This window comes from Urtica dioica, chromosome 10, assembly GCF_054948205.1.
Source record: "Urtica dioica subsp. dioica isolate 48M chromosome 10, U.dioica_male_clone48M_v1_H2, whole genome shotgun sequence".
Taxonomy (NCBI): Eukaryota; Viridiplantae; Streptophyta; class Magnoliopsida; order Rosales; family Urticaceae; genus Urtica; species Urtica dioica.
Window position 1 is genome coordinate 3439069 of NC_142765.1, and position 70832 is coordinate 3509900.

Here is a 70832-nt window from a genome sequence, read left to right on the forward strand (position 1 = left end):
CATACTAACCATCAAATATCTGAATATGGTAAATTACATATGCTAACATGAGCCATGACCCTTCAAGAAAATAAAAATAGCCATTAAACAAGCATGTATAACATGTGTGTATATATACATACAAATTTCAAAAGAATAATAATATCATAACGTGTGTATGTATATATGTATCGATTCGTAGGTAGAGGTTCGAATGATTGTGACTGAGATCATTACTTGTTTGAAACAGGGGAATAATATTTGACAAATGATGTGCAACTCTTTCTATTAACTAGATTTCATTATGCCAATAAAAATTTTTGATGGTCGTCTGTATAATACTCTATTCCATAAATACGTTTGTCTATTCAATCCAGTTTTTTCCAAAGAGAAACATAGCCTATTATTATTATTACTATTATTATTATTATTCAATTCTGTCTATTTTTTGTTGTTGGCTGGGTTATGAGCCAGGGAATATTGTCGGTCTGCGTTTCTGTTTATCAGAGTGTTAGTAAGTGGACAAGAAAAGTAGACCTTTTCAGAAAGGATTACATATTCATTCCAGTAAATTACAGGTAAGACTGGTTTCAGTGTTGTATTGCCTGAATTTTTTTACTATGCGATTAACCGATGCAACATGGTTACAGTTTTCACTGGAGTTTGCTTGTCATTTGCCATCCCGATGAAGTGCCAAATTCAGTAGGTAAGAATAAATATTGATACACTGTTATCTTTTTTCTTGAATAATAGTTATCTCTCGGTCATTTTATGTTTCATTATCATAGATGAAGAATCTGAAAGTGTATCCAAGGTACCGTGCATATTGCACATGGATTCTATCCGAGGAAGTCACAAGGGCCTTAAGAATCTCATCCAGAGGTAGCTTTTGACATTTGCCTGATAACTAAGCTAAAGGATACTATGTTTTATATTTTTGCTTAAACTAACTATTTAGTTCTCAAGTAAGAAGCTGTTATTATAGCAGTAGATGCTAATTGTGACCAATTTTTCTCATTGTGTCTGTAATGTAGTTATCCAACCATCATTACTCACTGTTTATGAAGAAGACATTTCTTATTTACAGCAGGAGAATTTCTTTGGCTGTGGTGTATTCTTGCTCCATTATGTGGAGTGCTTTCTGGAAGAAGCCCCTTTTAACTTATGCCCCTTCAATGTCACAAAGTCATCCAATTTTGTAAGTTTTCATATATTCCAATTTACATTTTCATATATTTATTTATTTTTCAGTAGTTCCCCGGTTAGGATTTTAAGAGTGGGAATCAGTACCCTGCAGTACTTCTCTTTTAATCATACTTTGTAGAACGTTGTTTATAAACTTTTACCATTCACACTATAACTGAATAATATATAAAATTTTTTTTGGTTTTTACATTACTGCTTTTCAATTATAACATACTCTCTATGCGAATGACATTCGTAGAATAACTTACCAGTTCACGTATTTCCAGTTAAGCAGAAACTGGTTCCTGCCTAAGGAGGCTTCTCTCAAAAGACAAAAAATCAAGAAGTTAATATACAAGATCTTTGAATCGCTCTCGAAATATGCCAAAAGCTGATAACATTGATCGAGATCCTTCTACGTCACCCAGCGAGACATGTGATCAAGAAACTGAAGTAGTATTTCTTGAACGGATAAGCGGTCATGAAGTCAGAGAATCGTTGTCTGAGCCAAGAGGTGATTTGTGCTTTGGAAAATCGGGCTTGGTTTCATCGAATTTATCTGAACTAGGACCTTCTTCGAGCTCATATACTGGCGCGAATTACCAGCAATCACCGGCTCCTGGGCTCGCCACATTACAGTTCAAGGTAAATTTTTTGTATTTATATTTGACGGCAAAATACTTTTTGTTTTTTTGCATCGAGACTTTAATCAAGAACATTCTATTACTTTCTGGGTTATCTTCAAATATGATTATTGTTTTCAGTGAACTGGAGCCTCATTTATGGTATAAGCATCTACGCAGAACATTCTGTTCATGCTTACCATGACAAAGAGCTATATCTTCGTGCATTGCTCTTCAACATTGAGCACAGTAAATCAAAACTCAGTGAGCCTTTGAAAATGATTAGAAATTTACATTCCATTTACTATCTTTGCTTGCAAACAGGAAGTTGAAGACATCGATGAGAGAGTGCCTAAGACACCATTAGACGTCTATTATTCGTTTCTAGACTCGCCTTTACGCACAGAAGGGCAAGTTTCTGATTCTCTGTTAATTGTTGAAGATTCCGTTGAAGATCAAAGCACGGAGCAACACGAAGTCTCGGGCTATATCAGGAAACATGAGAAACAGCAACAAGAGATCAGGCAATTCGAAAAAGATAATGTTACTTGTGTTATGCAAGGAAAATGAAAGCAGCTAGCTGGAAACGTTTATGGGGCCGAAGGTTGATTGGCATAACTGGAAACGTTCATCTGCAAGGCTCAAGGCAGGCTCTTTTTACACTATTTTCTTTTGAATATAACATTGTGGCTGTTGTTTTTTGTTAATCTGCAAGGCAGAAGACACATAATTTTTTTCTACTGTTTACTTTTCAATATAAAATTGTGGCTGTTATTTTTGGTTTCACTACGTTTGCATTTTGAAATGATATGTTGCATTTTGAATTGTTATTGTGCATTTTGGATTGCTATTGTGAATTTGAATATTATAAATGATTTTTTTTTTTGGTGGTGTTATTTTTTTAATATTGACCAGGTATTAAATATATGATTATAATTATTTAAATTTCTCAAAAATAGTAAAATTAAAGCATCAATTTGAAGTCGTTTTCTAGAGGAATTGGAGTCGTTTTTTTTCGTTCTTTAGAGACATCTAAAAAACGTCTTCAAACACTTCTCCACGTCATCATCTACTGCTGACGTGGGCCAATTTGAAGTCGTTTTCTACGGGAATTGGAGTCGTTTTTTTTAGTTCTTTAGAGACATCTAAAAAACGTCTTCAAACACTTCTCCACGTCATCATCTATTGTTGACGTGGACCCATTTGAAGTCGTTTTCTAGAGGAATTAGAGTCATTTTTTTAAGTTCTTTAGAGACATCTAAAAAACGTCTTCAAAGACATATCCACGTCAGCATATTTCTGCCTACGTGGAAACTTTTTTAAGACGTTTTATTTAGATTTTAAGTCATTTTTATAGGGGAATTGAAGACGTTTTTTAAACGTCTTCAAATATATAGACTTTTTAAGTCACTCACTTAGAGGTCGTTTTCTGGTACGACTTTGAATGTTTTTTAAGTCACCATTTCGATGTCTTAAAATGTAATGTTTGTAGTAGTGATTGTTTGCATTTTCTTTTATCAATCTTTAAACTTGTAGAATTTCTTGTATTCATCAGCAACTTTTTATGGTTTAATTAAATTGAGTGATTATCAGTTTTCCATTTTTTTAAATTGCGATTAACATTTATATCCACATGAAAACCATATTATATGATTATCAAATCGTTAATATAACACATTCTTTTAGTAAATACATTATTGGTATAATCATTTTTGAGCATTTACACAGATTTACCGTTTGCATTTGGCTTTTATGTATATAACACATTGTTTTAGCAAATAACACATTGTTTCTGATTAGCAGCTTGTTAACATAACACCTTGTTTTAGTAAATACATGTAAAGACAAGGTAAGTATTTGTATTTTTGAGCATTTACACAGATTTACAGTTAGTATATGGGTTCAAGGTCAAATTTTGATGTGATTACTCGGCTTAAGTACATATTTTCAATTAATACTAAAGATGTTATGAAATATTTTACTGATATTAGTATTTCTTTGGATTTACAAGCAATCCAAAGGACAAAAAGAGTTTGTTCAGCAAATGTAGACTCCAAAATACATACCAAATAAGTCATATCTCGAAAGCCGAAAGTTCAACCAAAATGAAAGTTTGGTAATTATCTTAGTCTAGATATCGTCGATGTTGAGAGAATAACTAGGTTGGCTGCTAGGATTGTTTTCAACCTGTTTGGTCACTTTCTTCATGGTGACGTATGGTGTCTTTAGCATTGCCAGTATTTTTTATCACTCGTTTCGGTCTCTCGTTTATGGCAAGCTTGACCGGCACTGCCTCTCCGTTCTTTTTGAGACGTTTGCTGACTCTTGTTGCTTCTTTATCGGGTATAGAGCTTTGTCACCAATCTGGGGGACCTGTGTCGCAGTAATGATATCAACATTATCCAGCATATAACGTCAATCATCTTGTAATCTCTTCAATGAATCTTGTAATATTTTTAATAATTTTTATTTACAATACGTGCTAAGTACGTAAATGACAATTGTTTTAACGTATCGGGCTGTAATTTACAACTTTGTCAGACCCCAGCAACGGAGAGATGTCATGCTCTACAATGTGAATAAATGACCCAATTCGTAGCGTTTCAAAACATTATCAGATTTATAAACTATTTAAAACCACAAATTTAATAACTTTATTAACACTTATTTGCCTATATTACCGTGTTATGCTCTTCCACTTCTTGTGTAACGTTTTCAATTGGCTGTTTAGAAGATTGTCCTTGACCATCTGGATTGTCCTTTTTAGCCTTCATTTTCCTCATTTTCATCTGCAGAATGATATAACAACATATATGTAAATATAGTTGCCTTATTCAAAAATGAAACAAACATATTTTATTTACCGAACGTAAGTAAATTTGGCATACCGATTTTGTCAACGTCATCAATTGATATGACTTGATTGTATCATCCAGTTTTTCTTGTTCAACTTGTGCATCCTTAATTACAAATCGCATGTTTAGTTTAGAAAACTTATATATTTAGAAATTTTATATTTAACTTACGCTTAGTTTGTGCACGTCGGACGTCTTGTGGATTAGGGTCGACAAAGTCTCTAGTTGCGGCGTTGTGCTAGACAAAACTGTTGTTCTCCTCATTGGGTTGTCCATCAACCTGTTTCATTTTAGTTTGTAAATAAAAAGTATTCTAGTATGCATATGTTGTAAATATACGTAAATATTAAGTTTAACAATTTATACAATAACCATGTTATGACTCATTGGTGATCAGGCATTGGTAGGGGGGAGTTGTTCACGACAATATTTTCGTTATCCTTATCAGAGTCTACTTCAACCTGTTCAAGATTAAGTTGTTATTTTCGTATGTAAGTATATAAAATTTGTTTGAATAGAAGTTTTTTAGACTAACCAGGTTTGGTCTTGTGGTGAGTGGATATGCGAAATGTGAAAAGTTTTCTTTTTGGATAAACTTGTTCACGAGAGATAACAATGTGTTGTACTCTTCGTTGACATCATCTACCTCTTTTGCATTTTGTAAATCCTTCAATGAATGAAATCCAAGTCATCTGCGAGATTTTAGATCTCTTCGTACACGTCAGCCGGATAATCTCTAGCAGTATTAATTGTTGTTCATTTTTTTATTTCCCTTTATTGGTTGTTGGATTTCTTTCATCAGGAATTGGAGGATGTCGAAGTGTTGGTTTTCCATCTTCACGGGGTTTGATCCCCGATGTCAATTCTTCTTCGGTTGCTATTACCACTACTACAAAAAACAGCTTTTAGAAGCGACAAAAGTTGTTTCTAAAAGCCAAAAAGTCGCTTCTAAATGACATTTAGAAGTGACTATAGAATCGACCTCTTGTCGCTTCTAAAAGTCCGCTTCTAAATATTAGAAGCGACACTTTTAGAAGCGACATGTTGCCTCTAAATCCGTTTCTAAATGTACAATTTGGCGCCGAAAATGGCTCTCGCGAAATGGCGGGAAAGGTTTAGAAGCGACTTTAGAAATGGATTGTCGCTTCTAAAACATTCCTGCCGTATTTTCAGTTTTGAATACCACCTTGGAATTTTCGAATATGGCCACCTTTAGCTCATCATACGTATGGGTGCAATTGAATGCCCACTTCAACATTCGGTGAGCGTTGTGTTCTGTTTGATGTGTCGTGAAGCTTTGAGCTGCAAACTCAGGTATAACTTCAAATGCCCACGCAACTAAGGGTTATAGAAATCCTTCGATGTTGAACCCCTTTGTACTGACACAGCTAGTTTTAGATTTCTTTAGCGATGCGCAGAGTGCGTTTGTAGCTGACTTGTCCCCATGGATAAGAAGCAAATAGCAGTGGATCGGCAGCCATACAGAGGTGCTTCTCGTTGATTTTAACCTTGAGTTCCTTTTTTAATATCAGCTCTAGATGCACACATTCATCAATGCGATTCGATCTTTGTCACTTCCACCAAAGCTTCGTGACAACATTCCCAATAAATATATTGCATTTTGAGAACTTCCAACCATGCAATACTCATCCTTTAGTGGGTTGTCTGTACGTAGTTGGTCGTCAATTTCTGGTATCGGGCCGCATTTTAATCCTGAAAATTTAAGATTTACTTTTTTTTAGGATCATATGTAAAATTATGTAAATAATCTAAAGAGTTCATGTAATCGTAGATGCGGAATGCCGCTGGTTCTCCCCGAAATGCGTTGAGGCGCAGCCCCCCCCCCCCCCCCCCCCCCCCCCCCCCCCCAATATTGAACATGCCTCTGAATACGTTTGTGACAATACTAGGAGATGTATTAACTTCTTTGGGTAAGTTGTGCCCTGTAGGTATTGAAACTTCCCGAATGGACCGATTGTTGAACAATTCTTTTTGTGCTTCAGTTGTAAGGCCCCTCTTAAGCAAGAACATTACGTCAAATTGTGAATGCACAATGATCCATTGTTGAGTATCCCACTGGCTCTTTGGTATTATGAGCTCACCAAACTGCAATAACCACATACAGTTATATTCAAATATAGTAAATATTATTACAATTCGTCATAATTCGGTTTATTTTTACAATTACCTTCAGTGCAATTGCTGTAGATTGAGAACCTTTTCCAGTTTTTTCCTTTCGTGATCGAACCATTTTCGTGAAGGTAAGGTGGGTTCTTATGCTAGAAAAAATTGTATCAATTATTGTAAACACAATTTGAGTAAAAATGATTCAAGTAAATAACATATTGTCCATTTGTTACCTCTTTTTCTGTAGTTGGTGTTATTGTTAGAGCCTTATTTTTTACTGCAGCAGTCTCGGTTCTTGCCGTCGTGTATGAAACCTATTAACACAAACATTTATTTGTAAATATGTGTAAATAAAATCTGTAAAACAACTAAACAACATGAATTGAAATGTAAGCTCACATCAGTTTACACTTCCTAACTAGATTTACACAAAATCCATAAACAAAACAACAAAAATTGAAATCTAAGCTCACATCGGTTAACACTTTTCCTGACTACAAAAATTGAAATGTAACATCATGCAAAGGCAAACAACTCCGAAATATGTCATAAAAAATAGGCATAAAAACCCGAAATGGGTCATATATATTCTTAAAATTCTTTCCAAAACAAAATCATTTCCACATCTCAGAAATCATATCCTTAAAATTCTTTCCGAATCTCCGAAATCATATCAAACAGAGGCACATAACTCCTAAATGGGTCATTAAATATAGGCCAAAAAATCTTAGATGTGTCAAATAGCAGAGGAAAACATATTAACAAGTTCAAAATTGTTATCCTCGATCACGGACGCTTCAACTCTGAAGGAAAATCATGTATATGAGAAACAAAGTGGTAATTAGAGCTAGTGGCAATGAGATTTGATAAACTGAAAACACAAAGCGTTCTGATGTTAAGTTTGAATGAAAAATTCAAAATCCATCTACAAACAAAGCAAAACTTTGATATAGGTATAAGAAAACTCGAAAGCAATCAAAAGACAGTGTAAAACTTTGAAATCCCTGGAAAAAAAACTTCGAAAACGAATTAAAATAACCAAGAAAACTTCGAAGAGCACAACTAAATCTTCGAAATTATTTTCATATCCTCTAAGTTCTTTCCATAACAAAGAAAACCGTAAAATTAACCATTAAGAGATGTCACATGTCCGTGAAAAGCTCCGTGAAGTGCGACGATGGCCGATGGCGAAGTGGGACAAAGGCCATGCGTGCGTGAGGAAAAAAATGGAACGAGAATGCAATGGGAGATAAGCGTGCGTGAAGTGGGATTAAATGAGAGAAAGAAGGAAATAAAATTTAAGGATAATTTGGACAATTCAAGAGTTCAAAAACTTGATTTCTAAACAAAGTAACTTGATTTTCAAATGCACCCTATATTAATAGAATAAGATCTCCAAGTTTTTATTTAATTTAGTTCAGTGAAAATACATATATACGTGTCAAATGTTGAAACAATTAGAAAAATAATCAATTTAAACGTTTGCTATTGTTAAATAGCTAAGGTTTGGTAAAATATTAGGTAAATAGTCATAAATGATGACGTGGCTTAATATGGGAGTGACTATATACATAATATTTACATTCGTAAATATATAAAATTGACTATATACCTAATATTTACCAAACCTTTGCTATTTAGTAATTTTCAACGTTTAAGTTTACTATTTTGCTAAATTACTCTAGAAATAATCTAGCTAAATAGTCATCAAATTTGACCGAGTCAAACACTGTTAAAAGCCTATAAACGCCCGCGCAGACAAGTAAAGCAGTTGTTTTCAAACCCCGCCAACTAACGCATGTGTGTATGTAATGTATAATATATCACATTAAATTCCATTAATTCTATATTATATCACATATGTTCTTCCACTTATTCTATGCATTACATTTACATCAACTCTCTCGCCGAGTTGACATTTTTATTTGGAACGTCTGAGAATATTGGTCTACATATCCGATATTTGGGTCTCTCTCTCTCTCTACAAAATCTGAAGGAAAAAAAAAAAAGAGAAGACAGTTTATCTAATTCAATTGAGTTCTTATATGGTAAGCTGAAAGTTCATGTCAGGAATTTCAGGGTCAGCCTTTGTGCTGACGTGTCTGTTCGTTCTTGCTTCTTTGGCAAGAGCTCAGAATGGAACTCAACTCACTACTGATCCCGATGAAGGTTCTCAATCTATTTTATATTTATTTTCAAGGCTGTTTTTCTATTAAAGTTTTTTTTGGGGGGGTATATGTAAGATGTGATAACTGAGCTCAGATTTTGGAAATCGGAGGCTGATTAATTGAATTTTTAGGATTAAAGTTAGTTTTTGAATCATGCCTGTTGTGTCATATGTGACTTGGGAGTGAAATCAGTGAATTGATTTGCCGTTGTAGGTTTTAGTGAAAGGAAAGTGAAAAAATCCCCCCAAAAAAAAAAAATCCCAAGTCTTAAATTTTTGTTATGGGAAATGTTCCTAAAAGCGTAGTAGGACCAAACATGTTATGTAAAGAGCATTTAGGCCTAATTGAGAACGGATACAGAATCAAAAGAAAAATTATCATACGTATCCATGTATTTAAATTGAAGGGTAAAGATCATATGTATCCCTGCATTTTAATGAAATGTTGCGTTTATACCCTTAGAAATGTTCCTAAGTAGTATGACCTGAAGCTTAATAAGATAGCTTTGCTTGGCAATATGCATTTTGCTGGTGTCTCAGTTTTTCCCTTAATTATATATATATATATATATATATATATATATATATATAATAAAAATGGTTGCAGTGAGAGCTCTGAATGCAATATTTGGGCAGTGGAATATAAAGGCCAACACGGAACAATGGAACACGACCGGAGATCCGTGCAGCGGCGCCGCCATAGACAATACCACAGAATTCGACAATGACCGTTTCAACCCTTTCATCAAATGCGATTGCTCTTTCAGCAACAGATCTCTCTGCCACATCACTCAGCTGTAACCACTCACAACCACCGAACCAAAAAAAATATAGTGTCTTTAATTCGACATGTTTTTTTGGGTCATAACTGTAATGTCGTTATTGTAATCTGTCCCAGGAAAGTGTATGCAAAGGATGTTTCGGGTCCGATTCCAGACGAGATTTGGACTCTCACCTTCCTCATCAATCTGTACGCGGTTTTCTTTTACCATTTTTCCCACCTCTGTCTTTGACCAACTGAATGAATATTTTTTTACCTCTCCTTTTTGTTGCAGGGATTTGCGTCAGAATTTCTTGACCGGCTCTCTTTCTCCGTCCATTGGAAATCTCACTCAAATGCAATACATGTAAGAGCATTTACACACACTGACTGGGTTAATTACCTTTATGTAAAGACTGAAGATTAGAATTCGCTCTTTGTTTGACTTTGTATAGGAGCTTTGGTATAAACGCATTGTCCGGTGAAGTGCCGAAAGAACTCGGACTACTAACCAAGTTGTTAATTTTGTAAGTCACGGATCGAGCATTGTTTAATCGAATCTCAATTGCTCAGAATTCTTCTTTCATGACCCATAATCTGAACTTTGACCATATCTATCTCTCTATCTATGTATATATAGGTCCTTTTCGTCGAACAACTTTTCTGGTCCTCTGCCACCCGAGCTCGGGGAATTGTCGAAATTGCAACAGCTGTAAGTTCATCGAAACAATCTTTGTGATTGGTCCATCGATTAACATAACTTGAAAAACAAGAAATTTATATTTCATATGTTGGCAGTTACATCAACAGCGCTGGTGTTAGCGGAGAGATTCCTCCAACATTTGCCAATCTTCGAAACCTCGAGAGACTGTATATAAAAAAAAACCTTTTTTTGCAACAAATTGTGCATAATAAATTTATAGACTATAATTTACGAGATATTTCTTGGGTACTTTGTTGCAGATGGGCATCGGATAATCAATTCACAGGAAGCATACCAAGCTTTATAGGAAATTTGTCACACCTTACTACCTTGTAAGACAAGATTGATCATCGTTTCATTCTTTCTTTTTTTCTTTCTTTCTTTTGATTTAGTTGTTTGTTTTATTAATTTTATTTTCTTCTTTTCTTTTCATGTAGGAGGTTTCAAGGAAACTCTTTTGGAGGTCCAATACCACAAACCTTTTCGAATCTGACTTCTCTGGTTGAATTGTGAGTAGGCCGTGTTAAGCTTTGACTTTCTCTCTCTTATTTGCCTCCATATTCTGAAGGCTAACCAATATTGCTGTGTTTATATCTATAGGCGAATAAGTGACATATCTAATATGACTACTACTTCTCTGGACTTCATCACGAACATGAAATCCCTAACTATTTTGTAAGAAAATGATTATTTTCCCACCGTTTTTTTTAATGTAAATAAAACTTAACTCAGTGATGGAACTGCAGAGAGCTGAGGAACAACAATATGTCGGCTTCAATTCCATCAAACATCGGCGAGTTTCAATCTCTGGAACATCTGTAAGTTTTGGTACTTGCATTGTTATCTTTCATAAACATATTTTTCATCACAGTAATTGATATATATATATATATATATATATATATATATATTGTTGTCTTGTCAGGGATTTGAGCTTCAACAAATTACATGGGGAGATTCCCGACTCTCTTTTCAACTTGAGTTTACTCTCTTCTGTGTAATATATTAACGCTCTATCTATCATATAAAATACGTTTATACAACCATTAATGTATTGAAGCTCCTAATTAAATCAGGTTTCTTGGTAACAATAGCTTAAACGGCACGGTTCCTCAACGAAAGAGCTCGTCTCTTCGCACAATGTAAGTTAAGACATTTAACATCCTAATTTAGTAGTTGTAAATGTAAAAGACTAATAAATGAATCATGACGAATTATCTCTTGTGGTTTCAGAGATGTGTCATACAATAATCTAGTTGGAGATATTCCTTCCTGGGCCAACACCACCAATCTACAACTGTATGTCTAATTAAGCACTTCTTTTTTCATTTTTCAGTGTTCTGTAATATCCTCCTCGCGCATATAATATCTCTGAGCTTGGATTTATTCATGATTTTCTTACACATAAAATAACTACTTGAAATAGGTTTGTTTGTTTGTTTGTTTCTTTAATGCAGTAACTTGGTCAGCAACAATTTTACTTTAGGAAGTTCAGCGAATCAGTGAGTCTTTATATAGTTGTTTTTTTTTTGGAATTTCTTGATCCTCGTAAAACTCATCTTCATTTTGTCTTTCTGATTTCAGGGGAATTTTCTCAAGGCTGAAGTGCCTTCAAAAGAACTTCCCTTGCAATCGAGGCGCTCCCAAATGTAAGAACGCGAGACCATGACGCAATATTTGATAGATATGATAGAAGTTTTTACATGGGAACACTATGGGAAAAAAATCTGTAATTTTTTTACGCTTTTTGGCATAAATAGTGTATGAACTATGAGACACACGAGAACTCATATGCTTGGTTTGAAATTCAGATGCCAGGTTTGGAGTCAACTCGGGGGGTCCTCAAATCACGTCGTCCGAGAATATCGTGTACGAAGCGGATAATGAGGAGCTTGGTCCGGCTTCACATTCCGTTTTCAGCTCCGACAGATGGGGCGTCAGCAACGTAGGACTTTTCATCTCAAATTCAAATGTTACTTACAAGCATTTCACGTCGTCCCAATTTGCGAATTCCTTGGACCCCGAGCTGTTTCAGACGACAAGGGTCTCGGCTTCGTCGTTGAGATATTATGGTCTCGGCCTTGAGAACGGAAACTACACCGTGAATCTGCAGTTCGCCGAGATAGACATTGAAAGTGGTCGCACGTGGAAAAGTATCGGCCGACGAATATTTGATGTTTATCTCCAGGTATATAATCTTAATTTTGAAGTAATGTGTTGAGAACTTCACTCAATTTAAACTATTTTCTGATAAAGGGAAGACAAAGAAAGACAGTTTTGGTAAACATTGAGGTCTGATCTTTCCCCGGAAAGGGAATCTTTTATGATCACTGCGTGTGAGAACGAGATTCTACTGATTTCAATTCCGATGGACACAATCACACACACATAAATGCACAGCGATTTGTTAACGAGGTTCAGCCGAAGCCTAATCCCCGGGAACTCCTCAAGAAAAGGATGTCCGAGTTGCTAGTACTTCTTCTCTCTTCTTCCGAGTACTTTTGACTCAATTACAAAGAATGAACACAGACAATTGACACTTCACAACTAAGAACTAAGAACTGTTTCCCTGAGAAATCCCATCACAATATTATTTTCTCTCACTCTCAAAGTGTTTCCCCAATTTCTGTTTGTCATTCACTCTCAACCAAAGAAGCCTCTCTTATCTGACTGATCACCTTAACAACTATGGAGCTTTATAACATAGCTCACGGTTAAGTCGTAGGATTAAGACACGTCAGATAATTAAATACATGACTAAAGAAATAAGAAGAATTACTGACCGTTGAAGCTGATATTTCAACAATGTGCTTTTCTTCTACCGTAGTCAACCTGTTTATAATCATAGACTAATACAAATTTTGACTATTCTAATCCACCCGATAATTATCTACTTAAAATTTTCTATTTTTTAGATCCTAACATAAATGAATCCCACAGGGAAGACTTGTTTTGAAAGATTTCAACATTAAGAAAGAGGCCGGCGGTTCATCTTTCCGAGTTGTCTTGAGGCGATTTAATGGCGTGGTTGTTTCCGAGAACTACCTTGAAGTTCATCTTTTTTGGGCCGGAAAAGGAACTTGTTGTATACCGGCTCAAGGTACATATGGGCCTTCTATTTCGGCCTTTAGTGCAATGCCAGGTAAAAAGCTTACACAGATCATTTGTGAATTGTTCGGTTACAGCGTGACTGCTTTCTTTGTTCACCAATGAGGTTTCGATACAGAATTCAGCCCCACTGTGAGTAATAAGGCTCCGAGCACTGGGAGAAACAAGTCGGGCTTGATTGCTGGGATAGTCATTCTTGCCGTTTTTGTCTTGGCGGGTCTATTTGCGATTTTCATAATCGTCCGAAAAAGAAGGAAGGCTCAAATGTACTACGATGAAGGTGATAGTTTTCTTCATTGTTCAGCACTAGTAAGAAAGAAAAAAAATAGAATTCTCCTATACAGCATAAAGTTCAATGATTGTTGGTTGATGATTCGCAGAGTTCTTGGGAATGGATGTCAAACCATTCTCTTTCAGCTATCTTGAGCTAAGAGCGGCCACAAATGATTTTGATTCCGCTAATAAGTTGGGAGAGGGAGGGTTTGGACCTGTGTTCAAGGTTTGAGTTACTTATCTTCATCATACCTTGCAGGCTAAGCAACCATATTTCATTATCTTTGATATGTAAAGCTTCAACATATCCTTAAATAATTTCGAAAACTTATCTAATTTCAGGGAACTCTTGAAGATGGAAGAGTTATTGCAGTGAAGCAATTGTCTCTGGCTTCTCACCAAGGAAAGAGTCAGTTCGTGACTGAAATCGCTACGATCTCGGCCGTGCAACATCGTAACCTGGTGAAGCTTTACGGGTGTTGCCTTGACGGAGACAAACGACTTCTCGTTTACGAGTATCTTGAGAACAGCAGTCTCGATCAAGTACTATTTGGTACGAGAACAACTTCTCCACAAGAAAAAAAAAATAGTAAATCACTTGTCAAGCATATGCATGTATAGTGATATTATATAATTTGTTGTATCAGGGAAGCAAAAGTTGAGACTCGATTGGCCGACCCGTTTTGAGATTCTCTTAGGCATAGCGAAAGGTCTGAATTATCTCCACGAGGAGTCACGGTTGAGAATCATACACAGAGATGTCAAGTCCAGCAACATCCTTCTCGACTTGAACCTCGTCCCGAAGATATCAGATTTCGGTTTGGCCAAACTTTACGACGACAAAAAGACTCATATGAGCACTCGTGTAGCTGGAACAATGTACGATACTCGATTTGCCCCAGTATTCCTTTTCAAAGCATTGGCATTTGATTATAAACAATTCCCTTATCCATTGATATACTATAATTGCAGCGGATATCTTGCACCGGAATACGCGATGCGAGGCTATCTCACAGAGAAGACAGATATCTTCGCTTTTGGCGTTGTGGTTCTAGAGATCATCAGTGGCAGGCCAAATTCCGATTCGACTTTGGATGAAGAAAAAATATACCTTCTTGAATGGGTAAGAGAAATAGAGCAAGTTTTGGTGCAATTTAGAATTTCTAACGCCGGTTCTGAAGCTGCTTGATACCAAAGATTAATTACGCTACTCACAAGATCATAGTCATCAAAACTAATTAATAACATAAGAAGTAATATATAATCTCGTACGACGCGGTTAGGCTCTTTCAATTTATTAGAATCCTGTTTTCTTGGTTGCGGCTAGGCTTGGAATCTGCGCGAACAAGGTCGCGAGCTCGAAATCGTTGACTCGGAACTTTCCAAGTTCGACGAGGACGAAGTGAAAAGGATCATCGGAGTGGCTCTTCTTTGCACGCAGACGTCTCCTAACACGCGTCCCTCGATGTCGAGAGCTGTGGCGATGATCTCCGGCGATGCTGATGTCAGCACCGAGATTCCGAGGCCCGGTTACTTGACGGACTTGAATTACAGCGACACAACTATCTTCGTGACTGCCCTCGCCACCAATGGAACCGAGCCGAGCTTCTATGATTCGAGCATTGTGGCCGAGGCTCCAGGTGAGCCCGCTCAGCCATTTCTTCGGGACAGTATCACCAATGGAATGTGAGAATTATAATTTTTTTTTGTTTTGTTTTTGTTTGTTTACTTGTACAGTGCTTCACTCGTGAATGAAGGTATATAAAAAAATATAAATAAATAAAAAATTTGTACATTGCTCTTTTGGTTCCTGATTTATTGCATTATCGTTATGTTGTTGTATGATGATATGAGAATTTCTCTAAAGAGTTCATTTGTTTTTCTCATATAGAGTAATTATTTGAGTTATGAAAAGGGTAATTTGCTACCATATTATGGAGATTATTGTTAGTGACAAGTCTGTGATTCATTACTATGACGTAGCTTCATTCTACATTTCAATTTATTACTATTTTCTTCAATATTGATTGAAAGGAGGTGGGACCCACATGTGATGTTTATCAGTATGTTTTTATGATATGGCATTATGACTATAGTAAGCTTTGACTTTAAATTTACTCTCTCTATATATATGTATATTTTTTCCTTTTTAAATTCGTGAATCACCTATTATAGTCCATACGGTCTTTTGATGAGATGATGAAGTGGAATTTGAAAAGTCAAAGTCAATCACCTATTATTCCACTAGAAATATATTTTGAAGACGTGAAGCGTGTATATAACGCTAAAGAATTTATTAACAAACTGCTTATTAATTTAAGAGAATAACTGCTTATTATTATTTATTAACAAACTTTTTCGTCTGCGTGACTCTGTCAATGAAGAATGTGTCATGTGCATGTATTTAAAGATCTACATATATATAGATTGGAATTTATAGCCATTACCCATTTTAATTAATTGTTTGGCGACTGACTAAACCAGACGTTGTTCAAATTTCAAAATAGGGTGGTCAAACTCAATACATGTTTGACCTTGAAATTTCTTTCTGAATTATAAATACAATGCATGGACTCGATGATGAAATTTAAATGATACTTTGGTCTCTCCCCAAATATCTGAAGAAAAACAAAATTATATCGTTTCACAAGGCTCAAGTTCATGTCTGCAATTTCACCATCATCAGCTTTTGTGCTGACGTGTCTCTTTGTTATTGCTTCTTTGGGAAGAACTCAGAATGAGACTCAAGCAACTACTGACCCTAATGAAGGTTCTCTCTCTCTCTCTCTCTCTAAGTTCTCATCTTTTTTATTTTTATACTTAAGTTTTAATCTTTGTAATGCTATGCGTTTTTTTTTAAAAAAATGTCGTTTCCTCAGTATCAAACCTTATCAAGGATAGTCCCACATCGATTGGGTATTACGATCCTGGACTCTTTATAAGGCTTGTGGGTTACTCTTCTAATTGCCAAGCTTGGTTTTAGATGGAACCCCACGCCTTTAAGAAACCTGTCATATTCTATTGTGTGATTTTTTTTTTTAAATAAAAAATAGTGAGAGCTTTGAACGCAATATTTGGGCGGTGGAATATAAAGGCCGATACTGCGCAATGGAACACGACCGGAGATCCGTGCAGCGGTGCCGCCGTGGACGACGGAGTCAGCTTCGACGACGACACTTACAACCCTTTCATCAAATGCGATTGCTCTTTCAACGCCACCTGCCACGTCACTCAGCTGTAACTAAATCACGAATCGTCACAACCCTGGCTGTGTGTTCTTTTATTTAATATGACGCGTAAATTGTTGTCGTTTTTTTTACAGGAAAATATTTGAGTTGGATGTTTCGGGTCCGATCCCAGACGAGATTTGGACTCTCACTTTCCTCTTCAATCTGTATGCCGTTTATTTGGCCATATTTTATTTATATTCATTCTCTCTCTGTCTTTGACTTTTTTGCCCCATGGATGAATACTAAAGGTTGACTAAGTGAAATAATTTCATTTTTTTTTCTTCAGGAGATTGAGCCAGAATTTCTTGACCGGCACTCTCTCTCCATCCATTGGCAGTCTCACTAGAATGAAATACCTGTAAGTGAAATATACAAATGTTGAAAATTTCGAGTCTTTTTTTTTTTTTGAGGAAAAAAATTTCAGTCTTTAATAACCAACTAAATTGTGAGATCTATGGGGTAAATTGTGAGATCTATGGGGGTAAGTAAGTATCCCCTCAACTAAATTATATTTTTTTTCATAAATGCCCCCGTGAAATTTCTCATCATTTATGCCTTTCCGCAAATGAGGAGATGGGTTCGTGACTTCGTGTCATGGATTAGGTATAATCAATAAAAAGAAATAAAAACAAAACCTGTACAAAATTTCTTGAATCTCTAATTTAATTCTAATTCAATTCAAGAGAAAGAAAACCAAAGATTTAAATAGCGGAAGCGTACACGAAATTATTGAATTGAATGCACAAGATGGTGATGGTCTTCTAGTTGCAGTTTGACTGAGTCTAGAGGATTCCTGTTGATGAGGATACAAGAAAAAATACGTACTGCATTCATAGACCATACATGTTATTAATAACTACTAGACAGTTACTAATAACTATTGCCTATTTTTAATTTGGCCCCTCATCATATATTAGAATTGACACTTATGTTGTCCACAAAATAATATTATGACAAATATATCGGCCGTAAGTCACAAATTTTATTTTGAATTGGATCACATCAATTTTGACTTGATTAAGAATGACCCTGCACATTTATTCAATGACATTAGTAGTCCCAAAATATTCTAAGAAAACCAAATCATTTGTTTGTTGATGCTTGATTTCGGGGATTTTTATTTTGATTCTTGAAAAAGTATCTAGAAGTCCGAAGTTCTGGCGATTTAAAAAAAAAACGAGATTTTCGTATCGACATTTTAAAATTTTCGTCGGCGTTTTCATTAAAAAGGAACCATCGGCCAATAATCGACAGCTGGCATTATAAGCATTTCATACTAGTATTAAGTCAGAAGCTCTTTGCTTGATTTCTATAGTGGCCTTGCCGCTAATGCCTTGTCAGGGAAGGTACCTGAAGAAATCGGACTTCTAACAGAGCTGTTGGTCTTGTGAGTCATAATCTCAATAGCCAAACTCTTCTTCTTCTTTCTTGATGTGATCTATTTCTGTTTTTATCTGAACCTGAAATTACTTCCGTAGGTCCTTTTCGCAGAACAACTTCTCTGGCCGTCTTCCATCTCAGCTCGGAAACTTGTCAAAACTTCAAAAGCTGCAAGTTATCATTTAGTTGTTACAGAACCGAAAATGAGTTTCAATCAATGATATAAATGATAAAAGCTTGGGAATGTCTTTTTGCAGTTACATCAACAGTGCTGGGTTTAGCGGGGAGATTCCTTCAACACTAAGAAATCTGACAAACCTCGACACAGTGTAAAAAGTCCCTTCACTGCGTTGCTTCTTTTTTTTTATTTCAGGAATCTGATACATATGCTAAATTTTTAAAGCTGATTACCAAAACAAAAAAAAAAAACAAAAATTGACTTGTGGCAGATGGGCGTCGGACAATGAGTTCACGGGAAAAATACCGGACTTCGTAGGAAATTGGTCACAGCTTACAGTTCTGTAAGACTTAGAAAGACAGTGCACCATCTTTATTTTTTTACCTTGTTTTTTCCTTTGAATGAAGCTTTTTATTTCTTTCTTTTTATTTAGTTGTTCGTTTTGAGCTCTACAATTAAGCTTCTCAGAGTAAGATGTTTACCTTTTAGTCTTTTTTTTTCCCCTTCATGTAGGAGATTCCAAGGAAACTCTTTTGGAGGTCCAATACCATCGACATTTTCGAATCTGACTTCTCTGGTTGAGTTGTGAGTAGGCCTTGTTAAGCTTTGACTTTCTCTCTCGTATTAGCCTCCAGATTCTAAAGGCTAACAAATATTGCTGTGCTTATATCTATAGGCGATTAAGTGGCATATCTAATATGAGTACTTCTTCTCTGGACTTCATCAAGAATATGAAATTCCTTTCTACTTTGTAAGTAAAATTATTTTCACACATTTTTGTTAGTAAATAGAATTTAATAACAAAGTGATGAAACTGCAGAGAGCTGAGGAACAACAATATGTCCGCTTCAATCCCATCAAACATCGACGAGTTTCAATCTCTGCAACACCTGTAACTTTCAGTAACTTGTTGCATAATCTTACATAACTTTTTTTTTCTCAGTAATTTATACACTTTGTTGTCTTCTCAGGGATTTGAGCTTCAACAAATTACACGGGCAGATTCCCGATTCTCTTTTCGGCTTGAGTTCAATCTCTTCTCTGTAATACATAAACCCTCTGTGTACAATATTAAACTTGTTTAAACAGCCGTTCTTAATGTATTGAAAACTCCTAACTAATCCTCTACCCTTATCAGATTTCTCGGAAACAATAGCTTAGACGGCAAGATTCCTCTACAAAAGAGCTCGTCTCTTCGCACAATGTAAGTAAATTAATTTGTCATCCTAATTTAGTAGCAGTAAGTGTAAAAGACTAATAAAGTAATCATGTTGAACCATCTCTTGTGGTTTCAGAGATCTGTCATACAACAATCTAGTTGGCGATATTCCTTCCTGGGCTTTTGCCACCAATCTTCAGCTGTATGTCTCACTGACCTTCAAAGAGAGGAAAAAAAATTGTTTGGTGTTTTATTTAGTCAATGCTTGTATAGTATCTGGAGCTTGGATTTGCTACAATGGCTGATTTATTTGTACATTAGAATAGAGTAAAGCAGCTTCTTTATTTCTTTCTTCCATGCAGTAACTTGGTCAGCAACAACTTAACTTTAGGAAGCTCACCAAACCAGTGAGTCTTTTTTTTTTTTTATTGTAGATGTAGATATTCCTTGCAATCTCCAACTTGGTTTGGTTTTTTCTGTTCTTTTCTTTCAGCGCTATTTTCTCAGGCCTGCACTGCCTTCAAAAGACCTTCCCTTGTAATCGAGGCACTCCCAAGTGTAAGTACGCAAAAGAACGATTATATATTCGTATAGTTTCTCTCCACTGCCCGCCTTCTTTTCTTTTTCTTTTTCGTATTCTACTGTTTTATTGCCATCGACTTATCAAAACATGTGTACTGAGATTCAGATGCCGGGTTTGGTGTCAACTCTGGCGGTCCTCGAATCACGTCGTCCGAGAATATTGTGTACGAAGCGGATGAAGAGGCGCTCGGTCCGGCTTCACATTCCGTCTTCAGCTCCGAGCGATGGGGAGTCAGCAGTGTCGGACTTTTTTTGGGAAAGTCAAACGTTAGTTACACAGATCGTACGTTGTCTCAACCTGCAAACGGCGCCCTCGACGCCGAGCTGTTTCAGACGACGAGGATCTCGGCTTCGTCGCTGAGATATTACGGCCTCGGCCTCGAGAACGGAAACTACACCGTGAATCTCCAGTTTGCCGAGATAGACATCGAAAACGGTCGCACGTGGAGAAGTGTCGGCCGGCGAGTATTTGATGTTTATGTCCAGGTATGTGTTAAAAATTGTTCGACACCGACGACTATATAAAAAAACTAAAAATAAAAATGGGAAAAAAAGAAAAAGAAAACAATAAGTGGAAAATCGAAATCCCTCAACCCACAACTATGGCCCGTGACGATCGCATTTTGTTTGCACCGTGGGCCTTTCGGGATCTAACCAAACCTATTTGGGTCACCAAAACTCCAACACAAGAAACTAGTGCTTTTTTTTGTCAATTAGGAAAATAGTCAATTTAAACGTTTGACTTGCTAAATAACCAACGTTTGGTAAATCTTAAGTAAATAGCCCCTTTTAGATGTAAATCTTTCGTAAATAGCCACTTTCATATAACAAACGTTGGTTATTTACATAAGATTTACGTTTGAAAGTGGCTATTTACCGAAAATTTACCAAACGTTGGCTATTTAATAATGTTAAACGTTTAAGTTGGCGATTTTCCTAAATTTTTTTTTTTTTTGCCGGCTCAATGTTTGCATATGAACCACAGGGGAAGCTTGTATTGAAAGATTTCGACATCAAGAAAGAGGCCGGCGGGCCATCTTTCCGAGTTGTCTTGAGACCGTTTCGAGGCGTAGTTGTTTCGGAGAATTACCTCGAAATTCATCTCTTTTGGGCCGGAAAAGGAACTTGTTGTGTGCCGACTCAAGGTACATACGGGCCTTCGATATCAGCCTTTAGTGCCATGCCAGGTAAATGAAGCTACACGATATCGTCTGTATTATTAAACTTCAAACTTAAATCAACTTCTTTGCTGACCAATGAGGGATTTCGATACAGAATTCAATCCCACTGTCAGTAACCGAGCTCCGAGCAGCGAGGGAGACAGGACGGGCTTGATTGTGGGGATAGTCGTCGGTTTCGGTGTTTTAGCCTTTGCGGCTCTATTTGCAATTTTCATTATCGTTCGAAGGAGAAGGAGGGCTCAATTTTTCTACGATGAGGGTAATAACTTTCTTCATTTCTTGAATACTAGCAATAAAAATTCATCGTCGGTTGATGATTCGCAGAGTTCTTGGGAATGGATGTCAAACCATTCACTTTTAGCTACACTGAGCTAAAAACGGCCACAAATGATTTCGATACCGCTAATAAGTTGGGAGAAGGGGGGTTTGGAGCTGTATACAAGGTTTGATTTACTCATCTTCATCATACCTTGCAGGCTAAGCAATCTCATTTCATTAGCTTTGGCATGCAAAGTTCCAATCTTTCCTTGACCAAATATCAGGGTACACTTGAAGATGGAAGAATTATTGCTGTGAAGCAATTGTCTCTGACTTCGCGCCAAGGGAAGAGCCAATTTGTGACTGAAATTGCTACGATCTCTGCCGTACAACATCGTAATCTAGTGAAGCTGTACGGGTGTTGCATCGAGGGAGATAAACGACTTCTCGTCTATGAGTTTCTCGAGAACAACAGTCTCGATCAAGCACTATTTGGTACACGGATAACTTTCGTAAATACAGAAAGATAAATTAAAAAATACTCTTTACAAACAAGAACCATAATGATGTTTTTTTACAGGAGAGCACAAGTTGAAACTCGATTGGCCTACCCGTTTTGAAATTTGCTTGGGCGTAGCAAGAGGCCTATCTTATCTCCATGAAGAGTCACGGGTGAGAATCATACACAGAGATGTCAAGTCTAGCAATATCTTGCTCGACTCAAACCTCAACCCGAAGATATCAGATTTTGGTTTGGCAAAACTTTACGATGACAAAAAGACTCACATTAGCACCCGTGTAGCTGGAACAATGTATGACATAGTCTTCCTTTTCTCGAAACATTAGTTTTAGATGACGAAACGAGGCACTAACAAAATTCGCACATTATTATTGCAGAGGATATCTTGCACCGGAATACGCGATGCGAGGCCATCTTACGGAGAAGACAGATATCTTTGCCTTTGGCGTTGTGGCTTTGGAGATCATTAGTGGCAGGTCAAATTCTGACTCTACCTTAAAGGCAGACAAAATGTACCTTCTTGAATGGGTAAGTAAATTTTCGACATAATGCGAGGCCATCTTACAGAGAAGACAGATTTCTTTTGTCCTTGTTTTTATTTACTTAGTTATTGTCATCGATTAATAGAAATCTTAAATCCCGTTTTGTAGACTTGGGATCTACACGAACAAGGACGTGAGCTTGAATTGGTGGACCCACAACTTTCGAATTTCGACGACGACGAAGTGAGAAGAATCATTGGAGTAGCTCTTCTTTGCACGCAGACATCGCCAAATGCACGTCCCTCGATGTCGAGAGTAGTGGCAATGCTCTCGGGAGACGCTGATGTCAGCACCGCTATTCCGAGGCCCGGTTACTTGGCGGATTGGACATACAACGATGTGATGAGTAGCTTTACTGAGAGTGGCAGTGCTTCTAAGAGAATTGGGTCGAGGCTCAACGAAGAATCTGCGAGTATAAACATTCTTCGGGACTCGATCACGGAGACAAGTTGAAAATCGGGATTATTTTGCTTGTATTGTAAACATTGGTTTACTTGTGATTGTGTGATAGTAGAAACATTGGTTTACTTGTATTGTGTGATAGTAGAGGATATTCTGTAAGAGTTATACTTATGTCTGATTTTGAATTATGAAAGGGGTATTTTATGGTCATTATTATATCATGTTCTCTGGAATTTTTTTTTTTTTTTTTTACCCAATAATGAAGAGACCCCACCAAAATTAATTGAAAAACCTTTCTTATTATTCTTCTTTGATTATTAGTACTTTTTTCATTATTGAGTGAGCAAGCTCAAATCATTCTCAAACAAACCCCACGCATTAACCAAATCAAAGATCCAAAACTAGCAACTTCAAAAAGAAACAAACTTTTTATTCCATCACATCCCCAAAAAAACGAAAAATTACAACTTATCATATTCCTTTATAATAATAATAAAAAAACCAAAATTAGAAACTAGAAAAAGCAGAACAAAATATTCTGCACTAAACTTTAACCCAAAAAAAAAAACCCTTAATCCATCAATCACACAAGACAACCCTGATCAAAGCGAGAACGAGACACGAGGCTGCGAAGAAGAACAAGACGACGAAGTCCCTAGCGGACCATTTCCGGACGGGCTTGGACTCGACTCTGAGACTCTTGGCTCGTCTGAGAGCGTCGACTTCCTTGAGAAGGTCGAACTCGAGCCCTTTCCTCTTGAGCTCTCCGACGCACCTCTCGAGAAGCTTCCCGTCTTCCTTCTCCCTCTTCAGAAGCTTCTCGAGGTGGGCCTCGGTGTCGGTCTTGTACCTCACGGCCCATATCAGCGCCAGCGAGAACGTCACCGAGCACACCGACGGAACCCAAGATCTAGGGCACGAATCCACCGAATCCGACGATGATGATCCGAAGAGGATGAGGATCGAGAGCGAGTGGAAGAGGAAGAAGAAGATGTAGAGAGAGGTTATCTCTCTCCGGACCGAGTCGATCTGAGCCTCTTTGAGCGAGGCTCGGCTCAGGATCAGCTCTTCCTCTTTCAGCCACTGCTTTAGGAGGAGCTTGTGGGTCGGGTTGTTCGCGATCTGTTCGAGCGGGTGTGGGGTTTTCGACTCCATTAATGTTATTGCTGTTGAGCTTTGATGATCGGCCATGGAAATGGGAAAAGAGAGTGAGACAGAGAACAAAGATAAGTTATTTTTGTGTGTTGAGAGAGAGAGAAGAGAATGAGAGATTGTGAAAAAGAGTGGACTGTCCCGGGGTTTAATTTAAAACCCATATTAACGGTCGAATTTTGTTAAGAGTGAGTTTACGGATATGCCCTTGGATTGACGGTGGAATTGATGGTGGAGTGAGTTTACGGATATGCCCTTGGATTGACGGTGATTTTACTTTGTGAGATTGGCTTTCCTTGCGTAACGGCAAAGAGAAGGGCATACTTGTAGAGCGTTAGACTTACGTAAATACCCTTCATTTATGTTTTCTTTCGTTTTGGACTCTCTACAACGGTCACATGACTTGTAAATGTATATACTTCTGTATTTTAATGCATGGCACAAGTTCAGATCTAAGCTTCTCATGTGAATTTTTTTTTTTTTAATAACTTTTATTGTGCTTTATGTACAGAACATTTTGTGTTAAAATAATTTCTAAGCTGTTTTTTGGGCCAAGGATTTAGGGTCATAAATTTTCAAAGGAAATCTTGAGAAAGGAAGAACCTAATTTTGACTGAATTATTTTCTTTTTCAAACTATAAACAGTGTTGGTCATTCACTGTGTATAAAGTACAGCTCAATGTGGCATTGAGTCTTTTTAATCACCTTTAATTTCAACTATACGCTCCAATACATTAACATATGCTTTTGATATATGACAATTATAATGACTAAACCCCAACTTCTTTATAATATGGTAGGCCCTTTGCTTTTTAAGCCCTTTTTAATTTATGGCTTTCTTATCATTTATTTGATTTTTGGATATATTTCAGAAGCAAACAAAGAAACATGTCCAAATAGAACACATGTGATATCCATTCAATTTTGTTCTTCTTTCAGGACACAAACATATTATTATTTGTTTTTAGCTTTTTATAAGTTATTTTAGCAATGAATCATCTCTTTCTTCAAATTTTACTTTTTGGTTTTCTCTATTTAATTTTCTACCAAGAAGTAACAGCAATGATAGATATTCCCCAAACAAATAAAAATTCAAAGAGATAAATGCAAAAACCAAATAAAGAAAAAAAAAATAAATGTTACATATCGAACATTATCACATGAACAAAAGTAAAAATACTCACTTTTGTTTGCAAAGAATTGAATTTAAAAAACCCCGAAAAACTAATTCATTCCATTCATTCTCGGCTTCTAAGGATCTCGTGGTAGGACCCGTTCGGTCGTATCGAAAATGCGTCGATCTGAAATAGAAAAGACGCGAATTCATCGACGTTTCGCTTTCTCTGCAAAGCCAAAAACTCTCGAAAATCTCCTATTATCTTCGTGAACACGAACACATAGAACAAAGCCAAGAGAGCCAGACAAACGAATAGCAGAATCTTCGATGCGTTGAAGAAGACAAAATACGCAGCCATAGAGAAATTATGATGCATTTTGAGAGAGAGAGAGAGAGAGAGAGAGAGAGAGAGAGAGAGAGAGAGAGAGAGAGAGAGAGAGAGAAGAAAAAAGAAAATAATAGAGGTTTGTTTTGACCTCATTTTCCATTGAACCAAATTTCTATATATAGATTAGAGAGAGAATAAACAAAACCAAAAGGCCTGAATTTGAGGGCGACATATACGTGCAATCAAATCCATTTATTTATTTATTTCCTTTGGGTCACACGATAATGGTTTTGTTGAAGAGTTGATTAGTGAGTTTGAATACTCATCTTTCCAACTTCTATCAGATTTTAGCATTTGTTGGCCTTTAGTTATCATTAACTGCGTGCCCGTACCAAGTTGCGTGGAGATCAAGCTTTCTTCAAGCAATCGTTCCAATTTTACCACGCATATCACTGTACCAACATTGATTCAGACATTTCATTTCTAGTCATACACGTATACATATAGATAAACACAAAGAAAGAGCTTGGACTATTTTGAGCCCTCAAAACAGAGACTCTCATTTTTCCTTCTCAAGCATTCATTAGTACAATCACTCAATATCACCTAGACATTTAGATCATACATACACCTCATCATAGCCATTGATGATATAATATGCATTTCGAGATCTGAGCCGAATCCGAATTCGGATTCTCCGCGAAAGCGTCGCTGCTAAGATTCCTTATATACCCTTTTTTCCTTCCCCGAAAAAACTTTCGGCACGAGAAACTCCTCGGAATGGAATAAACAATGTGTTTCGCATATGTACGGTAGTACGGCCTTCCTTTTACGCTGCTTCACTTGACCGGTCTCACTCCAACGGTTTTCAGTCGGAAACGATATTGCGGCCGAGAATCTTCGTCGGAATCGGAATCGGAATCGTCTCCGCTGGAATCGTCTTCGACTTGGTCCCACCTGGCGTAGTCGAGCGTGGCGTGCCCTTTTGGTTTCGGTATCGATTGCCAACCTTTCGGGTCTTTCTCGGCCGCCGTTAATCCCTTGCTTTCCTCGGAAATGGGTTTTTGGTCCTCCTTCCCTTGCTCGGTCGATAACGATATTACCTTCTTTATCGGAATTTCAAAGGCAAGAACTTCTTTAACCCCAGAGTTCTGATGAACAACTTCTTTGATTTCACTTTGTTCCTCTTTCGACTCGTTCGAAAGCTGTTCTCGTTCTTGTTCTTGTATGAGTGGTTCTTTGTCTTCTTCTTCCTCTTCCCATTCTACTTCGGATTCGGGTATCGGAGCAAGTGACTTTCCTTGAGCAGGGAAAGAACAAGAAAAATAAAATAAATAAATAAAAAATCGTTAATAAAAAGGCGTTCGCTTAAATCGCATACAAAGTCCTAATCCAAGACTCATCATGAGTCGATCAACGCCAGTATCTCCATCTTATTCATCAAAATCCCTTTACATCACAAACCGGCTAATTACACGTGGTTCACAATCGCTTGAAAGTCAAACACAGAGTGTAGCCATGGGCTCATACTGAGTCAATCGATAGATAACAAATAAATAAACGTATGATGAGCTTTTATGGGGTTAATGAAAGGGAAAGAGAGAAAAGAAATACCAGCTGTGTCCTCAAGCGGGCTTCAAGGTTGTAATAGACTTCTGAGGAAGGGTTCAACTCAATGAGTCTGTTTACGTCGAAGAGAGACGATCGGTACTCTTTGAGAGTCACCAGAGTCTGGGCTCGCAGCATCAGAGCTCCCGTGTGATTCTGATCCAGCTCAAGAACCGACGTACATTCCTCCGCTGCCTATATATATGTACCAACCAATCAAAAGGGTTTCAATTCTCGGAAAATTTTCTGAATTCGATCACTAGAACGACCACAAACAATAAAAGATTGGTTCTTTACACACAATAACACAATGACAACAGCAAAATCATGCCTCTCCTACTCTTAAGTCATCCAATTTCCTGTTTAAAATTTTCCAATTGCATGAATAAAGAAAAGGATAAAAACTTTTCAATTCCAAAAAGGTGTCCCTAAATTAACAAAATGTAATATTTGATTTTATATTCATTCAATTTCCTGTTTTTAACTAATCCAATCACATGAAAAAAGAAAAAAGCTTTCATCGCCAAAAAGTTGTCCCTAAATTAAAATAAAAAAAATGCATAAATTGATTTAGGGAAGAAAAAAAATTGATCCTTCTCAAACTATGTTCGCATTTTCTGATTTCACCCGGGTTAAAAAGAGTACCTAAATTCAATTTTCTTCTATCACCAGAATCAAGAAACGGACCAACCTTGTTGAAATATTGAAGCTTCAAATAACAAGCGGCTCGGTTGCTATGGAGAGAGATTCTTTGAGGGTTTGTCTTGGCCATGGAAAGAGCTTCGGTGAAAAACCCTAGAGCTTCCTCGTACCTTCCTTCTCTGTACATCTGCTGAGCCCGATCGATCTTGTTCAACGACGCCATTGATGCTCCGTCGGTGCGACCTTGAATCGCACAAAATCCCAGCGAATATTTCGAGCTCTATTGATGAAGATTTAAGGATGAATGTGCAAAGAAAATCGAGAAAGTTTTAAACTTGAAATTTTGGATATTGTAATAATTGCAATGTGATTACAACTTAGAAGACGGATATGAATATTTTTCAAATTTTACATATCTTTTTTCTTCATTTTGTTTTTTTTGTTTAAATTTTTTTTCTATAAATAATAATTGTTAATTTCGTTTCAATTTTTCAAGTGGGTGTACGACAAGGTGGCAACATGTGTTCAAGTCCAACGAATAAACACAAACAATTTGTTTTCTAGCATAGATTCTATCGAAAATAGGGCTGAAAAACCTCGTCAATGTCTCATAATTTTTTATGTTATAAATCTTTGATATAATCACGTTAAATTATTTGTTTTTTTTTTAATCTTACTCGGTGTTTAATTATTTGTTTTGCAAATGCGTTTTGATACTCCCTTGAAACAAAGTTTTGGTTGTAAATGGATATAAATATTGAGATACATAATAAGAGTAAAAATTATGAATCACATATATACTTAGGACATTAATTTGAATAAAACTGAGAACGGAAAACAAAAAATTTAGAAAAAATAGCTTGTTTTAAAGCAAAGATTTAAATGGCCGCCACCGCTACCAAATGATTTGCGGCCTACGAAGGTAGTGATTTTTGTTTCGTCATTGCTTTTCATCGATTATTGTTATTTTTCATTTTCTGTCATTTTTTATAATTTTTTATCGTATTTCGTTTGTCGTTTACTTGTTGATGTTGTTTGAAAAAGAGATTGGACCTCCTAGACATAAGTATTGTTCATTCGTACCAAATTTATATTTATTTTTAATAAAAAAGATAAAAATATCTCCAAAAAACTTTAACTTCATTTTTTTTCAAACTTAGATATTCATGGACATGTCTCTGGACATTTTTTCCCTCTAAATTAAAATATATTAATTATTCTGTTGTAACGTGCGAGGCATACTGCTTGTTGCGAAATAAATGCGGTCGTTAAGATTCGATCTCAAAACCAGCAGCTACATGTTTGATGACTAAACAACTGTGGGTACCAGAATAAATCCTTGTAATTTGGGCCATTTCTCAAAGGCCCGATTTACATCCTGGGCCCCGATTGGTGAATAAAATCCAACCAAGCCCAGCCCGCTCGGATTAGGATTACACCTAAAAACCAGCTCGCAGCATCTGCCCCGTCAGCTCCGAAGAAGCAGTCTCCGAGCTGACCACCCCGCGAGTCCGGAAGAAGCGGTCTCCGAGCTGACCACCCCGCGAGTCCGGAAGAAGCGGTCGCCGAGTTGATCACCCCGCGAAGGAATAGGCCAAACCACTCCGCACGCAGCATCGCAGAACGCTCCAGACCGACCACGTGTCCACCAGATCGACGGAAGAGGAGCGACGATCTCATCTATAAATAAAGGAAACAGCAGATCTCGCATGGGACATTTTATCCATCATCTTTCTGTACCCTCAATATTCTGTGTTCCCAAAATATTTTCTGTCGTTCTATGTACAATCGTGATCAATTATAATAAAAGTTATTTCCTCAATTTGTTTCTATTATTATCTAAGTCGTTCTTCGTTATTACTCCGAAATTCGATTCTATTTACGACGAATTCTTGAGATCCACATCATATAAATAAGTCGATATATTCAATATAATATATATAATATCGTGATTGTTGAGGAACGGATTTCGACATCAACAATTTGGCGCCGTCTGTGGGAACACTCGAAATCAAGAATTCTAACCTCGAAGAATTGAGTTAATCTCAAATCACGAAGTATGGCTAACGAAAATGAACAAAATGAGATGAATCGAGAGGTTACCTCCGAGATCAAATCTCTTTTGGAAACTCTGGTCGTTGGATCGACCGAGAATAGAGAATTCCAGCAATCTACCCGGACTGCCTTGGAATCGCTGGCTGCCGAACAGGCCGCGCTCAGAGCCGCGTACGCAGCCGATAAGGCTGCAGCTGAAATCGCGAACTCATCAGTTCGACCTGTCGGCCTGGAGACAGGGGATCGAGCTCTCCCGACGGTGACTAGTTTGGATTTCTCTAGGATCCCGATCACCCCGTCAAGGATAGGATCATCCTACCCAGTGTTTCAGCCAGGGATGTATTCACATCCCGGAGTGATCATCCCGGGATCCTTGCCGAGCTCCAGCAGGATTCCTCCTCCCCCGGGAGGATCGCCACCCCAGCCCGCACTTCGTCCACTTGGCGCTGAAGAAAGGGAAATCCCATTAGCTCGATTCCCCGCGTCATCTGATTCCCCCGCGAGCTCAGACAAAGCTCCAGCGCAAAACCAGCCAGTCGCTAGTACTGCTGCTGCCGTCGCTTTCGTGACCCCAGGAAGATCCGAGCTCGTGACCAACAGGCCCGAGCTGACCGAAATAGAGTTGTTTCGCAAAATGGTAGACGACAAATTTCGCGCTGTTCACTCAAAGATGCATTCTGCCACTAGCTCGGCCCCTGAAATCGACCGTCTAGTAGCCGAAACAGGACGAACCCCCTTTTAAAAAGAGATTAGTAGGGTCAAGATTGGAGATGCGGGAAAGGTCCGACTCCCTAAGTACTCCGGTACGACCAATCCTAAGTCTCACATGACAGCCTTCCGAATTGCCATGGGTCGAGCTCGTCTTTATGAACACGAACTCGAGGCAGGATATTGTCAACTGTTTGCCGAAAACCTAACCGGGGCCGCCCTAGATTGGTTCTCCAGGCTCGAGGAAGGCTCGATCAGCAGCTTTCAAAAACTGTCTACCGAATTCCTTAAGCATTACTCTATGCTCGTTGAAGACGAGGCCACCATGGCAGACCTGTGGAATACCCAGCAAACCAATTCCGAGTCCCTCAAAGGCTACATGACTCGCTTCAAAAGCATCATGGCAAAAATCCCGAACATCGATAACGATTCGGCTTTGACCGCTCTAAAAAATGGACTGTGGCATGATTCTCGTTTCCGAGAAGAGATGATAGTCAACAGGCCACCTACCATTGAAGATGCGATACACCGCGCATCGAACTTCGCAAGAGCCGAAGAGGAAAGGAGTTTCCTGGCTAAGAAACATGGTATCAAGAAAAGTACACCGGGAAGTCTAATCCCCGGGAACTCGCAAGGGGTAGGACCCAACAGGAAAGGGAATACAATCCCAAAGAAAGCGGAGGCCCCACCAGGTTTCGCGTTCAATGTGAACGATGGGAATCGCAGCGAAGCCACTAATAAGAAGTGGACTAGAGACCCTAATGCTTATTGCGAATTCCACAAAAGCAATGGCCACAGTACGCTCAATTGCGAAACAATGAGAAAAGTCTTAGCAGAAAAATTCGCTAAAGGGGAGCTGAAAGGAATTGAATTGGGACCCCCTCCCAAGAAAAAGACTTTCAACTCACAACCCCGAGGAAACCCTTCTCCCAGAAAAAGGGGAAGAAATGATGAGCAGGATACTCAACCCGAGCCACAAACAAAACCTAGAATCGATTGCATTATTGGAGGTTCGAAGTTCTGTAGGGAATCAATAAACTCCATAAAGGCTCATCAGCGTCAGCTAAAGAACACCTCTACTAGTCTTCCCACGGAAGGTGAAGACGAAGTGTTAATCTCCTTCAAAGAAAGTGAGGTAAAGGGGCTGGTCGCGCCACATGATGATGCCCTGGTCGTCGAACTAGATGTATCAAACTGCATTGTGTCTCGGATCCTGATCGATGGAGGAAGCTCAGTGGACGCGATCTTCAGAAATACTCTGAACAGGATGAACATCGACGAAATCGACATCGAGAGAGAACCAACAGAGCTGACCGGTTTTAACGGACTGGTAACGCCCTCTATGGGAGTAATCAAACTCCCTGTCCAAGCAGCCGGAATTAATAAGCTCGTCGAGTTCGTGGTTCTCGACTGTCCATCACCCTTCAATATGATACTTGGGAGGCCGTGGATTCACAGTATGAAAGCCGTCCCGTCCACATACCACCAATGTGTTCGCTTTCCCACTCCAAATGGGATCGCGGAAATCCGTGGAAGCCAAGAAGCATCTCGAATGTGTTACATGAGCAATCACAAAATAAAGAAAGAATTATTGAACGGTGCCCCATAGCAATTAACGACTGTCGGAACCACTGTTTCCACCCTGCAAGACACAAAGGGAGGGGAGGAACATGTGGAAGAACAAGATTCCCCTCGTCCCGAGTTAACAACCCAAGTACAGCTCGATGGATCTAACCCAGATCACCATGTTGGGATCGGATCCGAACTCAAAGGAAAAGTAAGAAGGGATATAATAGCCTTCCTAAAAAGAAATAAAAATACATTCGCATGGTCCACCGAAGACATGCCAGGCATAAGCATCGACGTGGTGTCTCACCAACTCAACGTTGACCCTAGCTTCAAACCCATCAAACAAAAACGGCGAAAACTCGGCCCCGACAGGTCCAAAGTGATCAATGACGAAGTGGAGCGACTACTGAAAGCCGGATCAATCCGAGAAGTAAAATACCCGGATTGGCTAGCAAACACCGTAGTGGTAAAAAAGAAAAACGGTAAGTGGAGAGTGTGCATCGATTTCACTGACCTCAATAAAGCTTGTCCCAAGGACAGCTTCCCTTTACCACACATTGATCAGTTGGTCGAGGCCACAGCTGGGCACAAAATGCTCTCCTTCATGGACGCGTTCTCAGGATACAACCAAATCCTTATGCATCCGGACGATCAGGAAAAAACGGCATTCATCACAGACAGATGGACTTATTGCTACAAAGTAATGCCCTTTGGCCTAAAAAATGCCGGGGCCACGTATCAACGACTCGTAAACAAAATGTTCTCCGAGAAAATCGGCAAGAATATGGAAGTATACATCGATGATATGTTAGTTAAATCACTCCGAGAGGATGATCACGTCGAACATTTGGAAGAATGTTTCAAGGTATTAAATAAATATCAAATGAAACTGAACCCCGAGAAATGCTCATTTGGAGTATCTTCCGGAAAATTCCTAGGATATTTGGTCACGCAACGAGGAATCGAGGCGAATCCTGACCAAATCCGCGCATTGCGCGAAATGCCGTCCCCCCGAAATAAGAGAGAGGTACAAAAACTCACAGGCCGTATAGCTGCCCTTAATCGCTTCATCTCTCGGTCGACGGATAAATGTTTACCCTTTTACCAGCTCCTGAAATCAAACAAGGAGTCAAAATGGAACGACGAATGCGAGAAAGCATTCCGTGAGCTGAAAGAATACTTGGCCAAACCCCCAATCCTCGCGAAGCCCGCAATCGGAGAACCACTCTATCTCTACGTGGCTGTGTCGCACGCTGCCATAAGTGGCGTTCTGGTTCGAGAGGATCGAGGAGACCAGAAACCAGTATTTTACATTAGCAAATCCCTCGTCGACGCCGAGACAAGGTACCCTGCTATGGAAAAGCTCGCACTAGCTATCGTCACTTCAGCCCGGAAATTAAGACCGTATTTTCAATCACACACGATCGTTGTAATGACAACCCAGCCGCTGCGAACCTTCCTCCACAGTCCAAATCAATCCGGAAGGTTGACTAAATGGGCAGTAGAGTTAAGCGAATACGACATCGAATTCCGAGCAAGGATGTGTGCAAAATCACAAGTTCTTGCTGATTTCCTTGTGGAATTCCCGAGAAATGTGACCGAAACCAACCCCGACGAGGGTGTTTGGACCTTGAACGTAGATGGCGCCTCATCGAAACAAGGATCTGGCGTAGGGATACGTCTGGTGTCACCCCATGGCGAGGTAATCGAACAATCATTCCGACTCGACTTTGTCGCATCAAACAACGAAGTTGAGTACGAGGCTCTAATCGCAGGTATGCAACTAGCTAAGGCCTGCGGGACAAAAAAAGTAAGCGCATATTGCGACTCCCAACTCGTTGCTAACCAATTTAGTGGAGAGTTCGAAACAAGAGACGAACGTATGGAAGCTTACGTGAAGGTAGTACGGGACCTCGCAAAGAACTTCGAAGCCTTCGAACTCACAAGGATCCCGAGAGGAGATAATACATCCGCCGACGCCTTAGCAGCTCTGGCCTCAACATCAGACCCCGGACTCACTAGAGTCATTCCGGTTGAATCAATCAAACAACCTTCTATAGCCATTAGCATTAACACAATAATGACAATAGAAGTGGGGGATTGGAGGGACGACATCCTGAAATACATCAAAGAGGGAAACGCGCCCGACGACAAGTCAAAAAGGCGAAAATTAAAACAAATTTGCGCTAGATTTTGCATCATCAACGATGTTCTTTTTAAAAGGAGCTTCGCTGGACCATATCTGAGGTGTATCTCCAAGGGCGAATCAGCCCGCATTATCTCCGAAATCCACGAAGGGGATTGTGGGAACCACGCCGGTGGAAGAGCCTTGGCCATAAAAATCAAAAGGCAAGGATACTATTGGCCAACGATAGTGGAGGACTGCGAAGAACACTCCCGACGTTGTGATAAGTGCCAAAGGCACGCCCCAAACATAAAGCAACCCGCCGAGGCGCTGTCTTCAATCTCGTCCCCATACCCATTCATGAAATGGTCAATGGACATCGTCGGACCAATGCCTGCCGCCCCCGGGGGATTAAAGTTTTTATTAGTCCTCACCGACTATTTCTCCAAGTGGATGGAGGCCAAAGCCCTACCCCTAATCAAGGATATCGACGTCCAGACCTTCGTATGGAAGGACATCATATGCCGACACGGGGTCCCACAAGAGATCGTCACCGACAATGACGCCCAATTCATATCAAAAAGGTTTAGACAATTCTGCTCATACCACGGAATAGAACTGAGAATGTCTACACCTAGATATCCACAAGGCAATGGCCATGCCGAGGCCGCCAACAAAACTATCGTAAACTCTCTAAAGAAAAGACTTGACGCTAAGAAAGGTCGATGGGCTGACGAGCTTCCGGGAGCCCTTTGGGCCTATCGATCCAGCCCTCGGCGCCCTACCGGAGAAACCCCATTCTCTCTAGTGCACGGTGTCGAATCAGTCATTCCTGTAGAACACGAAATCCAAACCATAAGGACGATGTGTGCACGCGAGAATGAAGACGCCAACAACTTGGCACTCTCCGATTCCCTCGACTTCATCGAGGAAAAAAGAGATCGAGCTATGGTCAGAATGTTGCAATACCAACAGAGCATCGCCAGGCACTACAATAAAAACCTACGCTTCCGCCACTTCATAGTAGGAGATCTCGTTCTCAGGAAAACATTCCAGAACACAGCAGAGCCTAACGCTGGAAAATTGGGAGCAAATTGGGAAGGACCCTACCGCATCACGAAAATGGTCCACCCAGGAGTTTACGAATTAGAGACTCTGAATGGAACACCCATTCTAAGGTCTTGGAACATCATAAACTTAAAAAAATACTACGTCTAAACCACGTAGAACCCCGAATCGAACTACGTCACGGCTTGATCCCATTCATTGGGTACGTAGGCAACCTTGACTCCAAGGCTCAGCCCCATCCAAAGTTTTAAACACGAGGTCTGTAACGCGACAGACAACGAGTAACGGACTCTTGACTCCGCTTGGTACCCCATCACCACCAACTGAGTCATCAACCTTCACAGGATCAAGGACGGACCCTTGATATCCTCACAGCATCGAGGCTCTCAGTATGATTGGGTAACACTAAGATGGGATCCCTTTGAAATACTGAAAATTAAGATGGGATAAAATAAAACGCAAACACCTCCCATAGGCATCGAGGCCATCAAAGCGTCTAAATACCTCACTAAAGGACCATTCACACGCTCTTGAAAACCAATACATAAAACAATACTTCACAAATCGAGAGTATGATCAGAACACGTCTCAGTCCGATGAACATCGAGCAGCGGGCCGAGATAAAGGCATCACTCCTCGGAGATTCAGACACACATAAAGCACAATCGGGACGCGAGTTTTTACAACGTGTCACCAGAAAAAGAAAAGGAAACAACTACGGACCAAAACAGTTTCTTTGAAAAGCAAACCCGAACCATTCTCGGCATAGGATTGATTATCCAGTTTGTAATCTGCCCTATAACAAAACCATAAGGACCAAGCTAAAAACGCTTAGCAGTTCCCACGCAACCTATAATCAACGAAATAGTTCACCGAGAAATGCAAATAAGGACTGATCAAGTTGATACAATAAATCATCCGCTAAATGTTGTTAGAAGGCTTAGCAAAATCCTGTAAACGACTAGGCAGCAGACTGATCAATCAGCTCGGCAGTATATTGAGCGAACTGAAAGCTCGCCTGTGACGAACTCGATTAATACATACGTACGGAGAAGAATTCCTCATGCGTAACGAATGGATCCAAACTATCCTACATAAGAGCAGTCGAAATAAAAAGACTTAGCAAAAATTGAGGAATCACAAATGCACAGAAGCCAAATAAAAACTCCGACCCCGGAGTCAAACAAGAGTACGAGCTCGATGAAAGCGTCCCCATGGCCACAATCATCAGAGCAAATAATTATTACAAAGAAAAAGGCATAATAGTCTTGCCCAAAAACAGACGGGCTCATAATTATTCAAAAGGAAATAAAACAACTGGAATGAACTGTGAAAATCCTTAGGCTCCGGACTCAGGAACATCTTGGACGACCTCGGTCCCCTCAGGAATTCCCGCCATAGTCAGACCAGCATTCGAGCCATACTGATCGATGTCCATCGCCACCGAGACATCTTCAGAGCCGCCATCGGGGGATACCCGCTCCGAGTATGGAGTGAAAATCACATCCTCCGCACCTGCGAGGTCGGGGAGAGGATCAGCGGACAGATCCGCGGTGAACTTGGCAATATCGTCCTTCGCCTCCTGAAGAACCTCGGTGGCATCATCGAGCTCGCCAGCCACCACGTCCTCCAGCACCCCGGCCGTAACACGGCACTGATCAAGCTTCCGCACGATCACAGCCTTCTTTTCACGAGCTGCGAGGTGAGCCTGGTATTTAGAGATAATGCTCCGATACTTCGCAGATGCTGCCTTCCGACCAGACCGAGTAGCCTGAGTCTTGATCATCTTGGCACTCTTCTGCATCTGAGCGATAAGAGCGTTAGCCCGCTTGAAGTCAGCAGCAGCTCGATTGGCAAAGGCACTCAAATCCTTGTTGCTCGACTCCAGCGCGGTGACCCGATCCCGGTGCTCCTCGATCTCCGATTGAGCAACGCTGAGCTGCCGCTCCTTTTCTGACAACTCTGAACGAGCTGCCTGGGCCTCGATGCCAAGGTCACGGAGCATCTTTTGGTCAAGTCGAGCATGCTTCAGCTCGTCCTCCTTCTTCACCAGCTCGCCTTTGAGCCCGGTCACCTCTCCCTCCAAAGCTTTCACCTCGGCGTTACGCTCCCTCGAAGCCTCCAAAGACCGTTCCAGTTCGCGAATCCTTCTCTCCGCCACTCGGATTTTATGCTCATAAGCATAAACCCCCTTGTTGATCTCTGCTTGATACTTTATTAAGACAAACACCAGACGAGATCAGCAACGATATAAAAAAAAATATATTGGATAATATACAAACAACTCAATAAGAGTTAATACCTTCGTGGCCGCCATAGACATCCCCCTATAGATGTTAGCACCCCTCAGAGCCCTTACTTTGCCCAAAGGCGCAGTAGGGTACCTGATCTGCCTCATCAGGAAGGCTGACGAACTGCCGTCCTCGTAGATGGGGTGGTTACGCTCAAAGTGAATCACCACTTTGTTCGGCTTCGAGTCAGATTTAGGCACCTCGTCAGGGGACGTGGGACCCGAAGAAGTCAGCTCGCCGGGACCAATCACCGCGCCCATCTCCTTTGGAGCAGCACTCTGTGGGAGCGAGCTCCCTTCAGTATCCACCATCCCGTCACTCTTGGCGGACCCAATCGGAACAACTGATCCCGGCAGTTCGACAGTCGCCTCACCACCACTTCCCACGTAGCCGACCTTCTCCTTCTTTTTCTTTTTGGCAGCCCGTTTCTCCTCCTTCTCCACCTCGGCGGCCGAAATGAAAACGCCCTCCTTCGAAGACTTCTTTCATTTGCCCTTCTTGGCCACGACCTCGACCTCGGGAGTCGGCTTAACCACCCCGGCTTTTCTCTTCACAGCACTCACAGGCGATCGCAACGCCACCTCGGGATCAGCCTGGACGGGTTGAGGACTCTTCTCAACGCGTCCCTCAACTCCAACACCATCAGGCGGACCAGGCGAGCTCGCCCCACAAGCATCTTCCTTCTCCGCTGTTCGCTCTGGAGCGGCCGAACCGTCGAGGATTTGGGGTACCTCACCTTTCTGGGCATCCTTCTTGGCTTGACGAAGTCTCTTCTTCTCAGCCACATAGTCAACTTCGGCATCCATGTCACCCCGCTTGCAATCCTCGCCTATGGTTAAAATTTTTAAAAAAAAACATTTCAATACAACACCTTCTGCAAGTCCAATAAAGTAATAGGTTATACTCACCAGGAACACCTCGATCAATCTCAGGACGAGCCCAATAACCCGACTCGACGAAACGATCTGAGTTGAAGTGTTTCCAATCCAAACTTCCAGTTCGCAACACCTCGAGCTTTCCCAGGAACTCCGCGTCAACCTTGGGCGCCGTGATTTTCGCTGTAAAAAAATATATATATATATATAAAAAATCACAAAAATCAATTCTTGACATATCATAAAAAGACCAAGTAGCGAATGACAAATCCTAATTCTATACCCGGAGAAGAAGCCCACTCGAGGCATAACCTTTGATGAAACGAGCCGACCGAGTGCTCATTTATCTCAAAGAAAAATCTTCTCCGACCCCAATGAGTGTCTTTCTCAGGTAACCCCTCTAAAACACCTCGACCCGCAGCATTAGCAAGATAAAAAGTAACCGGGGTAAGTTTGGAGTTACGTTTGATATGACCTAAACGAACCAGGTCGGCCATCGTGAGCTCGACCTCGTTCTCCTTGGCTAAGGTAATCAACCCAGATATTTTCCTAAGGAAATTGGGGCACATTTGGGGAATGGATATTTTTAGGGCTTCTAGATATTCTAAAAGCAAAGGGTCCACAGGAAATCTCAGCCCGCAATCCCTGAAAAATATTTCATATACGCAACAATAGCCCGCAGAGGTATCTGATGCTGTAAACTCGGGACTAGGAAGGGCTAAGGCCACGTTCTGAGGAATATCAAATTCATCGAAAAAGTCGACGAGTTCGTCCTCAGAAACCGTGGTGGGACCTCTGAGGTCCTTAGAAATCTCATCAAGCTTTTCTGGAGTGCTTTGGATAGACATTTAAGAAAACCCTTTTGTAACCCGGTCAGAAGTAAAAAAAAAAAAAAAACCAGTGAGATGAACGCCTAGAGAGATAAGCTCTGACGAAAAAATAAATAAAGAGAGTGAAAAAAAGACGAAAGATACCTGATTTTGAATCTTCGAGGGATTAAAAACGAGTAAGTCGATTAGAATGCGAAAAGCCCTATTTATTAATAGCGATGGGATGGCAGCGTCGTTTCAAATTCCACTCAAGTAGGAATCATAACTGATTCAGCCTAGAAAGGAGAAATTCAGTTTGACACCTGTCATTATGAACATCATGACTACGACACGTGGACATGCAAGTTCGGGATTCAGTTCGAAAATTCGGGCTCAAAAATTTAAAGCACACTTAATATTCGCATAAATTAACTATGCTTTGGGGGACTTATTGTGGGTACCAGAATAAATCCTTGTAATTTGGGCCATTTCTCAAAGGCCCGATTTACATCCTGGGCCCCGATTGGTGAATAAAATCCAACCAAGCCCAGCCCGCTCGGATTAGGATTACACCTAAAAACCAGCTCGCAGCATCTGCCCCGTCAGCTCCGAAGAAGCAGTCTCCGAGCTGACCACCCCGCGAGTCCGGAAGAAGCGGTCTCCGAGCTGACCACCCCGCGAGTCCGGAAGAAGCGGTCGCCGAGCTGATCACCCCGCGAAGGAATAGGCCAAACCACTCCGCACGCAGCATCGCAGAACGCTCCAGACCGACCACGTGTCCACCAGATCGACGGAAGAGGAGCGACGATCTCATCTATAAATAAAGGAAACAGCAGATCTCGCAGGGGACATTTTATCCATCATCTTTCTGTACCCTCAATATTCTGTATTCCCAAAATATTTTCTGTCGTTCTATGTACAATCGTGATCAATTATAATAAAAGTTATTTCCTCAATTTGTTTCTATTATTATCTAAGTCGTTATTCGTTATTACTCCGAAATTCGATTCTATTTACGATGAATTCTTGAGATCCACATCATATAAATAAGTCGATATATTCAATATAATATATATAATATCGTGATTGTTGAGGAACGGATTTCGACATCAACAACAACTAGACCACATGTGATTTATCTATTTGTTTTTGTTTATTTAATATATGTATATTATAATTTAAGACATACCTTAAAAATTAGATAAAAATAAATTTAAATATGTATAAATAGAAAAATGAAATAAAAAATTTATCATGTTAATTTCGATCGACCGAAACTTGTCCAAAAAAATTGATATTGTTAAAAATAAAATTAACACTATCTGAATCTAAAACTTTGACACTTTCTCTAATAAAATGGCGCAAAATGCGGTATCTTATTCTTATGGCAATTTTTGTCATAAAACATAGTTGTGGGAAATGCATAAAGAAAAAAAAAAGTATTTATATAATTTTTTTCCCACCAAATATCAAAGAGGCGAGATAAAACCTCGTTAGCCTAAAGCCAAGTTTGAATGAAGCCAAGTTCAAGAGATACTTTAGTATGCAATTCGACAAAACCACGGCAATGTCTTGTCCAAGTTACGGGAGACATCCCTCGATGATATTGTCCGCCCTGGGGCAACAAAGCTTGCAACAAATTATCTCGCTCGTAGAAGTCTCCAGGAGAAAAAAGATACATTGAAGACGATGTTCACTTGTCAATGGTGGGAAGACAACAAACTAAGCCCTACATCTGCGGATAAATTCACCACCGAGACTTATATGAACTCGAGATTTTGATAGTCTGACGATGAGGTGTGTACCATTTTTTATGCTATGTACACCACTTTTCGATCAGTGGACACTTAGGTGCATCAGACGATGGGATGTACTACGTGTTCCATGAGATGAAGAAGAAGTTGGAAGCACTGAATGGAAAAAAAATGGGTTTTCGACATCGTGGAGCGTAGATGGACTAATCAGATGTGTCATCCATTACACATAGCATGTATATTTATTATTGTAAAATTCTCAATGTATAATGATTTTCTATCGTTTTGCAGCTTTCTTCCTCAATCCAAAACTGCATTTTAACTCGGAAATTGTCATGGACAATACTCACATGGCCGCTGTCACGAAGGTGTTCGATACCTTGCATCCGAAATTAGATGGGGCCACTCTTGGAAAAGAGGTATAATTTTGTAAGAATGAAATTTCTTATTATTATGTATATGAATTATGTAATCACATTTGATTTTGTAATTACATGTGATCGCATTTCAAGAACCTAGAGGAAATTATATGACTTAATATCATATATTTTTTAATCTAACTTTATGTCACATGATTGCAGGTGAGTAGTGGAAATGTTATGGAAACTGGACTCCGACGTTACATTCATTGATCATTCGAATCTTGTCACAGACTTTGCAAGGTGTCTGCTTATGAGAGAAATTGGAGTACGTTCCCCCTCGTCCACACCAAGCAGAGGAACCGCCTAGCATACACGAGACTCGAGAAGCTTGTCTTCTGCTTATACAACATGAAATTGCAGCTCAGAGAAATAACCCGGATTCACGACAACTCGATGGTCGCGATGGATAATTTTGAATATTATCGAAAGAGCTTTAGAACGTTCGGGGAATGACCATGAGTTAGACGGTGAAATGCTTCGCTGGATTGACTCGGTTCACTTGGACGACGACTACCAGAACCCGGATCCAACTATAGCTTAAGAGGCCTGAGAGTTTAGAGTTGTCTGGAGCGAGTGATGTCTGAGGAAGTCCTTTCGCGGATCTGGTGATAGTTTCGATTCAGATGGAGGAAGGAGGTGAAGGTGGATCATGTTGATCCGCATGGTGGTGGAAGAGGTGGAGGCTCCTATGGTAGTGGTGGAGGTGGAGGTTCCAATAGTGGTGGAGGTGGTCGAGATCGGATTAGGACTATGAGCGTCTTCACTCTACCTTTTTTATACAGGTTATAGGCGCGGCCACCACAGAAGTATGAATGATGTCATATCATTTATGTCTAGCAATGACGTTGATGAGTTTTCCAACAACTTCGGATCTGTGGCACTTGCTTCTCAAGGCATAAAGTACTCTTCATTTACGTACTATGAAGGATCTTCCGCTTACAACGATGAGTGCTATCCACCACAACCTCCAAGCACCGTCTCCAGAGTCCATCCGCAACCAGGCTATCCCCTGTACTCTTTCTCTGTTGGTGAATCTCAATGGGAGTACGATTAACATTTGAACAAGTACTTCACTTCATATGCTCATTTCATAAGTCGGTATGATTACTATATGACCGTTACCTGAGAGATTTCTACGGGGTAGTCATTTTATTGATTGTCATTTTTGGTGAACTGTATCTTTGGTTGATTATGTTTATCTTGAACTATTTCATTATGTTTGTGTTGGTTTTGTTGAACTATTTCATATGGTTTATGACTTTATGTTGAATACTCGAACTATTTGAATTATGACTCGTAATGTAATGAAGATATTGTAGATTTTTTTCATTTTTATTCTACGTTATGTATGATTTTTTTAAAAATATTTGTTCATTGGATTTCTCACAGTAAATACGGTATTTTACGGCATTCTTCGACGGTGACGATAACTTCAACGGCACAGTTCACCATTTTTTTTTTGTATTTCACGGTATATCATTGGCTTACCACCGGATACTAATAAAATCTGAGTCCTGAAACGATAACGTTATTTCGATCTTTGCTATGCATATCATGTGAGCACTTCAAAGTTCAGACGACATATATAAATACTCAAATCTAGTATAACCATAAAAAAAAAAAAAAAAAAAAAAAAAAAAATCATACTCTCTCACGTCTTGAAATTAGGGACTCTCCAAGGTCTCTCAAGTAGTAGAATTACTTCTTTCACATATGCTAACGATCTCTTTCTAAACTAGATAATAATAAATAAAAAAAATTCGTACTTATTTTTATTGTGAAGAACGTGACACAAAACAAATGTGCCGCATGCCATCTAGAACATGTTTATTTTCTTCTGCATACATGACAAACATTATCAAACTAATTATTAACCAGTTTTGGGATGGCAAAGAGAGGTAGATCTTGGCTCGAGCTCGGCGAAATAGACCAATCAAACCATCGAACGAGATTAGCCAAAACCATCTCGTTTATAGCCATGGCAAAGCTAGCCCCGGGGCAGCCCCGCCGACCCGCTCCAAACGGAATCATCCCGAAATCTTGACCTTTGTAGTCCACATTGTTTTCTATGAACCTCTCGGGCCGAAATTCTTCGGGCCCATCATCACCCCAAATTTTCGGGTCTCTTCCGATGGCCCACGCGTTGACGAAGACCTGAGAGCCGGCCGCCACGTCATAGCCCATGACTTTGGTGTCCTGAGTTAGGTTTCTCGGGACCAGAAGCGGGAGTGCTGGGTGTAGACGGAGACTCTCTTTGATCACCGCCTTTAGGTACGTCATTCTTTGGAGGTCTTCCTCAGTGATGTCGGTTTTGTCGCCGGAGATTGATCGGACCTCGTCTTCAAGCTTTTTTAGGGCATTTGGGTGCTTCAAGAGCTCGGCCATTGCCCACTCTAAGGATGAGGATGTTGTGCCGATACCAGCTGTGAACATGTCCTATAACAAAAGAGTGTAAAAAAAAAAAAATACTGAAAAAATTTACAAGAATAGTGTTTTTATAGTGCAATATTTTCATAATAGAGATTTCTTAATTCCATTAAAAAATAGTTTATTAAAACTGTAAACGGTTAATTGAGATTTTTCTTGAAAATGATGTTGTAAATAGTAAAAGAGTTAAGAGCTCAAACAATATTAAATTTTTTTTAAAGCAATATGTTACGTAAACATAAAAAAGGGAAGGAAAAAAAAATTTAGAGACGTTATTTTTGTGATAAATTTAAATAACGCATTATCACCTGTAATTTTCACAAACTAACTTGATAGAATAGTGTAAGATATATACAGGAGATTTAGAAGATATCGGTTCTTTAATGCTCACTCCAAATAATATCATTTTCCACTAACACTTACCATCGCAGTCTAGACTCTATTGTCGAGCATAATAACAACCTGGACAATAAACAAAACCTAAAAAACGGTAAACATTAAGAAAAACAGTTGTCAAACAATTTAAAAAAAAAAAAAAAAAGTGTGATCGAGTATTTGAAAAAAAAAAACCATGAACCACATTGTCTACAATTTGAAAAGTCAGTATTTATAAAACTTATAAAATTGGGATGATAATTGTTGAATAAGTTTTGAAAACCCTGAACGCCAATTAATTTACTAATATGCTTACCCAGAGAATAGCTTTGATAGAAGTTCGATCGATAGGAAAGCCCAACGAGTTATCCCTTTGAATAGAAAGCAAAATATCTCCGAAATCCTTGAATTCGACGTCGTCGTTTCGAACGCGTCGTTGGTGCTCTTCGAGGACTTGTTCAAAGAACTGGTCAATCCCTTCAGCGACTCTGTCCATTCTCGAGTACCGTCCGTTGACTTTGTTCAGCCATGAGAGCCAAGGGATATAATCGATAACGTTGAACTCTCCCATTATCTGCTGAAACTCAATCATAAGATTCTCGAATTTCTTGCCTTTCTCGTCGTCTCCGTATTTCCTCCCCAAAGTGGCCCGACAAACGATGTCGTTCGTTAGCCTCGAGAATAGCTCACTCAAATTCACTGTCAAATTAAAACAGGAAACGACAAAAAAAAAAAAAAAAAAAAAAAAAAAACAGTTAGCTCAGCTCTGTCAAAAAATCTCTAATAAATTATGACACCCCTTCATGTTTTTTTTTTTTTTTTTTTTTGTTTATAGAGGATCACATGATATAAAATTAACTGGAGACCTAAATGTGAAGGGAGACACGTACATTTAATTGAACTACTTTTTGTACTCTCAATAAATTTATTTGGTCAAGACTATCTTTTTACGCTCCAACTGGTACATATATTAATATGTTTTTTATTTACGTTTTTCAATCATATCACGTATAAAGAGAGAATATAAATCATAAATATACTAATGTCGTAAATAGAGTTGTAGATGATTATTTTGTTACCAGCAATCAAATTGATAAACACTACTTCTATAAAATAAAATAAAAATACAATAAACACAACTTTACCCTTTACACGTCGCTTGATAAATGACTTTTAAAATAAAACGACGTCCAAACCTTTTTTAACAAAAAAAAAAAAAAAAAAAAAGATTGATGATACCAAACACAGACAGACTACATGCAGTGACGTTGTAGGTCGCTTTTCAGAAAGCGACGTCCTATGACGGAGCCTAAATTTGAACTCACTTAGTATATGACAAAAATATTTAAAAAAAAAAAAACGTGCAAAAACATTTCAAAAAAGGCGTGAATATGAAAATGAAATTATAAAATTTAAGGTTAAAAATATAAATGAAATCGAAAAACGGCACTCAAATATTTAGACGCCACTTTTTAAACGACTTTGGAGCCTTTATTTATTTATTAAAGTAGTATTAAAACTCAATCTCTCTATATTAAAACAATTATAACATTCCAGCAATTAACATAAAATATTATTTGTGAAATTTCGACTGAAAGGTACTAAGTACATGAATTGAACTTTAGTAGTTTGGGTCAAAATAAATCAAAGAAAATATAGTAAATAAATAACAAACCTTGGGAATCATAGGATCGGCGAACATTTTGAATCAAGAGCTGAGTCTCCTCTTCTCTGAGGCGGCGAAATGACCGGACGTTCTTGTTGCTGAGAAGGTGAACCACACAGACGCTCTTCATCTGCCGCCAATACTCTCCGTACGACGCCGTGGCGATATCTCTGTAGCCGTAGAACATCTTCTCCATCACCGTCGCCCGAGTCCGGTCCGAGAACGCCGCGTCGTGCGTCTTCAGGACCTCCCTCGCCGCCGCGGCGGAGCAAACCACCACCGTCGGCGCGCCCAGCCGGAGGAGCATCAGGTCGGCGGCGCCGTGGCGGCGGCTCAGGCTCCGGATGGCCTCCTGCGGGGACTGGGATCGCCGGGCGAGTTGGTGGAAGTTTTCGATGAGAGGGATCGCCGGAGGAGACGGCGGTGGGTTCTTGATTCGCCGGTTAGGGTTGTTGTTCCTGCGAGCCCATTTGTAGAGGAGGAAGAGAAATAGTGGTGTGAATATGATCAGTGTCGTCGTTGTTCTGAAAATTTGTGACATCATCTTCTTGCTTTGTAACTACGTGAGTAACGTGACCCTTATTTATTTGTATTTATATACCTAAACCTAATTGTATTTATCTATTTCAGTTTTACTCTCTATTTTACCTCCAATAATCAAATAACCACATTTAAAATTATTTTTGTACTCATTTTTTTCTTCATATTTTGAATTTTTTTTTTTTTTTTGGAAAATAACACATATATACCCTGTGTTTGAAGTGTCGAGTTTAATTTTTGGTTTTCAAAAATTTCGAGTTCATATTCTTTGTTTAACTAAAATGACGAAATTATACCCTGAAATGTATAACAGTGTTACAAATCTTCATTTCATTGATATTAACTCTTATATAAGAACAATCAAATTAAATTCAAACCAATACCCTATCTTCCAAATTCCTAATTTGAAATGAAAATATCCTTAAATTAAAATTAAATAATAAAATTCATATCTTCCAAGAGATGACTTCATTCCATGTTCGAATTGCAACTCCGAATCCTGAAATCTCTATTTGAATCTGTAATTTTAATGACTATCAACTGTCGATTTTTACCCCGTGTCTTTTTATGTGTTCTCCATGATTCAGAGATTGTTGTTTATTTTTTCTTTTTAAAATAAAGTATATATATATATATATATATATATATATATATATATATATAACGCGAATGAATAAATATAATTGGTGTTTGTATATAAATATTTTAGGCAACTTCAATGAAAAGTCAATAAATAAAGATTCGTGGCAGTACTATCTCTCTCTGATATATGTATCATAGCTTTGTACATTTCAATCAATCAATGAGAATCAATCCAACTTGAATCTTTTCGCATCATCTCTCTCATTCACTTTTTCTCTCCTCGTAACTAACTCAGATCGCCATTGTAGCTTAGGCTCAATATGGTATAAGATTCGCTTTCCTCACTTATCCCTGAGCTACAATCGTGATTCGATTACTTCCTCAGCGATCGCAATCCTCGACGCTTGTCCATGAAAGATCGGACGCCTTCTCATCAGACTGGACTTCCAATTTTTTGGTTGAGCTCATCGCCAACACCGATTGGAGATGGATGATCAACGCATTCCTTTTTATTTACATCACTCAAACAATCCAGGTGCTATTCTCGTCTCACAATCTCTGACTGGCGAGAATTATGTATCTTTAAGTCGTTCTATGTTGATTGCTTTATCTGTGAAGAATAAACTTAGATTTGTTGATGGATCGATTGAAAAACCAAGCGGTAAAAACTCTGTTTTGATGAATTTATGGATTCGTAACAACAACATGGTCATCTCTTGGCTATAGAATTCCGTGAGTAAGGAACTTTCGACTAGTGTGCTATTCTCCGACTCTGCGAGAGAAACCTAGATAGATCTGCATGAGCGATTCCAACAGAGCAATGCGCCAAGGATTTTTCAATTGAACCGAGATCTGACGAATCTTCTTCAAGACCAAAAATCGGTTGGTGTTTATTTCACGAAACTGAAATCTATTTGGGAAGAACTGAATAACTATAGGTCTAATTGCAACTGTGGAGGTTGCAAATGCGGTGGCGTGAATGAATTGAATGTCTGATATCAGACAAAGCATGTGATGGTTTTTCTGATGGGATTAAATGAATCTTTCATCAATACTCATGGTCAAGCAGCGCGGAGTTTTAAAAAATATATTATTCTTAAATCTTGAAGATATTAGCGAAAGATGAGGATCATTAATAAAAAAATTAAAGATTTTATTTATTATTATTATTATTTTTGCCTTTCTTTTGGGAAAGAAAAAAGAGATAAATTATCTCTTATATTAAGTAAACTTGGCCTGTTTATACAACACATTTAGTTAATAAAATAAAGTAATTATTAATTCCCAATGGCGCATAGTGAAGTTTGGTTAGATTTACATTTACTGTTACGTACTGACACTGTATTTAAATACATTAGCGTGGCCGTTAAAAAAATGATCATATACACTTTACAAGATCGTTTCGTGGCAATTTTCGGTATTTTGGGAAGGGAACACATTCCACACCCAATCCAAGACCATGCATGCGTTCCAAATTTTAGAAAACAATGTTAACCTCAGATAAGAGTTAAGAGACACATACATTTATGTTTCACACAACTATATATATATACTCCGAAACGATGACCTCTCTCTCCCTATATTCTTATTATTATTTAGTGTTCTAGAAGCTCACTCAAGAGATTATTAGAAAAGATTATTCTAAAATTTTGATCATCTTTTGGAAGTATTTTTTCAATATCCTAAAAAGTTATTTATTTTAAAAATATGACATCAAATGCATGAGAAAAATAAACTTAATAACATAAAAATAAATTAATGATAATCATGGTCAGAAAGGTATAATAAAACATTTTTAATATGCTAGTATCTATAAATGTAGACTTTTTTTTTTATCAAAATCCTCTGATCTCTCAAAATATGTTAAATGGGTGCGTAGAAATATGAAATCATGATAAGTTAAAAGATACAAGAGAAAAATGGTGGCATTGGCATTGACAAAGTATCTGTTTTAGTTGCTTAGTTACAAATTATTAGAAGTTCTATTGGTTGTTCAAAATATTTAGAAGATACTTCAAATGGATAATGTAGAAATTATGGAGAGTTCAAAATATTAAGTCGGGCAGCCTAATTGACAGGAATTGTTAATAGCCACGTGTTTTCATTGATGTGCCGACGTGGCAGCCATATAAGAGGTGTGTTAATAGGAGGTTCTCCTTATTAACTTTGTTATGGATATTATGCGCGATGATGTCCTTTATAGAGTGTAAAATATGTAAACACAAATCTCGAATTTATTTATTTTTAAATTCAACTCTCGAATCAGTTGTAATAAAATCTGCAGCAGCAAAAAAAAACTCCTATAACTCCGGAATTTTAATTATTCTCGAATCAATTATTTTATTATTTGGAATTTTAATTATTTTATAGGAAAAATATCAACAGTATCCCCTGTGTTTAATCGAAATGCGAGATTTATCCATTCGATTTCTAGAAATATCAGACATATCCCTTAAGTTTAATATAAATGACATATAATTCCCCTAAAAAATGTTATATTACAAATAGGGATCACCATTTTCGTTTATTTTTTTCAAAAAAAAAATTGAACTCCTCAAAATACCCTTAATGAAATAATTTTTTTATTTCTATTCTATACACAAAAAAATTAAAATAAAAATTTCTTTATAAAAAGTTATGGATTTTTTTTATAAAGAGAGATTTTGATTTTTTTTTAATAGAATAGTAAATAAATATTTATTCTATTAAGGGTATTTTGGAGAGTTCAATTTTTTTTTCTTTTTTTTTTTGTGAAAAATAAACGAAAATGGTGATATTTGTAATATAACCTTTTTTTTGGGGAGATACATATCATTTATATTAAACTGAAGGGATATGTCTGATATTTCTAGAAATCGAAGAGATAAATCTCGCATTTCGATTAAACACAAGGGATACTCTTGATATTTTCTCTATTTTATATTAGGTCGAATTTGAGGTTCACTTTCTAGAAACTAATTTTTTTAGAGATATATAGAATTTCCTAGAATATAAAGATAATGTAGTGTAGGAACTATGGAAAAAAAATTCTACAAACTTAACCATATAAATTAAATTTATGATGGTAAACATCTAATCATTGATTTAATCAATGAAACCGTTCTCATCTTAAGAGTTTTCACACACATTAGTCATATTAGTTCTAGCATATAGTATTACTAGTTGAATATACGCGCTCGCGCGTTGGAAAGAGAGAGAAGAGAGAGAGAGTGAAAAGAGCGTGAAATCACGTCTCGCCGCCTTGCGAAGTCACGATGGCTGCCTCTGGATGAAAGTGTGAGAAAGGTTCTCTTTATTATCTATGTTATAAGAAAAAAAAATAATTAAAAGCCGCCACGTGTCGCCACCTGGCGAAATCACGTGGCGGCCTCTGGATGAAAGTGGGAGAAAGGTTCTCTTTATTATCTATGTTATAAATATGTAATCTCCCCAGGTATCAAACTCTGGTACATCCACAATTATTATACGTTTAAAAACTTACACATTTTTTCCTTCAAAATATTCATAGCAGTCCAAATCATCTTCGCAGGAAAATTCTCATCTTGCGCCGACTCGCTGTTTCCTAATATATTTATTAAGATTACTATATATATATATATATATATATATATATATATATATATATATATATCTTTTTCAAATTATTCATGTTCAATTTTTTCATTGCTCATGCTAAAATTTCCATTGTGATAAACTAATTACCTGCAAAAATTGATCAAAATAAAATCGTATGTGTTGGATCCCATGTGGCATGGTTTGCCTTAACAAAATAATTTTGTTAAAGTTGTTCAAGTGAAGTTACAAGAAGTTGTTCAAGACTCGGGCTACTTGTGCTGCATTGTCCTCCCGCAAGAATATAACTGGAAACTTCACACTCTTCAGTTAAGAATATATTGGGTATATATTATCGGATATTTGGTTTCTAATTCTATGAGATTTGCGAGAGAGATTTTGTGGATTGGCCTAATAAAGCTCTTTTGAGTCAATTTAGGTCATTCACTCTAGTTATGAAAAATTTACGCCGCCTTAAATATTTAGCTAGTCTCTCTGCCTTGAAAATTTTCATCGACATTAGCTATTGGTGCTTGCAATTCTATGATCAATGCATTGATATGAATTTGTAAGTGCGTGTGTTTGAATTGACGTGCTTGATAATCTTTGGGAGAAGATTGGGTGAAACATAGAGAGGGAGTTTCGAATCTGAGAGGAGCTCGGAATTTTCATCCATTGGAAAGAGTCAAAGACAGAGGTGTTTGTGAGGGAGTCATCAAACTTAATATTCATATATATACCTTTGGCTTATTGATATAGTGGATTTTTTTACCCAGACGTATCAGTCCCCATGAGTAGATTGTTTATAGCCGAACAGAGTTACCAATTCTTTTGTGTCTTTTATTCACTTTTGTTTGATTGTTTGCTTGTTTATCATCTTGATTAATTCTATTTAAAAGCACTCAGTTGTTCAACAAGTTATTCTATCCACTAGTTGAATAAGTATTTTAATCACATTAAGCAATTACAATATGTATAACCTTATTAAGACGATAATAGTATAGTTAATGTTAAAATTCGTCTATTATGACGACACTGACGTCGTAATAGCCTTTGTGGTAATATGCCACTACTACAAATATAGTTTTTCGGTGCGGATGACTTTTGGGTGCGACTTTTCGCACCTAAAAATCGCACCAAAAAAGACTTTCGGGTGCAAAAAGTCGCACCCAAAACTCAAACAAGCACTGGAAAATTTTCGCGAATTTTATTAAAGTTGGGTGCGACAAAAGTCCATGACTTAGTCGCACCCAATACTTTATCCAAACTATTAGGTGCGACTTAGTCGCACCCAAATGTCCTAAATTTTTCCACGGCCAAATTTTCCCCCTCTTTTTACAAATATCATTGGGTGCGACTTTGTCGCACCCAAAAGTCCATGCGCAGGTCATTGGGTGCGACAAAGTCGCACCCAAATTCTAGGTCAGGATATAAAAAAAAATTTCTCTGCAATTTTCATTCATTTAATCGAGCCTCTCTCTCTCTCACATTCCGACCCTCTCTCTCCGAGTTCTCTCCTACCACCACCACCAGTCCACCGTCTCTCTCCGACCACCACCGACGGGTACCACTACCACCGACGGGTACCCCTCCCGGCCTCTGCTCCCGCATCAAGCGGCCTCCAACAACCTGTCCGGCCGAGCCAAGTTGGCTCTCAGGAGATTCATGACCACCGGTGGACTTCCGAGCAGAGTCTCCACAACGTAGAAGTAGTCTCTCTCTTTCAACGCAACCGGTCCTTCTTCTTCGGCCGAACTAGCCCTAGCTTTACCAGACCTTTGACTTTTAGGTGCGATAAAAGTCGCACCAAATGCTGTTTTTTGTACTAGCATGCATCATTTGTAATAGAATTATTAAGGACCGTTGCTGAGAGTAGAGACAATTCAGATGTCTAATAAACCTTGGTTTAATCCTATTTAATCCTAAAATATTGAATTAATCTTATTATGATTAGTTAATGACTATGTAGCTGTATTAGCTCAAATTTTAATAGAAAAAACTATAGTAATTAAATAATAAAAAATAAAAGAAAATAGTATGGCGAGTTTGTCATCTTTTGAAAAAGTAACATTAAGTACCCCATTTTTTTAGTATAATAGTTTTTTTTATTCTCTTTTCATATTTTCTCATAATAATGTCTTATATTTATAGAAAATTTGATACTGAAAAAGATATTGATTCGACAATAAACATAATATAAAGTATAAAAACATGTCGCTAAAAAATATAAGGCATCCGTGTTTAAGTCTCATTTTCGCCCTCTTGCAATGACACTGTTTTTTCAATAATGTAGGTTAAACATTGAAACCCCAAATATTTCCTTATCTTATTTCCTCGCCACAAATGAAGATCCTAAACTTTGTCTCCTTCGTCGCCAAATAATTTTTTTTAAAGGCTTCATCGCCAAAATCATGTTGCAAAATTATCTCACATTGATGAACTTTGCAAATATTTAGTTCATATAGTAACAAAGCACACGGATTGACCTCTTCTTCATTTCTTTTTTAATCTTCACAAAGTCTATCACATCACATGTTCCTCAAAATGAAAGTCTCTAGCATTGTTTAAATAATTATTTAGAAAACGGAAAAATATATAGAAAAAGAAAAGGCCCAAGTCCGTGTATATGATTAAACAAAAAACGATATGTACTCAAGAGGCATTAAAGAAATTTTTACTTCCTTTCTCGTCATTTCCTACGTAACTCTTAACAGTTTGATGATTGAATAATATGAAACTTATCAACCAAAGACCATTTAAAATTTTAAACTAAATAATTGATCATCACATATCAAGATTAGTACAATGTGAAAAATCAAACACGATAATGATGAGAAGGACGAGTTCAGGAAGAAGAAACACGGGTGTGTTTTTTTGAAACTTTTGCATTAACAATCTCGTGAAGGATTTTTTTTAGTAATAAATATTAAAAGGCAAAAAAAGAAAAAAAAAACTACTATATAGTAAATTAAGAACTAATTAAGTATCCATCAAAATCGCTATGATTTTAATTATTTTAATTTTTTACTAGTTTAATACATATATATAGATATATACATATATATTTGATTTTAATTCTCTACTTAAACTTAAACTACATTATGGCTATGTTAATCTAAGTTCAAGAGTAGATCTTCAAGCACCAATTTCATCAAGCTATACAAAGTAGAAAATCTCAATTAATCCAAAGAAGACAACCTTGCACCTTCCAAGTTTGTGCCTTTAATGCGAACTTTTTCAGCATAAAGAATTATCTCAAAATACTCTCAATAAATGGCCAAGAGGCAGGACCACAATAGACATCAAAAAACGCTTAGATGAATAAGAATTTCATTCACTAGTAATTACACGCGTACAAAAAAAGCAGACTTTTCTCCATGTTCACAATTAATGCGACGTTTTCTCTAGCTTTCTTTGTTTGTCATTCACATTAATAAATATATATATATATATATATATATATATATATATATATATATTTTGTACTAAATATTGGTTTGCTCTCTTGTCTAGCCACCTCCTTATCTATTTTATCCCCCTGCAAAATTACCTCTCATTTTTCTTGCAAATTTTGATTGCAATGGTACTAGTTGGCTATTCTCCATTCTTCGTGAAAAAAAAACTATTGCCCATAATGTCTGAAAATGTACCAGAGATTTTTTAAAAAAAATGTGTGGTAGAAAAATAGTGAAAGATCGTATTTCTTTTAACCTTGATTCCGGTTAACCTAGAAATTTGCTTTGGTTAACATTAACCGCTAATATTTAAGTTACATTGATCGAATAGTTTAAAAATAAATTAATTTCATTTTAGCGTTAGACAGGTATCTTGTCATCATTTGTTTTTGTAGCAGAAAGTCTTATTTCATGTCGCTATCACTCAAGAAGTACTATAATAGGTAATAAACAATAAATCAATCATCGATCGTACTTAAATTAATATTTAATTGTTTGGATGTGATAGAAAGTTATCATTGATCCTACATAACGTACCAATTGATTCTTAGATTTTTCTTCTTTATCTTTACCAAGTCCAATTTGCGATGTTTTTTTTTTTCTTCTTTAAAAGTAGTCTTTAAAATTAATTAGGGCCAGATAAAAATTGATATATCCTATAAAATTGAATATCCACCTTTTTTTTTAATTATTAAACTAGCTAGAGAGCATTAAAAGAAAATAAAAATTAGGGTATATATGTATTTCTTAATATTTTTGTCAACATCACGTCTTTCTTTCCTGGTAATTTTGTGATTAGAGTTGACGAATTTTCTTATTTATAAACATAAAAACTAGATACCATTCCCTTAAAATTGCCAACCATGAGTGATGGGATGGGACAATGGGTGATGTGACCATTCAACTTCCTAAGTAGCCAACCATGCGTGTATTTTTCAGCTAAATTGTTGGATATCAGTCATGGAACTACATCGTTGGATCATGTTTTGCACTTGAGCTTAGCAGACGGACCGTTGGATCATCACAACAGAGATAGCTTCCTGCGCAAGGCATCAACGGCTGAGATTGTTTCTGAGGTTTTAATGAGTTCTAAGCTGTGTATAAATAGAGAGGGTTGTAGTGAGGCTGTTTGTAACTTCAATTTTTCAGTTTGTTGTTGTAAACACTTGGGGAAACACTTTTGAGAGACTTATTGTAAGGGAAACACAATTGGGGACAAAAGTGAGGACGAGTGTGTAAGTACTTCTTGATAGTGATCGTGATTTTCATTGCTGGATGTAGGCACATTGCCGAACCAGGGTAAAAAGTGTGTCGCTTTACTTTTCCGCGTTTGATTTGCTGGTTTTATTGCTTTCCTGGTTTTACTTGCGTCAGAAGAAATCTAGGGTTCGAAGACTAGATTGTGCAAGTTTTTACTACAATTGGTATCAGAGCCATTACCACCAAATCTTTGCGACACGATGGGGATCACAAAGATGGAGATCGAGCGATTCAATGGCAAATGAGATTTTGCTCTGTGGCGTCAGAGAATGAAGGCAATTCTTGTTAAGATGAAAATATCCAAGGCGATCGATCCTGAAGCCAAACACGCTGAATCGGTCACGGCTGAAGACAAGGCAGAGATGAACGAGCTTGCATACAGCACGATCGTCCTGTACCTTGGAGACAAAGTTTTGCGAGAAGTCGCCAATGAGAAGACTGCCATTGGCGTGTGGGCGAAGCTTCAAAGCCTGTACATGAAGAAATCCCTATCGAGAAGGATCTATCTCAAGGGAATGCTTTTTGGATTCAAGATCCAAGAAGACAAGCCGATTGAAGACTATCTTGACGAATTCAATCGGATCGTTATTGATCTCGCCAATATCGGAGTCGATACTCCCGATGAAGACCAAGCGATCTTGATTCTAAACGCTTTGCCTCCTTCATATGCAAATTTCGTCGATGCTATGAAATATGGGCGATCCTCAATCACCGCAGAGGATGTTCAGTTGGCATTGAAAGCAAAGGCTCTTCAATCCAGAGGCGAGAAGAAATCTGCACCTGAAGGTCTTCTTGTTCGCGCTCAACCAGACAAGAAGTCTTTCAAGAAGAAGAAAGGAAAGTCGAAGCCTGAAGATCAAGAGAAGCCATTCACGTACAAGTGCTACAATTGTCACAAGGAGGGACACATGAAGAAGGATTGCCCTGAACTGAAGAAGGATCCAGGTGCCTCTACTTCAAAGACTGGAAAAGCCGCCGTTGCTGAGAATGACGGCTACGACAGTGCTGAAGCCCTAATGGTCACCACAGATCGACCCAGCTCCGAGTGGATTCTTGACAGTGGGTGTTCTTTCCACATGACACCCAACAAGGAGTGGCTTGAGAACTACGCTGACTCAGATGTGATGGTTCTTCTTGGCAATGATAAACACTGTCCAGTAATTGGCACTGGTTCCGTGTCTCTCAAGAATCATTTGGGCAAGGTCAAGATTCTTCAAAATGTCAGGTACATCCCTGAACTGAAAAGAAATTTGATTTCTCTTGGAGTTTTGGAACAGGCAGGGTACAAATTTGCTAGTGAAAATGGAATCTTGACTGTTTCCAAGAATGGAAGAGCTGTACTACAAGGTGTTCGACGAAATGGCTTGTACTTCCTTACTGCACAAACAATAACTGGCCATACTGCTATTGTTTCAAGAGAAGAGAATTCAAGGTTGTGGCACCTTAGGCTGGGCCATGTCAGTGAAAGAGGTATGACAGAACTGGCCAAGCAAGGAGTCCTTGGTGCTGAAAGGATCACTGCTTTGGGTTTCTGTGAAGAATGCATCTATGGCAAGGCATGCAGGGCAAAGTTTGGCAAGGGAGTCCACAGATCAGAGGCTATCTTGGACTATGTCCATACTGATCTCTGGGGTCCAGCAAGAGTCCCTTCTCATGGTGGCAGCAGGTATTATATGAGCATAGTGGATGACTACTCAAGAAGACTATGGGTTTATCTGCTCAAACAAAAGAATGAGGCTTTGGATTTTTTCAAGACCTGGAAGACCATGGTTGAGACTCAGACTGGAAAGAAAGTGAAGAAGCTAAGGTCTGATAATGGCTTAGAATTTTGCTCAGAACAGTTTGATAGCTTCTGCAGATTGAGTGGCATTCAAAGGCATCATACAGTTGCCAACACACCTCAACAGAATGGTCTTGCAGAGAGATTTAACAGGACTATCATGGAGAGGGTGAGATGCCTTCTGATACACGCCAAGCTCCCAAAGGCTTTCTGGGCAGAAGCTGTCAAGACTGCAGCTTATCTGATCAATAGGTGTCCCTCTACAGCCATCAAGTTGAAGACTCCTATGCAGATGTGGTCTAACCATGATACAGACTATAGCAAACTCAAGGTCTTTGGGTGTACTGCTTATGTGCACACCAAGCAAGGGAAGCTTGACCCTAGAGCCTTGAAATGTGTTTTCATAGGCTATCCAGATGGGGTAAAAGGGTACAGGCTGTGGTGTCTTGAAACTGGGCACATAAAGTTCATCATTAGCAGAGATGTGACTTTCAGAGAAGATGATTTCTGTGACAGAAAATCCCCTGGAGATCTTGACAGTCTTGCAGAGGAAGATGAAGCAAACTCAGAGCACAGTGCTCAGGTGGAGATATCTACTGATACTGTCACCAAACCTGTCAATGAGCATGTTGAAGAAGCTGTTGAAGAACATCTCAATCAACAAGGGATAGCAGCTCAAGATCAACCTCAACAGCCTGAGATTGATGAAGATGAGGAAGCTGGCAGTGCAGAGAATCTACATGAAGAAGAAGAGCACACCAACTACAGTCTTGTCAGAGACAGGGCTAAGAGAGTGTCTAAGCCCACACAAAGATTTGGCTATGACCTTACAGCTTATGCCCTCATGGTAGGCTCAGATATTCTTGAAGATGAGCCAATGACCTACAGACAAGCTTGTCTCAGCAAGAATAGAGAACAGTGGAGCCTTGCTATGGAAGATGAGCTGAAGTCTCTTAAGGAAAACCACACCTGGACAGTGGTTGACAAACCACACAACAAGAAGATTGTTGGGTCCAGATGGATCTACAAACTCAAGGAAGGCATACCTGGAGTTGAACAGCCCAGGTTCAAGGCAAGGCTTGTTGCAAAGGGCTTTTCACAGCAAGAAGGTGTTGACTACAATGAAATCTACTCACCAGTGGTCAAACACAGGTCCATTCGTATCATTCTTTCTATGGTTGCTATTTTTGACTGGGAGCTGGAACAAATGGATGTAAAAACAGCTTTCTTGTATGGAGATTTAGATGAAGTCATCTATATGCAACAGCCTGAGGGATATGAGATAGGGAATAAAGCTGAAAAGGTGTGTTTGCTTCATAAATCCCTATACGGCCTAAAGCAATCACCTAGGCAGTGGTACTTGAAGTTTGACATGTTCATGGAGGAGACTGGTTTTGAGAGAAGTCAGTACGACTGGTGTGTGTACTTCAAGGATGTAAAGGGTACTGGATATGTTTATCTCCTTCTCTATGTTGATGATATGCTAATTGTGTGCAAGGATAAGTCAGAGATAAACAGGTTGAAGAGTCTTCTCAGCAAGAGGTTTCAGATGAAAGACCTAGGACCAGCAAAGGTCATACTAGGCATGGAAATTCAGAGAAACAGGAAACTGAAGAAGCTTGGCTTATTCCAGAAAAAGTACCTAACCAAGGTCTTGGATAGATTTGATATGTTGGAGTCAAAGCCTGTTCTCACTCCTATAGCTCAACATTTCAAACTCTTTGCATCCCAAAGACCTGAGTCAGAAGAAGAAAGAGTGCACATGAATAATGTCCCTTATGCCAGTGCTGTGGGAAGTCTCATGTACTCAATGATCTGTTCCAGACCAGACATAGCCTATGCTATAAGTCTAGTGAGTAGATTCATGAGTGACCCAGGAAAAGCACATTGGCAAGCAGTGAAGTGGATTCTCAGATACATCAAGGGAACAGTGAATACTGGTATCATCTATGGCTGCAAAAGATCTACAGATTTTCAAGTTGAGGGGTATGTGGACTCCGATTATGCTGGAAGCATAGATACTAGAAAATCTCTTACAGGCTATCTGTTCATTGTTGGTGGTGGAGTGGTGAGCTGGAAAAGCAATCTACAGTCAGTTGTGGCTCTATCAACAACAGAAGCAGAGTATATGGCTGTTACTGAAGCTGTAAAAGAGGCCATTTGGTTGAAGGGTCTAGTGACTGAACTTGGTTTCACTCAGAAACAAGTTGCAGTGCACTGTGACAATCAGTCTGCTATTCACTTGTCTAAGCATCAGGTTTTTCATGAAATGTCAAAGCACATTGACATCAAGATGCATTTTGTGAGAGACATTGTCAGCTCAGGTGAAGTGAAGATAGAGAAGATTGGCACTGAAGACAATCCGTCAGATATGCTTACAAAGTCAGTTCCTGGACATAAGTTCACTCATTGTCTAGAACTGATAAATGTAAGGTCAAAGTTTGAAGAGGCTGGTCCTTAGGGATCAGTGACTTGAAGATCACGATTGCTACATGTGAGTTCAAGACTGAGGTGGAGAATTGTTGGATATCAGTCATGGAACTACATCGTTGGATCATGTTTTGCACTTGAGCTTAGCAGACGGACCGTTGGATCATCACAACAGAGATAGCTTCCTGCGCAAGGCATCAACGGCTGAGATTGTTTCTGAGGTTTTAATGAGTTCTAAGCTGTGTATAAATAGAGAGGGTTGTAGTGAGGCTGTTTGTAACTTCAATTTTTCAGTTTGTTGTTGTAAACACTTGGGGAAACACTTTTGAGAGACTTATTGTAAGGGAAACACAATTGGGGACAAAAGTGAGGACGAGTGTGTAAGTACTTCTTGATAGTGATCGTGATTTTCATTGCTGGATGTAGGCACATTGCCGAACCAGGGTAAAAAGTGTGTCGCTTTACTTTTCCGCGTTTGATTTGCTGGTTTTATTGCTTTCCTGGTTTTACTTGCGTCAGAAGAAATCTAGGGTTCGAAGACTAGATTGTGCAAGTTTTTACTACATAAATCCATCACAATATGTTTTAAAAATTAGAGAGTTACGTATATTATATATTAGTTAGACCTTAGTTTATGGCATAAAATGTGGTTCATTATGCCTCTTTTGGAAAATATTGCAAATATCTCATTATTATTGCAAGTATTATTGAACTATATCATTTATGCATTGTATTTACTACTGAATTACCATTTTCTCGTGTTTCACCATCTATAGATTCTTAATTCATTATTATTTTGATCATTGATCTCAAATTTAACCCTCGATCATTAGTTTTGCCAAGTTTAAATTTTGATCAGTATTATACAATACTCTTATATTTATACTTAAAGTATTATTTGATAAAATTATTTTTTATTTAAAATAATTCAATTATTTTATTTTATTATTTTTTTAAAGGATTATTTTATTTTTAATAAGACCTAAATGTTTAATTTCTACTTATTTTCAATTAAGCTTCCCTGATGTAATAAGATGAATTTTATTTTTCGTACACTATACTACCTCAAATTTTTATTTCATCCGACCTAATTAAAATTTGAAAACTTATTTTAATTTTCGTACTAAAATGCATTTAGCATCTCTCTCTACACCACCAAGCAGCCACGAAGCCGGTAGCAATCCAGGGTTGGTTATAACCCCCCTCAATTATTTTTTTTGCACTTTTTGCCAATTTTTCATTTTAATTTTACATTTTTTTACCCTCAAAATTTATAAACCAATCCTCTCCCTAAATTTTTTGTTGCAAATTAGCCCCCCGTAATCTAGATTTCTGGCTTCGTCCCTGCCACCAAGCACCTAATTTGAGTAACACTACATCATTCTTGTGCGGTCTCCTCATGTTTGAGAGTGCGAGGTCTCTCTCTCTCTCTCTCTCTCTCTCTCTCAAATGATGTGTTTGGGCGAACTCGGAATTTAACTCTCCAAACTAAATTAATTATTTCAGCCACAACATCACACTCGGATCTCCGGTTTCCCGTAAATGAAAACGTATCGGAATGAATATGAAATCTCTATATATTCGTGCAAAGATAGCTCCTTTAGTTAATCATGAAGATTTAAATATTTCGAAAGTGTCACTGATTGGTCTGAATTTTTGTAATTGTACATGTGTAACACCTCAAAAACATAAAATAGACCTATTTTTTTTTTGTTTAAAAAATAGACCTATTAAATATGAAATAACGAAGAAAAATAAAGTCACATAGATAGAATATAATATTATTTATGTGACAATATGTATAGAAAATTAAGAGAGAATAATGCAAATCCACTTGTTTTTATATGAATATATATCCCCTATTTATACATGAGACTTGACAAGATAAATGAAATTGTGATAAATATGCCAAAAGAATACGGAAAAATATGAATACATAGGAAATATGAAGGAAAAAAAAAACTAAATGATACACTAGTATTGAAAAAGAAGATTTGGAGAAGAAATAACTCAGAGACTCGAAATGAGTTCAAAGAGTTTTTTTGGAATTTTATTCATCAAAAACAAAATTACAAGCATCAATGAAGTAATCTGAGTTTTAAATAGCCGATAAGAGAAAAGGGGATAAAACAAACGACAAGTCGTTTTCTTTCCCTTGGCTATCAAACGACAAAAAAGAATTAAAACAGATAACTTCTAAACTAAGTAACCTGCATAAAACAGATTTACTTAACCAAAACACAGAAATAAACGTGATCTTCAATCGCCCCCTCAAGATGGACTGAAAAGATTCTTCAAGTTCATCTTGGATAACAAATGGGACATAGCTGGCGAAACCAAAGGCTTCGTGAAGATGTCAGAGTGAGCTGAGGTGTGTGAGTTGTGAGCCCAAGATCAAAAATCCAATTGTACGAGCTCGAACTGATTTTCTACCATATACACTTATCAGGGACGATTCCAAGTTTATATCTTTTTTAATGAATCGAGGCCAACTTTTATTTTTTAAATAAAGGTCTTAATTGTGAGGATCCATCAATAAAGAAAATATGATGATATATGTAGTTAGTGGCAATTTGGTTGTTTTATATATAATTATTTATTAGGAAATTGAAATAAATAAAAATCATATGTCTAGTGTGATTATTATGTATAGTAAAATATTAAATGTCTTGCAGTTATATAGTCATTTAGTCAATTTAATATATTCTTAAAATAGCTACCAGATGTTGCCATGTAGTTAAGCGGCTAGGTATCTAACCCAAATTGACTCCATCTATTAAAATTATAGCTCAACTATCACAAAATTTAAGTAAGTAGCCCAATCCACTACCAAACAATTTAATATTCCTATATTACCCTTAGTTCAAATAATAGAGCGCAAAACACAATTCCCTCATTCGAAACAAACCTCTCCGCAAAACGAATTTCTTTTACCCTCATTCGCAAACACGAAACCGACGATCTCTCCACTTCCGAAGCCGACGAAGAAAAAATGGTGAGTATCTCAACCTTCAATCTCTGGTAATTTCAAATCCTTCAATCTCTCCACTTCCGGCGCCGACGAAGTAAATTGGTTAGTTAATATTATTAACAATTCTTTGCGATCTCATAAAACACCCAAACTGAAACCCTAGACCTCATCCCCGCTCAATTTTGTGTTAGATTAACCATTAAATTGTAAGTAAATATTATTAACTGAACCCTAGACGTCATCTCCGAACGATTTTGGGTTAGATTATTCATAAAAATGATAAGTAAATATTATTTACAAATCGCCGTTCGATAGTAAATAATATTTACAAATCGCCGTTCGATAGTAAATAATATTTACCATTTGAAAAAACCAACATCTTGAAGCGAGAAAGTCAATGTCGTTTATAGTGTGATCTCTTCTCTTCATCTTTCATAGTAAAACATGCAAAATGAAAAATAACTGCAGTAATGTTACACATACTCGTCGGCTCGTTCCAATTTGTCCAAATCATAACCTTGATAGTAAATAATATTTACAAATCGCCGTTCGATAGTAAATAATATTTACCATTTGAAAAACAACATACATGTCTCAGATTTGGCCAAGATCGAGGTCGCCTCGCCGATCTTGATGCAATCGCCGTCGCGAAGCTCGACTCCGGCACCGGGAACGACGGCAAACGCCTGGAGAAGCCATTTCCCCTTCTCCAAAGCGGCGGCGCGTGGGCGATCCCGTCGACTCGCCGTCGGATCTTTGATCGCCGGAGGCTCGGCGGCGGGGAGAGAGTCCAAAAGGAAATCGCTGGTCGGAGTGTGATTCTTCATGGCAGAGATTATATTTTCGAGCTTCACGGTCCGGGAATGGTGTGCTAGGCTTGTAGAACTCGCTCCACAGAAGACGAAGAAGAAGAAGAACCACAGAGACGAAGAAGAAGAAGAAGAAGAGGTGGGTCTGGAGGAATAAAACGTACGAAATTGGGGGTAAAGGACAATTTTGGAAACTCAAAATAATTTGGGCTATTTCCCTAATAAACTAATAGTTGAGCTATTATTTTAAAACTTCTCTCCTCAAGTGGCTAGTTGTTTACAAATCTCTTAAAAATATGTTATTTTATATGAAAACGGCCCTTTGAATTAATCGTTAGCTATCTCACTCATTTCTCTTTCTAAGCTCCAATCTTAAAAAAATCATAATTAGTATAGTGATCCGGGTCATCAGTTTTTACAATCATTGTTATATTCACGAGATAGGGTTATGGTTTTATTAATAATGTTTATATTCTTATAAACTGGTTTGTAATAAACAGCTATCATTCTGGTTATTAAATGGTGTTTAATTATTATCTGTTTCATTGTTTAATTATTAAATGGTGGTTACAATCATCTTTATTAAACATCCGAGATCATTCAGTAAATTATAGTGTTTATAAAATTTATTTCATGAAGGTGGCATTACAAAAAATCATCCCCAATCATTTTGTCAAATTTTTTAAGATAAGTTTGAGATAGAGAGAGAGAGAGAGAGAGAGAGAGAGAGAGAGAGAGAGAGAGAGATTTTAATAACTACTTATAAATACAAAATTACTGATTATAGGATTGCTTAATTAATAAATTTTAATCGATGGCAATGGCAATGTTGTTTGTCGATTAACATAAAATGATCAGGTTTCTATTAATTTCTCAAATATTAATAGAGCTTTCGAAAAAATAAATTACTTAATCATGGTTAGTATAGATCAAGGTGTCAATATTCAATAAGTAAAAAAAAGGTTTTGCAGGATTCCGTAACAAAATTTACTTTACAAATTAATTCTTTTTATTCAGATTATTTAAAGGTTATATTAATGATTTATGTTTCGTTAAATTTTTTTTCTAACTTATTCTTTGTGAATAATGATAAATCCTTGTTGAAACTGGATATGAATTTTATACCGTAAATCATACGCAATAATTAAGTCGAATCTTACTATAAGAATACATGTATAATTTCCCATATTAGGGAAAAAGCATATGAACATTAAGGTATTTTCCATATTTATTATTTTGACGACCATTCTCTATTATAGCATTTGTGCATGGATGTCTACGTAGCAAAGGACTTCGTCTTCGGTATATATAATATAAAATAAAATAAAAGAAGGAAAACATTAGAACTGTAAAGAGTTTATTAATCTTTCTCCGGTTCTATATATATACATCACAAGCTTTGCTATATCTCTCACAAAGCTTGTTACAAAAAAGAAAAAAGAAAAGAAAAAAAAAAGCGCTAGCTAAAAAAGAAATGGCTTCCTATTGCTTGGTGTCCATCAAAAACCCAGCCTCACTGTCGAGCGATTTCCATCGTCGATTCAAGCCGACGAAAAATGCCCCGGCCACATTCATCAGAACTAACCGGACTAAATACGCGATGACGAGGAACTCCATTGACCAAGACAAGGTAGTCATTTGATAAAGCCTTTCTGTCTATTTCATTCATTCCTATTGTATGAACTTATATATATACTATAAAGTAGAAATCTACGGGAATATTATATATATATATATATATATATATATATATATATATATATATATATCACTTATCACAAATGAAAATAAAAAGACAAAAGGACGTCGCAAAGTTTAAAAGGTAATTGATAAGTTACATTTTCTAATTATTTTATTGTCAATTTGTTTTGAAAACCTTGCGTAAAAATTGCTTAAAATATTACTTACACACACACACACAGATATATAATGCTGCAGCAAATAATCTGTTCGGAAACTGTAGTTATATTTGTTTTTCACGTATATATAGGTAGAACTTAAAGACAGACTTCTGAGAGGAAATTTCGCCGATTATGGCATCGGCTTTATAAAATCCGGAGAAACTGCTTTCGAAGCGGCCGTGGATTGCGCGAGAGAGCATAAAATCAAAGAACAAGGGAAAGCTTCAGAGGTTAAGTTCTTAGCTTTCAAGAACAGCTTACATGAAAAGACTCTCAGCAAAGTCGCTAAGCCGAAGGAATTACTCGACGATCTAGTCGAGTACGGCGACATCGAAGCAACTCAAAAGTTGTTCAGGAAAGTGAAACCCGCCGCGGTTTTTGTGGAGCCCCTTCATCTCAACAGCAATGATAATAATCCAGTCCGCACCACGAAATTCTTGAAATATTTACGCGAGGAATGCGATGACCATGGGGCTCTTCTAGTGTTTGATGAGGTTAAAACCCTATTTTTCTTTTAAAAATTTTATAAACAAAAAAGAAAAGACGAAGTCAAGAAATACTTTCACCAGGGCTAAATATAAATTTTCTTGTCGGTGGTCCTAATTATTGATTCTTACGAAGTTCATTAGAAAAATATTCAATTTAAATATTTAATATTGTTTAATAGGCAACGTTTAGTAAATCTTAGGTAAATAATCATAAATGATGACGTGACTTAATATATAACGGTAGCTATTTACTTAAAATTTACGTTTATAACTATTTAATTAAGATTTATCAAATATTGACTACTTTTAAATGGACTATATCCCTAATTAATCTTTTTTTTTATGTGAACTTCGTAAGAACCTATATTTAGGACCCTTTTTTTATGTGAACTTCGTAAGAATCTATATACAAGTAATTTTTCTTCAATTCGCCATTGAGGTTATAAACTATAACTATTTTTTAAAACAAATTTATATATAGGGGAAGTTATTTTCTTAAAACAAGTCCGAGGGCCTAGCTTCGTCTTTTTCACATGTAATAAATCATGTCTACGAAGTTAATATATTCACGTCTTTTGCACCTATTTTTTTTCTTTTGCAGTTTTTGTCATTTTTTTTTACATTTTTTTAATCGTAAAAATTTATAAATTAGTCTCATCTAAACCTTTTTTTTTTTCCGCATGTTAACCTCTGAGTTATTTCGACACTGGTCATGCACTCATGCATATTATAAAAAAGATAATAAATGAATTAATCAAGATACATAATCACACATTATTTTAATCTATTTATTATTTGGTGCAGACTGAATGTGGATTCTGCCAAACAGGCAGACTGTGGGCCCACATGGCTTACGGCGTAGTGCCACACATGATGACGATTGCTGGACCGTTTTCAATGGAAGGTCCGACGATGGGAGCTCTGTTGGCACACGAATTAGTTGGCCTGAATGGATACGACGCGTCGCCGGAGATCTTCCAAGTGGCCAGCAAGAATTGGTGTAAGATCCTTGACGACATTGACGACAAGAGCGTTAGTTTCTCGGAAATAGTTAAACGAAACGGTAAATACTTTAAACTCGTTGTATTGCCATTCTTGCTTACCCGAAACGAAGTCCTACCAACCATACGCTACGTCGGATCCTTGTTGGAAATCGAGCTTAAGGTCCCTAAAGCCCCGGCTTTTGTCGAGTTCTGTCGGAAAAAAGGGAATCCTTTTTTGACTGCTCACAAACCAAACGTTGTGAGGTTCTTGCCTCCTGGCCCTCCTCTAACCGCGGCGCTCAAGGATGTTGGTCAGACAGCTAATTTCCTGAACGAAGCTTGGGATGAAGTTCATTCTTCACCTTAGAAGAGGAGGAGGAGAAGAAAAAGAATGTCGTTTTTCTCGCTTTCTAGTCGTGTGAATAAAATGCACGTGAGTCGTGTTGCGTGTCTTCTGTATTTTATGAATTCATATTTTAATTTACTTGAGTTTTGTGGTGTGTGATTTACCTTCTATATGAAGTCTTTTAATAAGGGTATATCAAATGTTAATATTTGATAATCTCAAGTTGTTTTTTTTTTTTTTTCTTATTTTTTATGTCATTTGAAAAATCCTTCTTCTCTGTGAATGTTTATGTAATTGGGGATCTTATTGTGTTTTTTTTTCTTTCTTTTTTATATAAATCAAGTTTATATTATCTTTTTTACTTGAGTTGACTTTTCTCCATATCTTTGGTAGGCAAGTGAGTATGCTAAAATACGACCTTCATTATCAAATCGAAACAATATTGTTCTGTACACATCTGAGACTCGCTAGAGCTAGGGTGCGGATGACTTATTTATATGATTGACTTTTATTAGATATCTTTGGTAGGCAAGTGAATTTGCTAAAGTACGGCCTTCATTATCAAATCGAAACAAATTGTCCTGTGTATATTTGAGACCCCTTAATAACCTATTTTGAGGCCTAAAAGCAAAAATTAAAAACAAGGCCTTGTTATAATTGATATTTTTTTTCTTAAATCTTATCATATTCCACTTGATATTTTGTACTAATCATGCTATAATATTTAATTCAAACTAAGACAAATTGATAAAAAAAAAAAAAAAAAAAGTTAATTTAAATCTAGAAAGTAAGCAATGAACATAGGATAAAAAAAAACATAATTTTATAAATAAGGATGTGAAGAATTTTATACTTTTATTTTAAATAAGAATTTTATAAACATAATTTTATTTTTACGTCATTGTGTAAACAAATGTTGTTGATTAATATTTAGTCATTGGATAATGAAGTATTTCTCACCTGTTAAAATAGTCGTCAAGCTTATAAATAGTTCAGACATGTCATAAAAGGGTCCCATCACAAAAAAGTATGATTGGGATGACATATCATAAATTTTCATCGTGCTGATATTTTATTATTATTTTAAAAGAGAAGACGAGGACGCTTATTATTGAAACATATGATAATGTCTAATCCACATTACAATAATCAAGTTACCGGGAAAATGGACTTATTATTTCTTTTACGTGGACTTCTTAGGTTGTTTATATTGAGCAATTGATTAGAATTTTAGGTTTTTTACAACATGATCATTTGAATTTGCCTATTTAAATGTGTTTATGATTGTACATGTTGTGGGTGTTCTTCACATAGATGAGCCTGAATCAAAGACTTTAGGACCCGAAGTTTGGCCGAATAGCGCTAGCTTGCTATATAAGTATACATATATATATATATATTATATATATATATATATATTAAAATTAAGAGTACACATGGGTTTATCTTATTTTATTTATTTATTTTTATGGCACCATGTTCCCTGTCTTGAAGACGCACCTAAAGCATTTTATTTCAGTACTCGTAACTGTTATAAAAGTACATGTTAAATTATTTTGTAATCGACATCAAAGACTTAGCTTGGGTGACAAGACTTCTTACGTGTGAGGTGACCTCTTCGAGAGGGCAAGAGTTCGATTCAAAGGAAACGCAATATTATTGTTTGAAGATTTTATTTTGTAACTTATGCTTAAATATTCTATGTAATTGATGACATGATATATGATATAAAATTGAATTATTAAAAAAAATTATTTTTTAATCAATCAGATAACTTGTGTACCCATTAGATAGTGGGTTTAGAAATAAATAAAAAATTAAAAAAATTAATAACTTAAGAAATCTAAATATATATTAAAAATTACAAATTTAAAGTAAAAATACAATGAAAAAAATGAGAATACTGTAGTAAATTAGAATGTTACATCACAAAATAATTTAAATGTTTCATATACCTATATCCCCACTCGTTTAAATGTTAACGGGTAATCCGTTTCGAACGGATTTTTACTCGGCATGTTTAGATCGGTTAACGGACTGGTATAAACATATGTGAGATGGTTAACATGAGTCATGCAGAAAATAAATAGATTTAGGAGGGTGTAAAATTCAATTTAAGAAAATTCCACCATAAACTATAGTATAATGGAGATATTTAAGAGTCATCAATTGTTATTTTGTTGTAAACATTAATAATATATAAAGCTATCAAAATAAATTAATAATATTAGAAAAGATAGACCAACTAAAAATTTATTAGATAAATAAAATAATTAGACTAAAATATCATGGGAAATTAACAGTAATAATAGCAATTGTTTGTCACTTACCAAAAATCAATCAAAACTCAAATGTATCACGGAATCAACTAGTTCATAATCAATTTGGTATTAGATGTGTCGATATTTGGGTTTTGATTTATTTTTGGTAATTGTCAAGCAAATAATATTATTGCAGTTAATTTTTCAAAAATCAGTTTCAAAACTTACTTCGCTATTTATTTAAGTTTTTTTTTTGTTTTTTTTTTTTTTTAATTGAGCTTTATGAATGGACAGGTTAAAACTGGAAACAGATGGTATTTCATACCGCAAAACATATGTAGTAGAGTCGAATCTTGCCACAAGGTTACAAGCATTATTTTCCTTAAAAGAAAAGAGCATATGATAGATTCCGTTTTCATGATTTTGAGCGACCATTCTATGATTGCATATGCATGCATTATTTTCGTTACGAAGCAAAGGACTTCGTCTTATTATAACAAAAAATAAATAAAATAAAAAGAAGGAAATACTTAAACAATTGCGTGTAAATAGTTAATTAGTTAATCTGTTTTCGGGACTATTATATATATATTATACAAGCGTTGCTATATCTCTCAGCAAAGCTTGTAAAAAAAAATGGCTTCCTCTTTCTTGGTGTCTATGAGAAATCCAATATCTCCGTCGACCGCTTTCCATCGCCGATTTGACTAGACAAACAAAAGCTCATTTTGGTAATGTGTATCATTTTGGATACTTTTGGTCATGGACGAAGATGATAATGTGTATCATTTTGATCCTCTTCATCATGCTATTCCGAGTGATCTAAAATCGGTCATCTCAACGTAAGTAGTAACTTTTTATCGTATATGACATTATACAACTACAATTATATTGTGCATTTAGACTTATTAAAACTTATCTTATGTAGAGCGTACGGAAGATATTTTAACGTGCCGTTGAAAGTCACTTGGCATAAGGAAAATGTACTATAAAACATACATAATTTTAATATAAATATGTTCATAAAAATGATTTTATCATAGGGCCCGAAACAACCTTCAAGTACGGAGTGCGGATATTTTGTCTTACTCATGATGAGAGATTTTTTTAAAGGGAGATCGTTCCATGATACCCTCGAACATGTAAGTATCTAATTAATAGAGTTTCTTAGTATGTTACGTATGTTTATTAATATGTTTATTTATTTTGATTTCAGTTGCGATCGTTGCCAACTTACAGTGATACCGAGATAGACGAACTTCGATAAGATT

At 37.5% G+C, this 70832-nt stretch overlaps 8 protein-coding genes across 8 annotated transcripts in view; 5 read left to right on the forward strand and 3 right to left on the reverse strand.

Annotated features, from left to right (window-relative positions):
* Positions 1-1041, forward strand: part of LOC149383086 (putative ubiquitin-like-specific protease 2B) — a 2162-nt gene extending 1121 nt beyond the window's left edge. The window contains exons 3-5 of the mRNA XM_089628432.1: positions 433-557; positions 630-685; positions 768-1041. Of these exons, the coding sequence (XP_089484558.1) occupies positions 433-557; positions 630-685; positions 768-865 (279 nt within the window). The 3' untranslated portion in view covers positions 866-1041. The remainder of the gene's footprint in view (positions 1-432; positions 558-629; positions 686-767) is intronic.
* A 7699-nt stretch (positions 1042-8740) lies between these two features.
* On the forward strand, positions 8741-15725 carry LOC149383087 (putative LRR receptor-like serine/threonine-protein kinase At1g56140). Its single transcript, XM_089628428.1, has 24 exons — positions 8741-8938; positions 9544-9733; positions 9835-9906; positions 9992-10063; positions 10152-10223; positions 10337-10408; positions 10495-10566; positions 10660-10731; positions 10837-10908; positions 11000-11074; positions 11146-11217; positions 11325-11396; positions 11476-11541; positions 11633-11698; positions 11857-11901; positions 11984-12048; positions 12211-12587; positions 13340-13541; positions 13626-13787; positions 13888-14006; positions 14123-14333; positions 14428-14659; positions 14753-14903; positions 15108-15725. The coding sequence occupies exons 1-24, from the start codon at positions 8833-8835 to the stop codon at positions 15468-15470; spliced, it is 3078 nt and encodes a 1025-aa protein (XP_089484554.1). The 5' UTR covers positions 8741-8832; the 3' UTR covers positions 15471-15725.
* A 658-nt stretch (positions 15726-16383) lies between these two features.
* Positions 16384-23263, forward strand: LOC149383088 (putative LRR receptor-like serine/threonine-protein kinase At1g56140). The gene is made up of 24 exons (XM_089627674.1): positions 16384-16550; positions 16834-17017; positions 17103-17174; positions 17297-17368; positions 18326-18397; positions 18489-18560; positions 18648-18719; positions 18840-18911; positions 19082-19153; positions 19245-19319; positions 19389-19460; positions 19540-19611; positions 19707-19772; positions 19864-19929; positions 20090-20134; positions 20221-20285; positions 20416-20795; positions 21295-21496; positions 21585-21749; positions 21815-21933; positions 22033-22243; positions 22329-22560; positions 22646-22796; positions 22919-23263. The coding sequence occupies exons 1-24, from the start codon at positions 16442-16444 to the stop codon at positions 23261-23263; spliced, it is 3063 nt and encodes a 1020-aa protein (XP_089483800.1). The 5' UTR covers positions 16384-16441.
* A 358-nt stretch (positions 23264-23621) lies between these two features.
* LOC149383089 (uncharacterized) lies at positions 23622-24496 on the reverse strand. Its single transcript, XM_089628431.1, has one exon. It carries the CDS (start codon positions 24401-24403, stop codon positions 23792-23794), a length of 612 nt encoding a protein of 203 aa, XP_089484557.1. The 5' UTR covers positions 24404-24496; the 3' UTR covers positions 23622-23791.
* A 1835-nt stretch (positions 24497-26331) lies between these two features.
* On the reverse strand, positions 26332-28711 carry LOC149383090 (Tetratricopeptide repeat (TPR)-like superfamily protein). Its single transcript, XM_089628430.1, has 3 exons — positions 28109-28711; positions 27424-27612; positions 26332-27104 (listed from the first exon to the last, which is right to left on the reverse strand). The coding sequence occupies exons 1-3, from the start codon at positions 28280-28282 to the stop codon at positions 26649-26651; spliced, it is 819 nt and encodes a 272-aa protein (XP_089484556.1). The 5' UTR covers positions 28283-28711; the 3' UTR covers positions 26332-26648.
* Positions 28712-30961: 2250 nt separating this feature from the next.
* LOC149383091 (uncharacterized) lies at positions 30962-32431 on the forward strand. The gene has a single exon (XM_089627675.1). The coding sequence runs from the start codon at positions 30962-30964 to the stop codon at positions 32429-32431; it is 1470 nt and encodes a 489-aa protein (XP_089483801.1).
* Positions 32432-43598: 11167 nt separating this feature from the next.
* LOC149383092 (cytochrome P450 736A117-like) lies at positions 43599-46684 on the reverse strand. The gene is made up of 3 exons (XM_089627677.1): positions 46213-46684; positions 44854-45236; positions 43599-44171 (listed from the first exon to the last, which is right to left on the reverse strand). The coding sequence occupies exons 1-3, from the start codon at positions 46508-46510 to the stop codon at positions 43599-43601; spliced, it is 1254 nt and encodes a 417-aa protein (XP_089483803.1). The 5' UTR covers positions 46511-46684.
* Positions 46685-65056: 18372 nt separating this feature from the next.
* LOC149383093 (acetylornithine aminotransferase, chloroplastic/mitochondrial-like) lies at positions 65057-67321 on the forward strand. Its single transcript, XM_089627678.1, has 3 exons — positions 65057-65212; positions 65573-65977; positions 66776-67321. Exons 1-3 carry the CDS (start codon positions 65057-65059, stop codon positions 67319-67321), a joined length of 1107 nt encoding a protein of 368 aa, XP_089483804.1.
* Positions 67322-70832: the final 3511 nt, after the last annotated feature.

Bases quoted from the DNA above. Each gene is read 5' to 3' on its own strand.
- LOC149383087 (XM_089628428.1), top strand. From the start codon at position 8,833: ATGTCAGGAATTTCAGGGTCAGCCTTTGTGCTGACGTGTCTGTTCGTT. The intron at 10,567-10,659 runs GTATATAAAAAA...ACTTTGTTGCAG, and splicing joins CTTCGAAACCTCGAGAGACT to ATGGGCATCGGATAATCAAT. The intron at 13,788-13,887 runs GTGATAGTTTTC...GATGATTCGCAG, and splicing joins TCAAATGTACTACGATGAAG to AGTTCTTGGGAATGGATGTC.
- LOC149383088 (XM_089627674.1), top strand. From the start codon at position 16,442: ATGTCTGCAATTTCACCATCATCAGCTTTTGTGCTGACGTGTCTCTTT. The intron at 18,561-18,647 runs GCAAGTTATCAT...GTCTTTTTGCAG, and splicing joins TTGTCAAAACTTCAAAAGCT to TTACATCAACAGTGCTGGGT. The intron at 22,797-22,918 runs GTAAGTAAATTT...CCCGTTTTGTAG, and splicing joins AAATGTACCTTCTTGAATGG to ACTTGGGATCTACACGAACA.
- LOC149383089 (XM_089628431.1), bottom strand. From the start codon at position 24,403: ATGGCCGATCATCAAAGCTCAACAGCAATAACATTAATGGAGTCGAAA.
- LOC149383090 (XM_089628430.1), bottom strand. From the start codon at position 28,282: ATGGCGTCGTTGAACAAGATCGATCGGGCTCAGCAGATGTACAGAGAA. The intron at 27,613-28,108 runs GTTGGTCCGTTT...ACATATATATAG, and splicing joins AGCTTCAATATTTCAACAAG to GCAGCGGAGGAATGTACGTC. The intron at 27,105-27,423 runs GTATTTCTTTTC...GCTCAAGGAAAG, and splicing joins CCCGCTTGAGGACACAGCTG to TCACTTGCTCCGATACCCGA.
- LOC149383091 (XM_089627675.1), top strand. From the start codon at position 30,962: ATGGGTCGAGCTCGTCTTTATGAACACGAACTCGAGGCAGGATATTGT.
- LOC149383092 (XM_089627677.1), bottom strand. From the start codon at position 46,510: ATGCTCCTCCGGCTGGGCGCGCCGACGGTGGTGGTTTGCTCCGCCGCG. The intron at 45,237-46,212 runs GTTTGTTATTTA...TTAATTTGACAG, and splicing joins CCGATCCTATGATTCCCAAG to TGAATTTGAGTGAGCTATTC. The intron at 44,172-44,853 runs GTAAGCATATTA...CTTTTGTTATAG, and splicing joins CTATCAAAGCTATTCTCTGG to GACATGTTCACAGCTGGTAT.
- LOC149383093 (XM_089627678.1), top strand. From the start codon at position 65,057: ATGGCTTCCTATTGCTTGGTGTCCATCAAAAACCCAGCCTCACTGTCG. The intron at 65,213-65,572 runs GTAGTCATTTGA...ACGTATATATAG, and splicing joins ACTCCATTGACCAAGACAAG to GTAGAACTTAAAGACAGACT. The intron at 65,978-66,775 runs GTTAAAACCCTA...TATTTGGTGCAG, and splicing joins CTCTTCTAGTGTTTGATGAG to ACTGAATGTGGATTCTGCCA.